Below are 72,089 nucleotides of genomic sequence, written 5' to 3'. Positions count from 1 at the left end.
TGAGGCTTTTGACACTTGGTATGAAATTAGGACACCCAAGATGTTTCTGAATTGTGAAAAAGGATGAATTGTGAAATAGGTGCCCAATTTTCAATTGAGAAGTAATTTAATTATAAAATTAGTGTCATTAGCTAAAGCTGAAAGAAAGCTCTTTGTAAACATCTAGATTGCCTCATTCAAACATCGAATGGTGCAATGGAGCGCGTTGGAAGATCGTCCCTATTGCTATCAAATGACAGCAACAATGCCATCAACAATGTGCAATGTGTTGTGACACATGATGCCTGAGCCACTATGCATGGCACAGAGACAAACGTACCACGGTGCATGTATAACAAGCTATAGCATACATATACTTTTTTATATGATTTTACTGTTTTCACTTATTATGCGAATGCTTTGATTCTTTTTAGATTCCCATGCTTTCACCTACTATATGTATCTGATTCAAACTAGTAATGATGTTGTGACATGTTGGAAAATCTCTAAAAACTTGGTAATCCTATTTGGGTTAATCTCTTGATTATCTCAATTTTAGGAGTTAATTGGATATTAGTAAAGGAGACCTTACAATGGGTATGCAGTATAAAAGAATACATGCTTGCCGTAATGACTATGTGTTGTGCAAAAAAGAGTATGAAGGGCTATATAAATGTACAAAATGTGGGATATCACGATATAAAGTAAAGGAGGACATCGGTGGTGATGGTAATGAGATCATTAAGAGCTCACCTTCAAAGGTGTTATAGTATCTTCCAATAATACCATGATTTGAGTGTTTGTTTTCTAATGCCATAGAAGCAAGGAATTTAAGATGACATTTTGATAAGAGAATACCTAAAGGCAAGCTTCGACACCTAGCTGATTCTCTTCAACAGAAGACGATAGATCAAAAGTTTCCTAATTTTGCTAGTATGTCAAGAAACCTTTAACTTGGACTTTGTATAGATAGAATTAACTTTTTTGGTAATCCCAATAGCACACATAGTGTATGGCTAATTCTCTTGGTGGTTTATAATCTACCTCCTTAGTTGTATATGAAATACAAGAATATCATATTGACCATAATGATCTTAAGACCAAAACAACCTGTAAATAATATCAATTTGTACTTAGCACCCTTGATTGAGGATTTGAAGATAATGTGAGAGGAGGGTGTTGATATGTTCGATGCTTATTGGAAATAATCCTTTAAGCAATATGCCATGATTTTTACACAATAAATAACTTTCCTGCATATGAGAATTTATTTGGATACAGTATTAAGGGCATAAAGCATGTCTGATTTATGAAAAAGGCATGCACTCTTAATATTTAAAGCAAGAAAAGAACATAGTCTACCTTGGTTATATGAGATTTCTTAGTCAATACCATCCTTATTGCAGATTGAAAAAATGTTTTAATAGTTCACAAGAGTATAAATTTTTTCCCAAGATATTAAATAAGGAGTAGATTTACCAATAGGTGGAGAGGATCAATGTAATCTATTGTAAGAATTAGAAGACTGCAAGTGAGAAGAATTTGTTAAAAAAGATGTCTATATTCTTTGATCTTCCATTTGGAAATGTCTTGATGTGATGCGTGTGGAGAAAAATATTTGTGATAATCTTATGGGCACACATCTGTATATTAATGGAAAGACTAAGGATATGATAAATATAAGATTTGATTTAGTTGAGATGAGAATAAGAGAATGATTATTTGCATGATGAGAAAAGAAAAAAAGGACTTATTTACCCCTCATATCCTACACACTTTTAAAGTGTAGAAATCTTGTGTCATTGATATTTTCATGGTATTAAAGTATCTCAAGGATATTTTTCTAATGTGAGAAATCTTGTGTCAATAAAAGATTTAAAGCTATCTTGAAATCTCATGATTGCTATATATTGATGCAACAATTGTTACAAGTTTCTATTTAAGGCATATTATATAATGATGTGAGACATACAATTACAAAAGCCATGCAGTTTCTTTAATTCTATTTACAGCATAGTTATTGACCCTAATAAGTTAGATTAATTGGAAAATGAATGTTATATCATTTTGTTCCAATTAGAGATGTACTTATGGTGCATTTAGTTGTTCATTTGGTGAAGGAAATATTGCTTTATAGTCCTACTATCTTAGGTAGATGTATCCATTTGAGTATTACATGAAAATATTAAAGGGATATTCAAAGAATCTATATCATCTTGAAGCCTCAATTGTTGAAAGATCTATTGTTGAAGAGGCTGTTAAGTTTTGTATCAAATACTTAAATAGGGTAAAGTTTGTTGGAGTTCCTAAATCTTGCTATAAGGGGACTAGTCTTACAGTTAAGGGAATGTAAGGGGTCAGAGTGATGAGTATGTGCCATGAAAAGATGTTACAAGCTCATTTTTACATCTTAAATAACATGGAAGAAGTTCAGTGTTATTTAGATTCTCATAAGAAGGTGTTGAAGGATAAAAATAAAAAAAAATGATATGTAGCTAGCGAATGAGCACAACAAGACATTTATCAAGTGGTTCAAGGAAAAGATTCACAACAAGCCTAATGTGTCTAATATGATAAAATGCTTAGCTAAGGGGCCTCATTTTAAGTATATGTTAGGGTGAGTTTGACATAAATGGATATTTATTGTATATGAAAGCTTAACATGAAAAAAGTATTATGTAAAATAATGGAGTAGTAGTGATGGTTGAAGTTCAGCATTTTTCTAGTTTGAAAGATAAAAACCCAAAATGGGCACTTATGCCTTATTATGGAATTATTGAGAAGATTTGGGAGATTACCACAACAAATTCAAAATTGCTATTTTCAAATGTAAGGGGTTCATAGGAGTAGCATCCAAATAGACAAGATTGCTGGATTTGTCTTAGTAGATCTTAATAGGGTGGGTTATATTGATGAGCCCTTCATTTTAGCAAATCAAGCAATAAAAGTGTTTTATGTGACTAATTTAGTAAATAAGCAGTTGGCTATTGTTCTTCAAGGTAAAAGACAAATTGTTAAAGCAAATAGTGATGATGACTCTTGTTTTAATCTTGACAGGACTCCACCTTTCATGGCAAATCCACTTTGATCAATTGAAGTGGATGAGATGGACAGTGAATATGTTATTAGAGATTATCATTGCAAAGGACTTTGGGAGAATGAATAAAATAATATTTTTTATTTTTAGTTTATTTTCTTTTTTATATATTTGCTCTTTCTCTTTTTACTTATAATTTTATATTTCTGATCAATCTATCTTACCTTATTATTTCTCTTAAGCATATGGAGGGTTTTAGAGGAAATGATGATACTACTAATTCACTTGGTAAGAAGAGGGGTAGAAGTCTTACAAAATTGAAAAAAAGTTGGCCATATATCATAGGGCTATAGAGAGGTTACATGTTAAACTTAGTCCATATTTAGTTCCACTTGGTACTAAGGGATATTAATTTATTAGCTTCATTGGCCTTCAGGCTCACAACAAATTAGTATTCTCTACAAGGATTGGATACAAGTACCATAAGCTATTAAGGATCAAGTTTGGGAAGAAATTTTGGTAAGTACCATAATTTTGTAATTGTTATTTTTATAGTAGTCTATTAAATTTTTAACTTACTTAAAACTTAATTACTTTATAGTTAATTTATGATATTCTTGCTACCCTTGAGATGAAGAATCATTAATTAAAGAATGTTGTTAACTGATGAAAGGATTTCAAGTCAACACTGAGTAGAGAGGACATCTATACAAATGGAAAGAAAGCAGGTTAGGATTCATGTCAGGAGTGCAATTCTCTTGACCAAGATACTTAGAGATAGTTTATGGCATCTTGGAGTGATCCTGAATTCCAAGTAATAAGTTGTCACTTAAATTCTATATATATAATGTTGTTTTACATCACTTCACTGATTTAATTTTTTTATTTTCACAAAAATTAAGCACCCCAAATAAAGTAATATAATAACAAAATTTAGATCTTCATTACATGTTTGTGGGGGATAAAGGAAAGTTGACTAGAAGTTGATTGAGGAAGATCAGAAGAAAATAAAGGAAGCAACAAAATTGAACCTCATTATTATTGTTTAGCCCTTATCACGCCCAACTCATCAAAGAAAATGGAAGGCTGAGAGGATTAAGAAAAGGGAGTATATTACTCCAAAGGTTGTTGTAGTTGCTGAGATCATATGTAGTTAAATGATTTTATTTTTATGATTAATTGTCTTTAAAGATTAGGTAGTCACTTGGCTTGTATGTTGTAGGATTCACTTAAGGAGTAAGCTTCCCAAGGTTCCTTCACTCTAAGTAGAAGGATGGACATTCTATCAACTGTAATTGAAAATCTAGAACATCCTAATCAAGTTATAGGGGTCAGTAGAGGAGTTTGTCTCAATCAATACTTGGACCAGCTCTACAGATCTCTCTAGGAGGTATGTCCAGAGATGAGATCCATCAGTTGGTGGCCAAGGCTAGGGATGATACTCGAGCCGAGATTTAATAAGAGGTTCAACAAGAGATTTGAGTTGAGCTTGACAAGAGGTCAAGCAAGAGTTTCATGAATCATTTCAGGAAGACATGGTGGCCCAACTTCATAAAGAGATGAAATCTATGGTCATTAGCATGATAGTTTTAGGAGTTAATCATACATCCCAAGATTGTATTTAATTTAATTTAACATAGATTTATGTTTAATTTAATTTAACATAGATTTGTATTTCATCTAGACTTTTCCTGTGATACCAAGCACAAAAGGTAGTAAATAATCTATCGGGGACAATGACACTAACGCTGCTTAATCCTAATCCCGTCATGCCAGATAACAATGAAGGAACTTCTTTTTATCTTTATCTAGAGATTCCAAAAATATGTGTTGTTGGCGAAGGTCAAGTATATAAGGTTGGGTTTACAATTCATCATCAAAAGATTAAAGCGGACCAAGTTAGGGTGGTAACTACATGTGTTTGAAAGGATGAGGATAATGCACATGTGCATTTCCCACTTTTAAGATTACAATAATAGGCCAAGTAAAATGTTTTTTTCATTCTATGACCTAAAACTCTTGTATTAAAAATGATGCAACACCACCAGAGATAAAGAACAAGTTAACATTATGTTATTTTTTTTGAGTTAATTAGTTACTTATATAATTATTTTGTTTTATGTTTTAATAGGAATGTAAAAATGCTATAAATTTCCCTACCTAGCACAACTGCATGAAATGTATAAAGATATGAAGAGGCATTATTGTTAAAATGCCATTAAGGGTCATGGCTATAGAAAAGGGGTATGATTTTGGATTCAACAAGAGAGATTTAAAGGCGTTCCTAAATTTAAAGGAGTTGGACATATCATGGGCTAAATTAGGAATCTTGTAATTTTTCCATCTACTTTCTTCATTTATTTCATTTTTATTTTCATACCACTAACATTTTGATCTCATTTCAATGATAAGTACTTCTGCAATATTTATTGCACAATGGGAAAATAAAATGCATTTTGATTTTTATGTGTGGGAATAGTGCTGAAAGCCACAATGTAGTACATAAGAGGATGACATATGTGATGAATCATATGTTAGATACAAATTGCTATGTTATCTAGAGCCAAGTATTAATGGGCAAGTATTTTTTATTCATAAATGTGTATGCGTTTATATATATTTGTGCTATTTAATACCTATTAAAATGTTTATATGTTGCAGCTACCATTTGTTACTGTGTTCTTTGCTCGAATCAAAGTATAGTATATTGATGTTGTTCTTTGGGAGGAACACCAAGTGAGGAGTTAACATGGATTTTTAATAAGTTTTTATCTATATAAAACTTTACTTCTAGAGATATTTATACTTTTGTAATGTTTTTTTTTCATTTGCAATTGATAATTGTGCACTTAAGACATATTTTATGTTTATGTTTAGGGAATGCAAGCAAAAATCATCTGTGGAATGGATTTACTCAAATGTAAGTATGAATCTTTAATTTTCATTTTTAATTATCCCTTACATGTTGTAACATTCTCAATTTTAAATCCAGATTAATTAAGCTTAAATAGATTAGTAAAGTGAATCTTTGAGGTGTGTGGCTAGAGAGACCTAATGGGCATATTTGATCTTAATTTTAGTACCAAACATAAGTCCAAAGGAGAATCGAGTCACTCGGGGATAGAAAAGAAAGAATTTCTGAAGGGAGTGGTTCTGTGCCACGCGCTAGTATGGGGTTGGTCCACCGTGGCGCATGCGTGCCAACATGCTTGGGAGAAGCTCTTTGTGCCATGTGCCGCGGTGCATTATGCATCTACCACAGCACATGGCCAGAATTTTATAGTATTAAGTCACGAATTTGAAGTGAAAATGAAGAGAAAACAAAAAGAGAACAAAGAAGTAGTGAAAAAGCTGAGCTAGGGTTTGAAGAAACTGATTGTTGGGAGTAATTTGGAGCTCATAAACACCTAAGGTAAGCTTCCTAGCTTAAATCTTCCTCTCTTCTTCCATTTTTTTGATGGTAGAGGTTAGGGTTTGATTTTTAATGGTGATTTTCGGTCCATAGAGGTTATGGGTCCAAACCCATTAACTTAAATAGAGTTAATGGGGTAGATTGAGCTAAGTGAACTTGATATTTATGATTTTATACTGATTAGTGGTTGGAGGACATTAAATGTCTAAAATTCCCATAAATTTGGTAGTTGAGTGTAGCTTCATTAATGCCTATTTAAGAGCTTAATGTTATAAATGAGAGTTAAAGAAAGCTAAGAAACCTTATGCGTACTTCTACATGAGTTTAGAGTAAAGCTTGAGTATTAAGAAATGATGAAAATGCTAGTAAAAAATAGCTCAAAATAGATATTGATATTTTGCATAGTAAATGCTTGTAGTGTAATTATCTTTGGCACCATTCAAGCTTCTTGGAAGCTTCGAGAGTGAATAGTTGAGGGGTGAAACCTTTGACCTCTCAAAGGTTTGAGGTAACTGGGGGAGTTCTATCTTATGCTTGTGTGTCTATTAGTTTATTGATTTATGAATTATTATTGAAATATATAAACTAGAGAAAATGTAAGTGTGGCTTAATTTATGAAGAAATCCACTAGATCAAATTTGTGAGTTTTATGCCTCATGATGCAAAATTTTCCTTAAGAACAATAGTAGTAGATTTTCATATTAATGTTTATTAGGAGTGCAATGATTTTTACAAATTAAGAAGTAAAATGAATCTTTATTTATGAGAAGTTCAATGATGTTTGAACTTAGGGAAGTTCACTGATTTTGAAAGTATGAGGTACAATGATTGTTATTTGGGGAGTTCAATAACTTGTTTGGCTTTGAAGCTCTATGAAATGTGTTTGAGAAGTTCAATGATTGTGTAATGATAAAGTTCAATGATTTTAAAACTGTGAGGTACAATGATTGTGATTTGGGAGTTTAATGACTGGTTGGGTTTAAAGTTTCATCCAATGTGTTTGAGAAGTCTAATGATTGTGTAATGGTGAAGTTTAATGAAAAATGATAAGGTGAAGTTCTATGAATTATATATGTGTGAGTTATGGCATGAATGTCCATTGCATGATCCTAAAAGGTGGGAGTTCGCCTAGAAATGGAGTAGATGAGAAATCCACGTGGTAAGGCCCCATCTATGTGATGGATTGCCTAGATTAATTCTATCCTTACTGTCCTGCTGGTTCAATGAGGGACTGTCCCACTGGTTCAACGAGAAACTCAAACCTAGCTAGCTATCCACCGGTTCAATAAGGAAGCTAGTCTAGGGTATATGACACCCCATTGTGTGAGAAATGGGGGAAACCGTGATCCATAAGTGAGTTGGGCATGCCTTGGCCAGGTAATCCCCTCACAAGTGTTTAGGCTAGGGAAATAAAAGAAAATAGACTATCCTATTAGGTTATAGCCCATGATTTCATGTCAGAGGAATAAGGAAGTGATAAGGGAGGTGTGATCATGTATATAGTGAGTAAAGGCACTTGTTATCTATATTGAGTCCACAATGATGGCATTTTAAGTTGAGTATTAATTTCTACTATTGTGCTTGTCAATAATTTGCTTGATCAACTCTATCTCTATGAAAAGTGCTAAAAGCAATATTTTCCAAGTAGTTGCTATTATTTAAGCTGAACTGTGAATATTACATTTTCAAATGTCTCACATGGGTTTGAGTATTAATATTAATTGCCACTTGGATTTAAACTAGATGTCATGCATTAGTATGGGCTAGTCAGACCTTTGTTATTAAGTAGTTGTACTCACCCCGTTATCTTCAATATTTCAAGGAATAGCTTAAGAAGTGTGGACAAAGGAAAACAACCCGAGGCTTAAGATCACAATCCATTTGTAATAGGCTTCTTTATTTTAGGTAATTTATATGTATGACAATTTCAATTGTCAATTAGGATTTCTCTTTTTGTTACTTACTTGCATTAAGAGAAAAGTAAATTGTAATGGTATTTTAGGTCTTAGGGAGAGAGTTGATTATTATGTGTTATGTTGATAGGGCCAAAATACTAATGCAAGTGAGGGTAGTGCATATTATGTGATGATTTGGAAAATCTTGATGAAATTGTGGTAAACTCCCCCTTCCTATGATTTTGAGTTAAGGGGTTGTGTAGTGAAAATTTGATCTGCAAATATTTCTTGTGTTTTGGTGCTTTACACGAGTTAATTTTGTTGAGTTGTTGTGGTCATTTGGCGTCGATGGCCGTTAGTCCTTAATTTTGGAATAGGACACTTGAAATTTGCAAAAAGTTAAGGTAAAGGAGTAAGTTTTAAAAAGGGTGTCCAATTCTTGTTTTAAAAACAATTTCCTGAGACCAATGCCATTAATTAGAGCCTAGAAAGAGCTATCCGTAGACTCCTAGTTCACATCATTTAAACATCAGATGGAGATTTAGGGTGTATCGGAAGTTAGCTCTAAAGCTGTCAAATTGACAACAGAACTTACTGTCAAAGTTCGTGCATTTCCACTGTGGTGCATGGCATCACGAGCTGCAGTTCGTGTCACAGAGGCGAACATGCCGCGGTGCATGTTCAACAAGTCGCGGCGCACACCTATTAATTTTTCAAAACTTTTCTTGTTTCAGATTTTTGCACTTATGTAACCACTTATGTGATAATCCCTTACTTTCGCGTATTTGCAAACTTTGTTTTACCTCTTTGCAAGACTTGATTTGACTTTAAATTTTATAATCTTAGGGTTCCCATTTTGTTAACCAATGAGAATTATGTATTTAATGATTACTATCGTCTCATTTTCCTAATTACTTGAGATTTGGGTCTAATTATGGGATAAAAGGAGGAGGATATTACACATGTTTTGGTTTATTTTTAAATTTCCATTTATTTCAATGCCGCAGGCAACCAAGAAGCATAAAATGTGAATATTATGTTATCCTTTACATGTATAAGATAGTTCAAGTTGGAAGCATTAAAAGATTAAAAGATGTATTTGGTTTTGTTTTTTAGTTTAAATTCTTGTATTTAATTCCTTAAAGTATTATTCTGATTAATTTTATTATTTAAATTTTTTGATATTATGGAGCCTTATAATGAAGAAGATATTGACAACATTTGAGATATATTGGCTCAATAACTTCTCTAAGAATTTTTTTCAAAGTGAAGAGGTTAAAAAAATTTTATTTTTTTAGTAGTGAGCAAGTATATACACACACACACATATATATAGATCAACATACTAGTTACATGGAGAACACATTATATTAGTTCATTTTATAAATATATATATTTAGTGTAGTTATAACTTATTGTATAGTCATTGGGATTTTGCTGGCTAACTATTTATACTTGCTGTATAATCTATACAATTTATAGGTTTTAAGTTTTGGACGTATAGAAAAAAAAATAAATTTTTTTAAAAAATGCATTTTTAATAATGGTTATTTAGAAAACCATTGTTAAAAGTTTGTTTCTTTAAAAAAAAATTGTTTGTTTATTAGAGACTTTCCATGTTGGTTATATCCATGTCAATTAAATAATCGATATGGAAGGGCAACATTTTACTTCCCCTTTTTTTTTTTAAAATTTTTCCCTAATAACTAACATAAAAAGTTTAAAATAACTATTGTTAAAAATTCTTCCTATAGTAGTGTGGGGCAATGTTGCATTCTTCTTGAAATTTCTAGGGTGACATTGGTTTAAAAAAAATTAGGACATCAAATGTCTCTTGCAAAAAAATTTTAGGACATTTTTGCTCTTTAACCCTATAAATTTTTGCTAGATTGAGATTTTAGATCATAGTTTGTCATAATTGATGCTTATGCGAATAATTTAAATATCATTGAAGCTCCTCAAGAGTGCCAAAGAGCAATTGATTAAAGGAAGAGAAAGAGTAAAAACTTCTTGGTCATACCATATCTTAGTGCTATAAGTGCTCTAATATATATTGCTAATTCAAAAAGATCTTATATAGCATTTGTTATAAATTTATTAGCAAGATTTAGTTCTTCTCCGACTAAAAAGCATTGGAATTGAATTAAGCACATATTTCAATATCTTTGAGTAATAATTGATGTGGGATTATTTTATTCCAATAAATTTGGATTCCAATTAATTCGTTATGCAAGTACATGATATTTATCAAATCCATACAAAGATAGACCATGAAATGGATATTTATTTACTTGTGAAGGAATAACATTATCTTAGCATTCAACAAAATAAACTTTAACTGCTACCTCATCAAATCATGCAATAATAATTGTAGTTCATGAGGTAAATTGATAATGTGTTTGGCTATAGTTAATAATTAAAGCACAGGAAGAATGACAAATAAGGACCTCTTAAGAATATTTATGTCAAGTTAGGATCTCTTTAAAATTAAAGTTCTTAAATTCAGTATTCCTTCTCTCGTATTTTGTGCTATTTTTTAAAAATCATTTGGCATTAATTTTCTTATAAGGTCCTTACTTGTCATTCCGCCTTATAAATATCCAAAATTATGTGTGGTTTATTTTTGGAGCAAAGATTCCAACAATATTATAAGAAGATAATGCAACATGCATAACTCAATTGAAAATGGGGCACGTCAAAGAAGATAGAACAAAACATGTTTCTCCAAAATTCTTTTTCACTCATGATCTTAAGGAATAGTGGTGATATAAATATTTGGCAAATTCACTTATTCCATATTTGTTTAGCAAGACACTTCTAACTTCAACATTTAAGAAGTTAGTGTATAATATTTGAATGCACACATTTAAAGATAAAGTGATTGTGTCATTGAAAAGAGTATAGTGACATTGTTATTGAGGAGAGTAAACAACTAGTGTTTCGAAAACTAGACTAAATATCAAACTAGAAAAGTTAGCTGGTCTCAATTTTCTTAGTTAAATCAAGGTCGAACAAGTAATATAATAATTACATAAAATTTAATAAAAATAATTAAATAGCTATATTTTTATTATAATTAAGATAAATAATATAAAATAAATATTTTAAATCAACTAACGACAACACAGTTAGAAAAATTAAATTTTATTATATTTAAAGTTAAAATTTAAATGAATTTTTAGAGAAATTCTTACATGAACCAGGTATACCTCATCATTCATACCTTGTCCAATAAAAACATTCCACATTATATGGCTGTAAGTATAAAATGATTCTATAACTGATGATGATAGAGATAGAAAAGATAAGAAATTCAAAAGGCACCTTATTCCAAAAATAAAGTCATTAAAAATGATAACAAAAAAGATTTTATTTGATTGAATTGTGTAATTTTATTAGATAGAATATAGATGAAATGATATACTAGAATTTCTTAATGCAAAAGGTGTAACATCTTGAATTTCTTAATCCTGTGATTAGTTGTTAATCAGGGATAAAGAGGTAATTAGTGTGGGATTAGAGATTTGAATGATTACTTGATAGTTTGACTTGTTGAGATGTTATATGAATAGATACGGGTGAGAGGATGGCGTCTTGGGTCGAACCAACTATGCATGGTGAGAATTAATCTCACTGTGCCACGTGCCATGGCTTATGTTACATGCATCGCAAGGCATGGATTGGAATGACAGCTTAAGTCATGGATTTTAAGTAATTTTTAGAAAGAAAAATTTGAAAACACATGAAAAGAAAGGAGAGAAAGATGAAGTCTGGTAGGCCAAGCTATTTCAAAGCAATAGAAGGTGTTTCTAATCAATTACTTAGCAGGTATACCTCTTACCTTTCATTCTACACAAATTTTTTTGAAAATGAGTTATAGAAAAATTGAATCAGTGAAATTTTAAGGGTTTGATTCTTGCCAATAGTAATAAAAAAGTTCTCGAAAGTTAAATTAGAGCTTTGTGATTGTTTTAGAGTTGAACGATAGAGCTTTGAACCCATAAGGTCAATTTGGCCTTAAGAGAGAGAGATTTAAGGCGAAAATTTGATTTGAGTGAAATGAGACCTGTTGAGGTAATTTAAAGTAGTAATCGAATAGCAATGGACATAAATGGATAAATAAAAAAGAATGTATGGCTAAATATAGCCATAAGAACTAAATATGTGTTTTTGGTCAAAATGGACTGAATAATTAAAATGTGTTAAATGTGTTCAAATTGGCATATTGATCATGTGAGTTGAGAAAGGAAGCTTGAGATAAGCTGTAGTAATGGTTGAAATCTACAAGTGACTTTTCTAGTGACAGAAGGGTTAAGGTAATTGAATAACTTTCTTTGTTTGACTATTTATTATAATTGTCTGAGTTTGCTATGTAGTGCATAAAAGTGTTTTGAGTTAAGCATGTTTTATAGCGTTGTGTGAAAGTTGTATGAAAATGGCTTTTGAGTAAAGAAATGAGTAAGGAAAATGTAATTTCATATGGCATGTGTGTGTATGTATATATTATGTGTGAGAAAGTATATAAAGTGGTAATTTAGAGCCTATATAGTTCAGAAAGCATGATCATAAGGGTGAGAGTTCACTTGAGTAGAGAGATGGTGATAAGATCATATGGCATATTCTCCTTAGTGCCTAATAGGGTGTAATGTTAGAGAATCATACCGCCTCAACACCTTTTAAGGTGTGGTATTGAAGATATCGGACTCCCTAGTGTTTGTGTGCTACGGTGTTGGAGTCAACGACACCCTATTATGTGTATTGGAAAAACTATAGTCTAAAGGTGAGATAGAACACCTTTGGCTGAGTGATTCTATCATTAAAGATGAGCTCAGAGCCAATGAGTATGTACATTAGTCTAAGGCGAGCCTATGGTTTCATATTGGGGTATTTGGAGGTTCGATTGGTAATGATCATGCTATGTGATAAAATGTGTTGTATATGTGAAAAAGTGGTGAAAATGGGTGATTAAAGTAGTAAAAGAAATGAATGATACTTATGGTTGTGTATTGAAATGGAATATGTGATTATGTTATAATTAAGGATATATTATGCTTTACTTTCATATTATTTCATGTGATAGTCAATAAGAGTAAGTTATTCTGTTACTGAAATTTTTTTTTCTCACCCCCATTGTTACATTTTTATAGGATAGAGTAGCGATCAAGGCAAGGGAAAAGAGTTTGGGCTGGCTTAAAGTTATTAGAGCTGTGTGAACTTAAAGTTTATGTAATGAACTAATCTAGTATAAATTTTATGTATATGAGTTACCATAGGGTTACATGCATACTTTGAGTAGTGATTTTATGAGATCTTAGCCCAATTGTGTATATATATATATGATAAAATAAATTAAGGGTTAAGACTTAGGTGTGTATGTATTAAAAATGTTATAAATGTTAATAAATCTTAAGCCCATGTGTGAAATTATGAAGAAATGAGTAATTTAGGTCTAAGATTGAGTTATGAACGTGAATATATGTGAATATGTTGAGAAAAAAAGGCTAAGTGGACTAAGTTTTGCTAAGTGTTAGCAAATTATATGAAGTTGTGAAATGTGAAAATTGACCATTGAGGAGTCAAATTTTAGTATATGCATATGTTTGTGATATAATATGGTTAATTAGGTATATTAGGTCCTTTTAAACTTAATTCAAGGTCTTGTATGGCTTAATAAGAGAAAGAGATCAATTTGAGTATTTGGGTGCGTAAAATTTTTAGAAAAATGACTTTTTACACTTAGGTGTCCAAATTTTAATCGAATCGTTAGATTATGTCCAAACCTATCTCATTAGCTAGCTTATAAGATAAGTTTCATGTGGGTACTTGAATCACTCTAACCAAATGTCATATGTGAAAGCGGTGCATGTCGAAAGTTCATCATTTTTGCTATCAAAATGACAACAAAAATTTCAAAATGGCGTCCCATGGCACATATTGTCACATGCTGCAGTATATAGCACAGAAAGTTGGGCATGCAGCTCTGTGTCACATGCCATAGCACACGTACTGCACTTCATGACACATGTCTCATTTTGGAACTTGATATTGTGATTTTAAATGCATGCAATGGTGATGCGAATGCATATGAATTGCTTCCACTGTGTGTTACTCAAAGGCATTATAGTTTGATAATTTTTGCAAAACAAGTCTTTAGCCAAAGCTTTTCAAATAAATTCTTTGATTACTGATTGGTGTGTTTTGATATGGTAATTTTGTTAATCTTCTCCTATATTGAGTATATATCTAGGAGGAGGTTACAAAAGGTATAAGCAATAGGTTGAACTTTAGATTAAATGATCTAGTGTGTAACATCCTAAAATTTAAAATGAGATTAATTAAATTAATTAAGGGGTTTAATTAATTAATTGAGGTCTTTATTCTGTTATTTAGAATAGATGGATGACCATTGGGTCAATTGGACCCTATATAAGGCTTATAATAGAACCTAGGATGCTATTAGACTACATGGAGCCTAAATTAATAGGCTTAAATTAGGGTTTCCCATTCCTTGTCATTTGTTGAGGCAAATGGCATAATGTGTCGTAATGGATGCATCATAAATTTGAATTCTAAAATATAGTTGGGCTTCTAAAAACAGAGAAGAAAAGGGAGAGGCCAAGAGAGAGTTTGAAAGGTATTGCTTAATTCTCTTCTAGAGTTTCTTATTGGTGGTGTTTAGAGGCTATTTTTGGTTGTTAATTTCTTAAGCAAGCTTCCCCTTCTTATCTTCTCTCTCAAACGTGTGTTTTTCTTCAAGTTTCTAGAGTGTGAGGTTAATGTTTGAATCTTGAGCCAAGTTTAATCATTCCTGTGACTTCAATAAAGTTTTGGGAGTTGTATCATGTTTTTAAACATTGGGTTACACTAATAAGGGTGATTTATGGTGTTAATAGTGAGTTTAAGATTAACCCTAATACTAATGCAATGCTTGGTAGGAGAGAAAAGTAAGGGAAGGGAGAAGTGAGAGAGAAAAGTAGGGAGAAAATAAAAAAAATTCTACTTGGCTAAGGAGAGAAAAATGAGAGGGAAAGTAAATCAAGAGAAAAATAGCATGTGGGATTTGTAACATCCTAAATTTTAAATAAAGGTTAAATTAATAAATGGAGTGATTTAATTAATTAATTAAGGTGATTGGAAGTTAATATTAGGGTTTGGATGGCCATTTAAACCTATTAAACCCTCTAATGGACTTAGAATAAGGCTTTTTGAGTTTTGGGCTGAGATGGGCCCAGAATTTAGGTTTAAGTGAATTTACCCATTTTGGGCAATTTGTAATATCCTATTTTAATTCGGGCTTAATTATTAATTAAGGGTAAAACTAGTAAGTGAGTGGATTTATTTAACTAGTCATGTTTCTAGATTGCTAATGGATGTTTTGAACTATTAAGCATATTTACAGATGGAATAGGATGGAGATTGGATTGGATTGGATTAAGATAGGATAGCATAAGATAAGTGAGAGTTTTCTCACTATGCCACGTCGCAGCTTTTGTATGTTGCACCACGGCATATGGCACTAAAATCAAAATATTAAGTCATGAATTAGCTTTGAAAATAAAAGGAAAAATTGGGAAATTGAAGGACACGAGGGAGGATAAGAGGAACTATGTTAGGGTAAGACTTAAGATGATCTTGGGAGGTGGATTTTGACTATCACACAGTTTGGTAAGCTTTGCATCTCTCTATTCTACTTCTACACCTTGATTTCTTATGAGTCTAGAGTGAGAAAGTTTGAGATGAGTTGGAAAAGCTAGGATTCTATGTATTAAGTGTTGCATGTGTGGTTCTAATAGCTTGATTTAGATTCCTTGGACTTAGGGTAAGTAGTTTCATGAAGTGTGATGGTTAGAAGTGGGAGTTTATGAGTGCTCTAGTTTGAATTTGGTGTTTTGGAATTGATAGAGGTGAGCTATGTTGTGATTTTCTTTAAAAGGGATTTAAAGTAAAGGTGTGAGCTGGTTATGGCTTTGACTAGCTCCATTAGTGAAATTATAGGTGTAAGTAGTGAAATTGGATTTTATTTAATTAAATAGTGTATATATTAAGTTGGTAAGTTAACATATAGTACTTATTATTATAGATTGAGCTAAAAGAAACTTCACAGAGGTTGAAAAAAAGATTATAGTGTGTATGAGCCACAAGTAATCCTTTTAGTAATAAAAGGGTTAAAGTAATTAGATAATCTGTGTTATTTATTAGCTAGCAAAATTTGTTTACAAGGTTGCTTGTAAAAGTTTAGGGTAAATAAAATGTATTTATATATGTCTTACAAAAGTAGAGTATTTTGGGAGAAATAGAGTATTTGAAATTGTTTTAAAATAAAAGGGTAAAAATAGTAGTCATATACATATTGAAATGAATTTTAATGCATGCTGATTAGGATATTAATTTAGTGATGAACGTGATTACATGAGAAATAATTGTGCATGGTCTAGTGGTGATTTGTGGGGCATGTTAGTAAGGGTGGGAGCTCATCCTAGTAGAGATAGTAGAGAATAAGTGCATATGGCATCACTAACACTTTAGGACACCAAGTGTAGCCTATCTTCTCCTTAGTACCTGAAAGGATGCAGTGTTGGAGAATTACTCTCCTTAGTACCCTAATAGATGCAATGTTGGAGATTATGCTCCTTAGCATTCATAGAATGTGGTGTTAGAGTAACAACACTTCAATTACTTGTAATAAGGAGAACATGTAGTTTGAGAGTGAATTAGGATATCTTTGGCCAGGTAGTCCTATCATAAAAGGTAAACTCAAACTAGACATGTGCTTTATGTAAGGTCTTCCTTACTTAACCACACAATGCTCCATAATCAAGGTAATTAAGGGATTATCCCTTAAAGATTACCAAAGTTGTCAAATTTTGTAAAAGAAAATTTCTCTAACCACTTACAATAGAATCCCAAAATTCAACATTTCAAATCTCAAACATTAGTTAATAAGTTCAAATCAGATTTTGAAAATCGTGCAAAAGTTTAGAAATCAAATAGGACCCAAAATCATAAGTTTTAGGACTCAAAAGTAGATTTTATACAAAAAATGACATGCTTGCCATGGTTCATGACATGTGTGCCACGACTTGTTTTCTCTATGCCATACGCTATGGCGTAAGGTGCCATACGCCGCAGCACATTGCATGAATTTGACAGCATCAATGTTGTCATTTGATAACATAGGGAGAAAACTTTCAATGCATTTCAAATCTCTGTCCGACATCCAATTGAGATGGTTTCGGTGTCTACACAAAGTTTCTCCTAGCTCTAGCTAATAGCATCGATTTCATACTCAAACTCTTACTCTGTGAAAAGTTGAACACCAAAAACCCATTTTAACCTTTTTATTTTACAAAATGTCTCAAATGGGTGTCCTAACTCAACCATGCATGCCAATAGCTCACACTAGCCATCCGACCATACTCAATGGACTCTTATGAACCAGTGCAATGCACCACACATAATCAAAAACACTTATATCACAGAATCACCACTCAACCTCAATTTTCATAAAACATAGAAGGGAAGAAAATGTTACACAAATTTATCAATTTCATTCCAATTCTTTCAAAATACATATGTTTCTACTTGCACAAGTATTTTGGCCATATCCACAGGTTTACAACTAAAACTTACTAACCTAAGGCACAAAATACACAAGTTGTACACAAAATAATGCAAGTAGTGCAAAAATAACATCAAATATTCCTAGTTGGCAAATACAGTAACATATACACATGAAATAAAAAAAGGAGGCATATAGAGGATTACTCCACAATCCTAGGCCTCAGTGTACTTTTCCTCGACTCAAATCGAATAAGCTAGGTCTTGAAAATATTAAGAATTGAGGGGTAAGTACAACCATTCAGTAACTAAGTTTCACCTAACCTATACAATTGCATATCAATTATAAATAGATAGATGCAAATAGGCAAATACACATACAACACATATGAACATTTGGCCAAGGTTCACAAAACTAACAGCCATATAAATGGCCCCACAACTCACAATATCATGTTATTTCGCAAAACACAGCACAAGGTCGCAATAATAAACAACCATGCTCCCTCAACATATGTTGGACCATAAAACTAACAACCATATAGCCAGATTTATATGCATGATCATATGCCAACCTTATACCCTCTTGTTATCTCCGACACAAAACCGGTGGCTATCATATGGCTACGTCCTTCACGGATTAACTTGGGCTTTCACTTGTGAGGAGCTACCAGGCTAGGGTAAACTCGCTCATTTATGTAATCTAGTTTTCCCTAATATTAACAATCATGGGGTGTCATACCCCTAATCTAGCCTCCTCATGAATCAGTGGAGACTAGTTAGGTTCGACTTCCTCATAGAACAAGTGGGACAGTCTTGAATCAACCATGAGACAAGGACTACCTCTTGATTTCAACGGTTAGTGCTAAGGCCAGTTATTGATTCCAACGGTCACTGCCAGTACCACATGAATTTAAACCAATCTACTCCTCTCCTTAGACAAACTCCAGCAAATGATCATACTATGCACATTTATCACATATTATGCATTTCAAGAATTAATTCTTGATAATTAATCTCACATATTCATAGATAATCACTCCACACATTTAACATATCACATATCACAATTTTTCACTTTTACAACAACATACCACAAGTAAATTTATAAATCACAAGTGGGTGACATAATAAATTTTTTTTTCCAAAATCATTTCACAATTAAACACATTGCCAATATGCATCATTTATTTAAATATCAATCACATTTTATAAATACAATTAACATTCAACTATAAAAGTTAGGTTTTCTCTTATTACCTTAAACCTTTGAGAGGTCAAAGATTTACCCCTCACAACACCAACTTTCAAAGCTTCTAAAAGCTTGAATGGTGCCAAATGAACCCACACTACAATCATAGAACAAGATTACCATGATTATCCTATTTAGAGAATTTTACCACATAATCGCCATACGTACTATTCTATCAAGTCATGAATCACTACCCATTTATACCTAATGGGCTCTTTAAGTTTTGTTAATGCACATTATCCTTAATAACACCTCAAACCACCATTAATGAACATAAATTTCTCCAGGTGGATTTTTAGATATTCAATACTCTATCCAACAAACTCTTGATAAAAACATCAATGTAGGGTTCATCTATCATAAACCCCTCTTATTATACTCATTTTAACTAATGGGATCAGACCCATATTCCTATGGACTGAAAATAAACACTCCAACTCAAACCCTACCATAAATCATCATAAATGAGAGAGAGAAAGGAAGAAGAAGGCTCAGATTACTTACCTTGGGTGTTTGGGAGCTTTAAAACATCACTAATAGGAGCTAATGCATGTACCCTAACAAAGCTCCAACATTCTCTTTGTTTTTTTCCTTTCCTTCTCTTCTGTTTTCTCGCAAATGCGAACTGATTTATCAAAAAATTTTCCCATATGCCACGATGCACACTACCCTCTACCATGGCTCATGGCACAGAAGAGCCCATTGCATTCAACTCTGCCTTTGTGCACCACGGTGGACTAACCACGCACCGCAGCAAGTGGTACAGAGAGAAAATATTTACTTTTTCTTCCTTTTTCTTTCCATCAATCTAAACCCACTTCTAATGTTGAAATAACCACAATTGCACCAATTAGACCCCTCTAGCCATACATCTTATTAACTCACTAATTACCCTCATTAGATTAATAAACCAAGCTTAAATTTTTTTGGATGTTACACTTTAGTCCTATAAGTAGCTTATGGGTTCAGTCAGGAGTATTAGAGATTTAGGTGGTTATGTTTATTTATTTTATTGTGGTGATATAATTTGTTATATTATTTGTTGAATTCATATGTTGGTAGACTTCTCATAATTATTTATTTATAACTTTGCATATGTTAATTGATAATATAGATTATCTTGGTTACTAAAATTTTTTATCTTACTCACGTGGTTATTGTTTTACAAGTTTTGAGTTTGACAAAATACAAGGGAAAGAGCTAAGGAGAGACTAGTTTTCTAGTATACTTTGCAATGCCACAAGTGCTTTCAAGTTTGTGTACATGTAAAAATATGCATGATATTATGAGTGGCCAACTAATAATGCATGTTATTTTGGTGGTTGCACTTGTATGATAGTATGTGTGATGTATTTTATCCTTAAACTAATACATGTAGTGATTTTGTGGGAATTTTTATGAGGATGGGTTAAAATACTAGTACAAGTATAAGGGATATTGAATATATGTGGTGATAATTGTTATGAAATTATGTGGTGATGATTTGGCCAAATAGTATTACTTGTGGTTTCTATGGTAATTGGCCTTATTATGCGAAATCGGGCTACAAATGGCCAAATACTTTGGTTGTAGTGATATTATGCATTTGAATGGTTAATCAAGTATAAAATGGTCTATTAGACTTAGTTTAAGCCCCAGGTTGAACTAACGGTATAAGTTTTATGGTTTAAACACTTGAATGCACTAAAAGAGTTTTAAAATTTAACTTTTGTATCTTGGTCTCCAAAATTCATGTACAATCTTAGAGTGTAATGAAATTTATACCATTAGTTAGTTTTTTAAACAAGTTTCGTATGGACACCTGAATCACTCCAATTAGATTTCAAATATGAAAATGGTGCATGTCTGAATTTGCGTTAGAAAAGCTATTATGACAATTTTTTATTGTTATGATAAGGTATATGCAATACAGCATATGTATAGTATGCTGCGGTGGCTATGTTAGAATATGAAAATTGATATTTTGGCCTTATTTTTCCTATGGTTGTATCTCTTATTTGTTTCCATGCTTTCTATTATATTTTAAAAACTTGAAGTTTGAGCTCAAACAATGCTTTTAAAGGGTTTTTTTAGATCCTAAATAATTTCAAAAAATATTTTCCATTTTATATGCTATTAATCCTTATATGGTTGAATGTGCTTAAGAGGGCTAAATTAACTCCTAACAGCATTGTGTGGTGATTGTTGTGTGATGATTTATGGTAATATCAAGGTAGACATTACACAATCCACCGCAATAGATGGTGCTATGGGCCATGGCGGATGCATCATAATTTCAAAACTTAAATTTGCAACTTGAAATGATAGATTCTTGGTGAGAGACTGAGAGGAAGGTACAGTGGTCTTTTAGGGTTTTCTTTTAGGGTAGTTTTGGAGGCAATATAGGGCATTCTATGCATTGGGTAAGCTTCCTACTCTCTCATTCTTGCTTCTTCTTGGTTCTTTTAGGAGTTTTTTGTCGATATTAGGGGCTATTTGAAAATGACAACTTGGGTGGGGCATTCTTATAACTTAAATAGAGTCTATGGATTCTACTTAATGTTCCTATAATTAGGTATTGGTTTTTGGTAGCTTTAAATGTTATTAATGAGGGGTTCATAGCTAATCCTAATCTTAAATAATTAATTTTAAATTAATGAAGGTAGCTAGTAGTGATTATTAAGCTTATTGGGAGCTAAATAAACTAATGGGTTAGGTTTAGTATTATTTAAGTAATCATGCTTAATGACGGGTTTAGGCCTTAGTCATAATTAAGGGTTGATTAATGACACTAGTCATTAATATTGTTTCATGGCAATATTTGCAGAGCATAGTATGCCAAAGCTCACACCAATAGGAAGCTCCCTTATAAATCTAAAGTTGTACTCTTGTGGTGGTAAACCCAAGAGTCGAGGTAGCCAGAAATTTAATTATTGTATATCATTGTGCTTACAACTATGATTATCTGCTATGTAATCAATGACCTATAATGACTAGTATGGATTTGCTGTGGGTTCTGTGAGTTTGAAATTATTGTTATATGACAAGCATACTTAATTGTGATAAAATGCTTGATTGCTATGTTTAAGTGAATACTATGTCAAAATGAGATGTGAAATTTGGGCTTAGATTGGCTATGAGATATGATGTTAATGTGATAGGTTATTGTAACAAACATCATTGTATGAGTCGTGATGGGCATGCAAGTTCTATTGATCATAGATATGTTGAATTACTATGATATACATGAGTTAAATTTGTATATGTTGAATTGAATTTACATGATCATGATGGGTGGGAGTTTACCCTAATATAGTATAGGGACTTTGATAGAAAAGTCCATACAGTATGGCCTCTATTGATTTTGCATAATGGTTAGCATACTTTATTACTAAATGTGCTTAGTATTTCTAACAACTTACAGGTGTGGCATGGGTTGGGCACAGTACTCAGTATCATCAATCCTGAATTGGATAGTGTAGGTTAGGCATTGAAGACACCCTAAAATTCGAGTAAGGAGAATCCATAGTTTGAAAGTGAGTATGGAAACTTTTGGCCAGGGGAAACCCCTCACAGTTGGTGAGCTAGGATAATTTTATCATACAGACCAGACCTATACAAGTTAATAACCTATAGATTCAATTAAAAGATATAAGAAAGGATATAAGGTAGATGTATTGACCATGCAGCGAACTATATTGTGATATTTGTATTCAATTTATGGTTGCTCTTTAAGTAATATAGTTTGCCTATTTGTTTGTAATAACCGCCATACTTTAATATGCTTTAATTAGATTTCTTAGTTACTAAGATTATTTAATTTCACTCATGTTTGTTAATATCTTTCTAGGGAATGTTAAGACTAAGAAAAAAGGGGAGGCATTGATTCTAAAGAATGAGAGCTTATCTTGTAAAGTCTTTAATTAAGTTATGTGTAATAGTCTTTATTTTGCCAACACTATGGATTTACATATAAATGTATATGTTGAATTAGAGATCATTTGTATGTAAGCGTTATTTGTTGACTCTGCCATTTTTTGTTGTTGGCCTCATGTTTTTGGTGGGAAGCTCAATTGTGCAAATGTGTGGATTTAAGATTAATATGTTAAACTAGCTTGGAATGCTAAATATTAATGGAGTTAAGTAGTTATGCATGAGTGATTGTATAGGTGACATGCTTTATAAGTTGGTGTGAGAGAGGAGAAACTTGCATATGCATAAAGCAGTTTTAGTACTTAATGTTCTAGGATCTTTGTGTAGCATCGACTTAGGCTGTAAATGGTACCACTTGTTAGATTTCTTGATTGTTTGCCTATGGGCTCTTGGATCCCTTTAGGCTAATAAAGGGTTTTCGTTGCGATAGATGTATGCTTAGCTACCACTTATAGTTCATTTTTTGTTGGCCGTGGCAAACTTGGCGAGTCAAATTAGGGTTGGCTATGACAGGTGGTTACTTAGCCACAGCAGATGTTCATGTATGTGTTACCTCTAATGGAGATGTCTGTTAGCCATGGTAGATGGTCTTTATGTCACAAGTTGTGGCAAACGACTTTTAGCCATGGTGTATGTGCACAGTCCTATTAAATTGACTGTTTTGTCCCTGTGGCTCTTCCTTTTCAATGCTCTTTCTAATTTCCCATGTTGCAATAAATGTGTACAGTCTTATTAAATTGATTGTTTGTCCCTATGCCTCTTCCTTTTCAATGCTCTTTCTAATTTCCCATGTTTTAGCCTATTTTTACACTCCGATTCTTTAAAATGTTTTTATTGTAATACTTCTTCTTTATTTTCAAATGACTACTAGGATCCCTGTCACACCTGAAAAAAATGCGACTCGGACGGCGCGCAAGCGGAAGTCCCGACCTTCGCGGCTAGAACCGAACGGAACGAGGACTTACCACCAAGATTTTGAGGGAAATCTTGGGAAACCATTTCAAAAGGAGGATAAGGATGGTCTGCGAAATCAGAGAATAGGTTCAGGAGTCGGTTGAGTGTGGGGAAGGTGTTAGGCATCCCACAACACCCGTTCGTCAGAATGGTTACCTGAAGTTTGTTGTGCTATATTAATATGGTTTTAAAATTATTTTAATTATCCCTTTTATATTCATGTGTTTTAAAAAATGATAAGAATTAAGTGTGAAATATTTATTTATTTACAAGAAAGGACGAACTTGACTCAGAATCTGACTCTGAGGCCTACGTACCCTATGATGGGGATCAAAGTCCATGTAGTTCGGGCTTAAAAGTTTGTTAGCGAAAATATTTTTTTGAAGAGAAATTAATTAAAAATAATTTACCATTTTGCAAATAAAACAATTTTTGAAATTTTGATATGTGTGTTTTAAATTACAAAAGGTAATTTAATTTTAATTATTTTCTCCATTTTGAATTTTTAGAATAAAGAAAGGAAAGGGTTTAAAATTATTTTTCTTTATGTTTTATGATTGAGAATTTTAATTGCAGTACCTGCAGAACCTTATTGGTTCATACGGTAATATAATTGCTCTAAATATCTGTGGAGATTTTGAAATCTCACACGATAAAAGAGTTTGACAATTTAATTTATTTATTTATATTCTCATGTACATTTTTAAGTGTTGATAATAATTTTTTTTAGCATGTAGATACATGTTTTTTTTAAGAATTTTAGTCATCATACCTACATAACCTTATTGACTTATACGGTAATATGATTATCCTAAATATCTGCAGAGATTCTAAAATCTCACATGATAAAAGAATTAAATTTAAATACATCTTTAATTTAATTAATTTAATATATAATTATATATATATATATTAAAAATTTAATCATTATATCTGCAAAGTCTCATTGACTCATACGATAATACGATTATATTAGAAGTTTACGGAAATTTAAAAATCTCACATGACTAAAAGATATAATTGGTGAATATGATTACAATTTAAATACGTTAATTTGATTAATTAATTTTCTAAATTGTGTTATATGATTATTTGCAAAAATTATTTATTTATTATAAAAATTGAGAATCACATATCTGCGAGGACTTATTATCCCACACGATAATGTAATTAATTTAAGTCCCTACGAAGATTGTTGAAATCTGACATGGAACTTAAATGGATTATTTAGATTATAAAAAGATAGTTAGTTTTAACGGTTGGTCATTGAAACCATTAATTATACATATAAATTGGATCTCTATACCTGTAAAATCTTATTGATTTACATGGTATGAGATCGCTTTAAATGTCTGCGAAAATTCTTAAAATTTCACACGACAAGTAAATGATTAGAGATAAATTTCTCTTATTCGTTTCATTCATTTTTCTTTCAATTGGGTAAGAATCAAATTCTCTCCCCTCTGGCTGCTTGTCATAACAAATGAAATTGTACATGTAATCATGATGGAGAGTGCCATACGATATGAGTGTAGCAATATTATTGACAAGTAAAGGACCTTAGGACTAATGGAGATGAAAAAAAATCATGCTCATACATATTAATATACCCTTTCATGCTAAAAACATATTTAAAGACTTTGCTTAATAATTACACTAATTCTTTATTTGAAATGAGGTTATGCCTAAAATTAAATTAAGCTGAGCAAGTAAAAATTATTATTTGCAATTTCTTTATCCTTCTTTTTCACACTCTCTTTTTTTATTAAAAAATGACAATTACATTAATTTTCATTTGGGAACTAGAAAATATGGGATAGATATTTAAACATGAAATTTATTTTTAGAATAATAAACAAAAATTAAACACGTGCATTTCAGATTCAGAAGCAAGAACATGTGTGTAGCACGTCCCAGATCTGTCTCACTACTTCTGTCCAGCAAACTCCTCCCTCTCTGATCTCGATCTCTTCAGGCTTATGGCTCTCTCTTTTTTCGTCTGCGTCTAGTTTTTTTTGCTCGTTCTTCATGCTCTATTTTTTCATTTTATCATCCCCACTCTCTTCTCTTCTTCATTTCTGTTCAAGCTTCTGTTCCTCCTGTCTTCTCTTTTTTTAGTTTCTCTTTCCTCTCTTTTTCGTGCTCTTGTTCTCCTCTCTTCCCATGCTCTATTTCCGTTCTCGGTCTCCTTCTTTCTCTTCCTCATCTGTCTCTGTTTTCTGCTCCATTTTCCTATGTCTCTCTCCTTCAGTTTTTGTTCTCTACTGTCTATTTTTTTCTGCGTGCATGCGGTCTGTGTTCTCTCCTTTCTTCCAGTTTTTTCTTCTTCCTCTAGTTTTCTGTGTCTGCCATAACATCTTTGTGCTCTTTTCTTTTCCTAGAAAAAACCAGCTCCTCCAGTTTTCGTTCTCTACTGTCTATTTTTTTCTGCGTGCATGCGGTCTGTGTTCTCTCCTTTCTTCCAGTTTTTTTCTTCTTCCTCTAGTTTTCTCCGTCGGCCATAATGTCTTGGTGCTCTCTCCTTTTCTCCAGTAAAAACCAACTCTCCCTTCTCTGTTTCACGTTCACCCTTATATAGAGGATGGAAGAGGTAAATCATTGCTCTCCTACTCCACTTCTTCTTTTTTCCTTCTTTTCAGCTGCATTTTTTTCATGTGCCATGCTTTCTGTTTCCTTTTCCATTTGCTATCTGCTTTTTACTATTCCCGCGTGTTTGTTTCTGCTTCTTTTGTGTGTATGTCCAATTTTTTTCGCCTGCTCTCTATTCTCTTTTCTATTGTGTGTTTCATGCGTTCTCCTCTGTGCTGTGGCTCTGGTTTCGTGTGTTCACTGTGCACGCAAGTTTGATCTTGTTTTTTTTTCTTTTGGCATTTTATGACCGTGTGCTTACTCTGTGAAGCTTTTATGCCTGGCTGAAAGTTGTTTTCAAGCTACTCTCTTTATACGTGCATGACCAGTGTTTTTTGCCATTCTTTTTAATGCTTTTTTTTTTAGATTAAAGGAGAGAAAGGAAAATTTAATTTTAAAATATATATACATATATATATATATATATATTTAAATGGAGAACAAAAGGATTTAAGGAGAGAAATTTAAAAATATTTAAGTCTAAAAAAATTAATTTTCAATATCTTTGAATGGTTGGGATAATTTAAGAGAGATTTTAAAAGACTTAAACAAGATTTTTTTTATTTTTTTAAAATTATTTTTTTAAAATATAATCCTAAAAAAGGATTAAATTTCATTTTGTATTTTTATATATTTTTTGGTTATTTATTATTAAATTTAAAAAATATTCGGACAAAATATGGTGTTCACAGTTGCCCCTCTTTACTTATTTCTTATGTAAGTATATGAAAAAGTGTGATTTTGAATTCTTACATAAGTGACAAGTAAAGATAGAATATGTATTTTGGTCAGCCATGCAATACCTATGAAAAGACCTAATTGTCCCTGATATAACAAGATATGATTAAATGCTAGACTATTGCTTAACAAACACAATGACATGATTTTTTTTATGATTTTTTTAGCAATGTGATGCAAATGAAAATAACCAAATAACATAAAAGAATGAAAAACTATTGGATAAAAACACTTGTAAAATGATTTTTGATTTTTTTATGATTTTTAATAATGTGATGCAAATGAAAATAACTAAATAACATAAAAGGATGCAAGACTATAAAATGATTTTTTTAAAGCAATGCGATACGAATGAAAATGACTAAATGACAATGATCTAAACAAAATATATGTTGACTGGATGCCCCCTTTTCATTTGATTTCTAAGTGAGAATTTCATGAGATGATATTCTTTTCTTAGAAATGAATGAAGAGAGAAACATGTATTTTGTTTGGAGGGGCAAGACTCTTAGGTACCTACAACTAAACAAACAAAACAAAACAAAATAAGATAAAACAAAGGGGTTAAAATGAAATGTGATTTAGGAAATAAACAAAACAAAACCTTAATGAAGATGAATTGCCTATGTTTCAAAGGACCTGGTGGATGCGTGCCTTTACAAGGCTTAGAGGGTGCCTGCCGTGACAGGGATTTAAAGAATCGTGCCAGCCGGTACTGGGCTTTAGGGTGCCTGACGTAACAGGGCTTTTAAAGAATCATGCCAGTTGGTACTGGGCTTTGGGGTGCCTACTGTAACAGGGCTTTTACAAAATCATGCTAGCCGATACTGAGCTTTAGGGTGCCTGCCGTTATAGGGCTTTGGGGTGCCTGCCGTTATAGGGCTTTAAAGAATCGTGCCAGCCAGTACTGGGCTCTTGGGGTGCCTGCCGTGACAAGGCTTTGTGGTACCTGCCGTTACAGGGCTTTAAAGAATTGTGCCAGCCGGTACTAGGCTTTAGGGTGCTTGCCATTATAGGGCTTTAGGGTACTTGCCGTTATAAGGGTTTAAAGAATCGTGCCAGCTGGTACTGGGCTTTTGGGGGCCTGCCGTGATAGGGCTTTAGGGTGCTTGCCGTTACAGGGCTTTAAAGAATCATGCCAACGGGTACTGGGCTTTGGAGTGCCTGCCGTTACAGGGCTTTAAGGGTGCCTGCTGTTACAAGGCTTTTAAAGAATCGTGCCATCCAATACTAGGCTTTGGGGTGCCTGCTGTTACAGGTATTTAAGGGTGCCCACCGTTGCAGGGCTTTAAAGAATTATGCCAGTTGGTACTGGGCTTTGGGGTGCCTGCTGTTACAGGGCTTTTAAAGAATTGTGCCAGTCGATACTGGGCATTGGGGTGCCTACCATTACAAGGCTTTGGGGTGCCTGCCGTTACAGGGCTTTAAAGAATCGTGCCAGCCGGTACTGGGTTTTTGGGTTGCCTACCGTGACAGGGCTTTGGGGTGCCTGCCGTTACAAGGCTTTAAGGGTGCCTACTGTTGCAAGGCTTTAAAGAATTATGCCAACCAGTATTAGGCTTTGGGGTACCTGCCGTTATAGGGCTTTTCAAGAATCGCATCAGCCGGTACTGGGCTTTAGGGTGCCTGCTGTTACAAGGCTTTAAAGAATTATGCCAGCCGGTACTGGGCTTTGGGGTGCCTGCCGTTACAGGGCTTTGGGGTGCCTACCTTTACAGAGCTTTTAAAGAATCACGCCAGCCGGTACTGGGCTTTGGGGTGCCTGCCGTTACAGGGCTTTAAAGAATCATGCCAGCTGGTATTAGGCTTTGGGGTGCCTTCCGTTACAAGGCTTTAAGGATGCCTGCTGTAAGAATCATGCCAGCCGGTACTGGGCTTTAGGGTGCCTGCCATAACAGGGCTTTTAAAGAATCGTGCTAGTTGGTAATGGGCTTTGGGGTGCCTGCCGTGACAGGGCTTTTAAAGAATTGTGCCAGCCGATATTAGGCTTTGAGGGTGTAAGAATAGGTTCTATCTCACGTGAAAAATATGAGAAACTCATAGGTGAGGTTTGTTATTTCTTCTCTTACTTCCTTGGGTTCTGTAAATTTTTGTTTTGCCCCAATCCAAACAAGGTATACTTTCTGTGGCAATGCATGCAATGGGGTGGTGTGCAATGCATGATGATTTTTTTTTTATTTGCTCCAATCTAAGTAAAGGCAAATTTTTATGTTAAGTATGTAATAGATGGATAATGTGTAATGCATGATTTTTTTTATTTGCCCTAATCTAAATGGAGGTAAATTTTCAAGTTAAGCATGTAATGAATGGATAATGCATATTGCATGATTTTTTATTTGTTCCAATCTAAATGGAGGCAAATTTTCATGTTAAGCATGTAATGAATGGATAATGCATGATTTTTTATTTATGAAAAGTTCAATTTTTTTTCATGCCTCCAATTTAACTTGTGGCAATTTTGATGTAATGCATGCCATGAGTGATATGGAAGAGCGAATGATTTGCTTTTGATTTGCCCCAATCTAAATTGTGGTAATTTTTATGTGAAACATGCAATGGGTGGATAATGCATAATGCATAATTGACTATTTTAAAAAAAAATTCAACTCGTCATTTACCCCAATCTAAATTAAGGCTTACTTTGATGTGAAAAATGAAATTTTTCAATTCATGTGAAGATATGGAATGCTCAATGCATTTAAAATTGTAAAATGTATTTCTTTTTGTTTGCAAGATTTTGATGCAAGAGGAAAACAACACTTGAAATTAGCAAAATGCTAGGGTTCTCTTGGTCATTTGCAATAGGAAAGTTGTTGGTCTCCCTAATGAAATTGCAAGTCAATGACATAACAACTTTCGCCACAAGAATTGGACACTAAGGGGTCACACTTTTAGATATTTAAAAATGTTTATTCCTCCCATATTGAGAATTTTCAAGGCAATTTGTTTGCCCCTATGAAAGGCTTGTTGGATATGGATGCTCTATCTTGTCTATCTTTATCATCACTGCTTGTATAGTCAATAAGTGAAATTGGCACTGATTTTTATTTAACAATGTCAATGTAAACAACCATTGTAAACAAAAGGCCGTGTTTGAAAATGAAACGGAATGGCCAATCAATGGAATGTTGGGAATATTTAGAGGCATCTCCATTTAGGTACAAGAAATGTATGAAGGATAGGCATCACATGGATAAGCCAAACTGTGAAGTGAAAAGTGATAGAATGGTAAAATTGAGAACTACCTAAATTTTATATGATGTGTCTTTGAATAGTATAGAGATGAAAGGGAATGAATATAGAAATTAAAAAGAAGGCCCCCTTTTTGTTTTATATGTCCCTTTGAAAATGCTATAATTTTTGAGTAAAAGATCTTATGTTGAGATATAAGCTTGGCCCAATTTTAACAATCTACATCTTGGAATGATCTCCAATAAGAAAACTGCCCTAATTATATTCAAACAAGTCAAATCTCAATGAGGACTTATGGGGTTTATAATGTGGCCTGGCTAAATGGGCTAATAAAATAAAAGGATATTTGGCTCAAGCTTCTGTGCCCCTATATAAATTCTTCCTTCAACCTTTTTCTTCTTCTACTCTAACATAAAATTATGCTAAAATTCACCTAACAACAGAGGATATTCAGGGATTGTGATATAGCAGAATAGGATAAAATTATAGGTTGAGAACGGAAAGGATTTGATGGTCTGAATATAAGTGCAAAATTACAATGGAATTCTTTTTTTTTTAGATATGTGGTCTTGCAAGACTTAGCATTTCTATGGAGTTATCATTGGGAAAGAAAGAAAAATTCTCCTCTATTTCTCCTTCTTCCTGTTTTTTTTTTTTAATTCCTCTTCATGTCCCATTCAATGAGTGAATGCTAGTAAAGGGATAATCTTTTTTTTTATTTTTCATCAGCAAGAGTATTTTTTTCTTTTTCTTTTTCTCTTTTTTTGTATTTATTCTTAGCTCTTGAGCTTTGCTTTCATGAGCTTGGAAATGGAAAGAAATTATTTGAATGGATAAATTTAGAGGGTTACAAAAAGGCTTTAATTGGGTGAAAGAAAGTCTTAATCCTCTCTTGGAATTTGAAAATTCAGTGTAAACATATGTCCAAGTACCCTACCCCAATAATATTTGTGAACAAGTGAATGAAAGAAACACTACTCCTGGCTCAATATGGGTGACTAGGGGGAACTCCTTCAAAATTTAGGAAAGAAGAAAAAAAATACCTCATATCTTTGACTTAACTTGCTAATGGAATATGCTATCTTATTTCTTTGATCAGCCTCTTTTTATCCTTATTTCTTTTTCTCTTTTTTGTTATTTTTATATTTTCATGCAATGAAGGGCATTTTCCTTCAAGTAGACCTTTTCCATATTCATTGTGATTTTTTTCATTGGGAATACCAAACATTAAGGGAGTAATGCACATGATAAGAGAAGTTTTATATCAAAGGATAAAACAAGCAAACAGGGGTGTTAAATGGAAAAGTATGATTACAACATTGACAAAGTTAAACAAGATCATTTCCAGTGATAGAGTTTGACCATAGAAACATTATATAATGTAGATAAGATATGTTAGAAACAATATCTTTGAATTCTCTCTTTGATGGTGAATGACCTTGTTGATAAATGTGATATTTGGGCTTGATTTCTTTATCTCCCCTCTTTATTTTTAACCTCACAACTAGATCAGGAAAACTTTGCACCCCAAGTAAATGCTAGCATCTACACCTACCATATCATTTTTGACGGTCAAAGGTATGAAAATATATTGTGAAATGTTGATGTGCTTTGCATGGATGAGTGATAGGAAATTAGTCGCTTATCCTTAAAATTACACTAAAGCTAACCCTAATACAATATAGGACCAACCTTAGGTCATCTCCCAAGGAATGGTTTTAAGTCTAATTGAAAGTTATCTAGTGAAATAATCAACCAAAGTTTGTAGGAATTTAGTTACCTTTTATCTAACCTAATTACCTAATGTGCAAGTAATTAAAATGCTAGTGAAAGTGAGTGAAATGAACTTCCCTTTTCACAATAATGGAACCCTAGAGATTAGTTGATTTTAGACTCATTATCTTCTCATGATTAGGCTAAGTTTAGCTTCCCTTTCCTCTTGACTAAAGCTGTCATGACTTAAGAAAATTATCCTAAGCCAATTAACCTAATTAGCTAACCTCCTTAGGTCTTAGATTAAAGTCCCTAGTTCAATTAACCAATTGGTGAAGACATTAGCCAAGTGATTCACTCAAAATCCTCTCTCAACAGCCATAGTGAAACACATAAATTGAGCAACCACAAGATTATGTCAAGCTACTCAACAACACAAGCATTAACACCACAAGATTATGCAATATTAACACAAGATATTCACTAATTGAAAAACACAAGATTATGTGCCAAACAAAGAGTGGCAAAATTCAGTCATGGCTGTCCAAGGAAGAAATTAAATGAAACAATCCTCTCTCTTTACATCAACATCAAATTCAAATTAGAATTTATAAGCTAAGATGATTAAACCCTAGAGTAAGGAATCTAACCATCTAGTAAAAAGAGAAGAGGATATGAAACAAAAGAACTTAGCCAATTTGAAGCTCAAGACTCATCCTCCATCTTTATCTCTCTAGGATTCCACAAAGAAACTTAGCCAATCTTCATCTTTAAGAACCCTAGTGATTGCTTGTGAAGGCCAAACTCCATAGCTCTTGAATGATGGAAATGAGCTTCAATCATTGTGAAAATGGAAGGGATGGAACGAAAATGAAGAGAGGAGAAGAATGGTATGAGTTTTGTAGAGGTTTGGTGGCTGAAAATGGAGGTTAGGGTGCTGGAAAATGAAGAACAAAAGAAAGAAAATGAAGAACACTATGAACAAGAGAGAGAGAATGTGGAAGATGAATGAGATATGTGTTGGATCCCATTTGGGGCTTAAAATAGCGTGCTCCTTGGTGTCTCCCATCAGCTGAAGCTTAATTAAAATAAGGAAAAAGAAATTAAAATGTAAATGGGAGCCTTGTCACACTTGCAAGGTGGCAACTTCCTATTGGTTTGTAGATGATTCCAATGTGTGCCTAATTTCCCATGTGTCATCCACATCATTTTAGCTGATTTAACCCCTCAAAATAATCATAATTCACGTGCAAACCATCAGCCATTGACCTCAAGGAGTGTTGACCTCAATTGCCCAATTGATGCACAAGTCACATGCCACCTATGTCACATAAATCATATAATTCAATTAAATAGCATATGATATAACAAAATCTAATTCATGTCCAGAATTAAATTCATAATTAGAAGGAAGAATTTATTAAATTAACCAATTTTCAGGCTGCACAAAATTATATAAAAATTTCCACACAAAGGCAAACCAAAAACTATGACAAACTAAGACACTTAAGAAAGTGTTGACTTTTTTATTTAATTACTCTCAAACTAAAATGAATTTTAAAAATATAATTTTACCATTCATCAACTGGACATAAAATGCACTTTGTCAATTTTTCTTGTACATTTTCTCAAAAGTTCATTTTTGGACCAAAATGCCCCTAGTGCACTAAACCTAAAAACTTAGGCAAAGTTCCAAATCTAATGCAATGTGTGCACTTGAAGGTGATAAATCATTAATAAAATGGTCCTAATTAATAAATAAAAGTGGGTAACAAATGTGTTCTATCAATGAGATAATGGCAATAGGCAAGGAGTGAGGAAATGACTGGAATTGTGGCAAGTAAGGTGGGGGACCATGACCTTCCCATGTAAAGGACCTAAAAATCTAATATTTCAAAATTTTCAAGGTTTTTTTATCATGACATGTGATAGGAAAATGCATGGATGCAAATGCATCTATTTGCTATGTATGGCCTTGTTCTAATGGATGATTATTGTGAAATCAAGTAGGGGGTCAGAATGAAAAGATGTATCAATTTATTTATTTACAACTTTATGTTGGTGTAGGGGACCAATTTTAAAGAATTTTGAATCTCACTCAGAGATATAGAGTTTGTGATTAAATTGAAAGAATTTCAAATATGATTTCCACTATTGTCTTATTAGTAACAAGGGTTAAATAAGCAAGTGTGCTTACTTGTGCCTTGAAACTTTATGCTAAGGAAAACATAAAATGATTCAGCAATCCCTATAAAAAGGGCTTGGATATTAAAAATATTGTAACTTTGTGCATTCTCTTAAGTGATTACAAGGCTACCTCATTTATGCCAAACAAAATTTCCTTTCCTCCATATGCTTATTGCATTATAGGGAAATGAAAATGACTATTAACCTACGAGGGACCAAAATCCCTACATGATTAAAGTCATGAGAGTAATAGCCTTATAACTTATTGCTATTTTTTTTAAGGAAAGAAAAAAAAATAATCAAGGGTAGTTGGTGTTCAGATATATATGCACAAGAATTAACTAATTTTTGTTAAACAAAGCTTAATTTGTCATTTGGGTAAATGAGAAATTCCCAATCTCCTCCAAGTTCTTATTAGGAAGAAAGGATTAACAATTAGCCTATGAACAGTCAAAACTAATACACAACTAATGTTTCACTTTTAAAATAAAATGTGTTATTTTACCCTACAACAAGAAAAGTTGTTTAATGGGAATTAGCTGACAAAATGCATCAACTCTTCAATGTTATGAATTTATAGTCACTGAGGTCAAAGACCCATGGGCAAAGCTTAGTTATTTAATGCTAGTGCCATCCTTGTGACACATTAACATTGATTAGTGTAATGACATTCAATATCTACTCTAGCATAAGGTACCCAACAGTTTTTTTCCTTAAGGTAGTATGCACAAATGATATGTCATGATGATGATAATGATGCAATAAAACATGCTCTCATTTTGTGTCCTATTTAGGAAAGCTTAAGTCTGTTTGTCTTTGTAATCATTAGGTATGAGCTAAAATGTTTGGCTACTAGCTTTTATCTAACACGTGTTGCTCTAGGGTAGATTCATAGTCATGATAGATAAAAGGTTCCCAAAATGCCCTCACTATATGGTGAAGACCTTACTTAGTAATTTTGACCCTCCGAGAACATAAGCTCTGCAGGAACCGAATTTACTGAGTAAGTAACAGCTTGGGCGAGGTATTCATGGTAACCTTCAAGAGTTCAAAAACTCCACAGGGAAACCACTACTAACCTATGGTACTCACAGACTTGGGTATAGGGCCTAAAATATGTGTGTGTCAAATTGTGTAAGTGCACAGTGTGTGATAAGAGCATGCAAGCACGCTATCTTATTCCCATATGCTACCCAACCTTTAACTGTTAAAGGTTAAATGCAAAAAAAAATATATGTACAAATAAAAGTCTTCTATCCTAGGATTTGTTTCACATGTTATCTATCCTAAGACATGTTATAAAAAATGAAAAGAGAGAGAAAAGAAAAAAAGAAGGGGTGAAAAGCACATACAAATTAAAAGGGATAATAATAATAAAAAGAAAGACTATATTATATTTTGAGCACAACAAACTTATATAGGCTTGACTCTCTAACCTATCCCCAGTGGAGTCGCCAACTGTCACACCTGAAAAAAATGTGACTCGGACGGTGCGCGAGCGGAGGTCCCGGCCTTCGCGGTGAGAACCAAACGGAACGAGGAGTCGCCACTAAGATTTTGAGAGAAATCTCGGGAAACCATTTAAAAGGAGGATAAGGGTGGTCTGCGAAATCAGAGAATAGGTTCGGGAGTCGGTTGAGTGTGGGGAAGGTGTTAAGCACCCTACAACACCCGTTCGTCAGAACAGTTACCTGAAGTTTGTTGTGCTATATTAATATGGCTTTAAAATTATTTTAATTATCCCTTTTATATTCATGTGTTTTAAAAAATGATAAGAATCAAGTGAGAAATATTTATTTATTTACAAGAGAGGACGGACTTGACTCAGAATCTAACTCTGAGGCCTACGTACCCTGTGATGGGGATCAAAGTCCACGTAGTTCGGGCTTAAAAGTTTATTAGCGAAAATTTTTTTTGAAGAGAAATTAATTAAAAATAATTCACCATTTTGCAAATAAAATAATTTTTGAAATTTTGATATGTGTATTTTAAATTACAAAAGGTAATTTAATTTTAATTATTTTCTCTATTTTTGAATTTTTAGAATAAAGAAAGGAAAGGGTTTAAAATTATTTTTCTTTATGTTTTATGATTCAGAATTTTAATCGCAGTACCTACAAAACTTTATTGGTTTATACGGTAATGTAATTGCTCTAAATATCTGCGGAGATTCTGAAATCTCACACGATAAAAGAGTTTGGCAATTTAATTTATTTATTTATATTCTCATGTACATTTTTAAGTGTTGATAATAATTTTTTTTAGCATGTAGATACAAGTTTTTTTTTAAGAATTTTAATCATCATATCTGCATAGCCTTATTGATTTATAATGTAATATAATTATCCTAAATATATGTAGAGATTCTAAAATCTCACACAATAAAAGAATTAAATTTAAATACATCTTTAATTTAATTAATTTAATATATAATTTATATATATTTTAAAAACTTAATCGTTATATCTGCAGAGTCTCATTGACTCATACGATAATACGATTATCTTAGAAGCCTATGGAGATTTAAAAATCTCACATGACTAAAAGATATAATTGGTGAATATGATTACAATTTAAATACGTTAATTTGATTAATTAATTTTCTAAATTGTGTTATATGATTATTTGCAAAAATTATTTATTTATTATAAAAATTGAGAATCACTATATCTGCGAGGACTTATTATCCCACACAATAATGTAATTAATTTAAGTCCCTACGAAGATTCTTGAAATCTGACATGGAACTTAAATGGATTATTTAGATTATAAAAAGATAGTTAGTTTTAACGGTTGGTCATTGAAACCATTAATTATACATATAAATTGGATCTCTATACCTGTAAAATCTTATTGATTTACATGGTATGAGATCGCTTTAAATGTCTGCGAAAATTCTTAAAATCTCACACGACAAGTAAATGATTAGAGATAAATTTCTCTTATTTGTTTCATTCATTTTTCTTTCAATTGGGTAAGAATCGAATTCTCTCCCCTCTGGCTTTTATAAAATAGGCTTGTCATAACAAATGAAATTGTACATGTAATCATGATGGAGAGTGCCATACGATATGAATGTAGCAATATTATTGACAAGTAAAAGACCTTAGGACTAATGGAGATGAAAAAAAAATCATGCTCATACATATTAATATACCCTTTCATGCTAAAAACACATTTAAAGACTTTGCTTAATAATTACACTAATTCTTTATTTGAAATGAGGTTATGCCTAAAATCAAATTAAGCTTAGCAAGCAAAAATTATTATTTGCAATTTCTTTATCCTTCTTTTTCACACTCTATTTTTTATTAAAAAAATGACAATTACATTGATTTTCATTTGGAAACTAAAAAATATGGGACAGATATTTAAACATGAAATTTATTTTGGAATAATAAATAGAAATTAAACACGTGCATTTAGATTCAGAAGCAAGAACATGTGTGTAGCACGTCCCAGATCTGTCTCACTACTTTTGTCCAGCAAACTCCTCCTTCTCTGATCCCGGTCTCTTCAAGCTTATGGCTCTCTCTTTTTTCGTCTGCGTCTAGTTTTTTTTTTTTTTGCTCCTTCTTCATGCTCTGTTTTTTCATTTTATCGCCCTCACTCTCTTCTCTTCTTCATTTCTGTTCAAGCTTCTGTTCCTCCTGTCTTCTCTTTTTTTAGTTTCTCTTTCCTCTCTTTTCTGTGCTCTTGTTCTCCTCTCTTCCCATGCTCTGTTTCCATTCTCAGTCTCCTTCTTTCTCTTCCTCATCTGTCTCTGTTTTTTGCTCTGGTTTCCTGTGTCTCTCTCCTCCAGTTTTCGTTCTCTACTGTCTATTTTTTTCTACGTGCATGAGGTTTGTGTTCTCTCCTTTCTTCTAGTTTTTTTCTTCTTCCTCTGGTTTTCTGCGTCTGCCATAACATCTTGGTGCTCTTTTCTTTTCCTAGAAAAAACAGCTCCTCCAGTTTTCATTTTCTACAATCTATTTTTTTTCTGCGTGCATGTGATCTGTGTTCTCTCCTTTCTTCCAGTTTCTTTTCTTCTTCCTCTAGTTTTCTACGTCTGCCATAACGTCTTGGTGCTCTCTCCTTTTCTCCAGCAAAAACCAGCTCTCCCCTCTCTGTTTCACGTTCATCCTTATATAGAGGATGGAAGAGGTGAATCATTGCTCTCTTGCTCCGTTTCTTCTTTTTTCCTTCTTTCCAGCTGCATTTTTTGCGTGTGCCATGCTTTCTGTTTCTTTTTCCATTTGCTGTCTACTTTTTGCTGTTCCCGCGTGTTTCTGTTTCTGCATCTTTTTTGTGTATGTCCGGTTTTTTTTGCCTGCTCTCTGTTCTCTTTTCTATTGCGTGTTTCATGTGTTCTCCTCTGTGCTGTGGCTCTGGTTTCGTGTGTTCACTGTGTGCGCAAGTTTGATCTTTTTTTTTCTTTCTGGCATTTTGTGACTGGGTGCTTGCTCTGTGAAGCTTTTGCGCCTGGCTGAAAGTTGTTTTCAAGCTACTCTCTTTATACGTGCATGACCAGCATTTTTTGCCATTCTTTTAATGCTTTTTTTTTGGATTAAAGGAGAGAAAGGAAAAGTTAATTTTAAAATATATATATATATACATATATATAAATGGAGAACAAAAGGATTTATGGAGAAAAATTTAAAAATATTTAAGTTTAAAAACAAAATTGATTTTCAATATCTTTGAATGGTTGGAGATAATTTGGGAGAGATTTTAAAAGACTTAAACAAGATTTTTTTTTTTGTTAAAATTAGTTTTTTAAATATAATCCTAAAAAAAGATTAAATTTCATTTTGTATTTTTATATATTTTTTATCATTTATATTAAACTTAAAAAATATCCGGATAAAATACGGTGTTTACAATCTCCTACTCGATTTATTGTTTGTCAACTAAATATTCTTAAATAACATGGTTGATCCTTAGTAATTAAAAGTTATTATGATTAATTGGAATTAATGATAGAGGTTATTATAGGACCCACATGTTTTTACTTATATTTTTTTCTCCAAATATGGGGAGATTTTGGAGAAAAAAAAACTCAATTTTATCATTCTCCTAAGCTCAATTGTCAATGAACCTAGGAGTATTTAATTGTCTTAAGTGGGACTTTAAAGTAGTTCTCCTAAGTTTTTATACTTAATCTTTGGTGTTATAAATTGACAAAGTTGATCCTATCTTCCTTTAGTATCTTTCTTAATTAATTGATATTGGCTTTAAGTGGTTGTGATTAGTTTTATAATCATATCATTATAATATTAGTTGGTTGTGATCAGTTGTAGTTAATGTCCAGGACATTACATAGCGTGTTAGACTTCATATTAAAAAACATGATGGCAGATGTGTGGTGAAGGTTTTCAGACTAGCTTTTGCACTCTCTGAATCTCTCTTCTAAATCAAATCATATTGACTCCAATACATGCCTAACAACAAATGAGTGCAAATATTACACATTATTCTTTTTTTCTCTTTCCAAGATTTTATTTCAGCGGGTAAAATGATTTAGTTAGGCAATTTTATTGAGTGTTTAAATATTGTATACCCTTCTCATGACTATGTTTTTATCCCATTAAGTTTTTCCTAATAAAATTTTTTGATAGTACAATGAGTTGGCTTTGTTGACACGAAAAGATTATCTCTTCCAAGATACTGAGACTAAAGAATAGGTCTTTTTTAACTAAATTACTATATATATAAGGGTTGGGATTCAAACTCCCAACTGCTTGCTTAAATAACGAAAGTTTCTATTACTCACACCAACTTTAATTAGTTTCTTAATAAGGTTTTAATAAAACACAATATTTGTTATGGACATTTAGGAAAATATTATAAATATTATATCGTCGATGTCCATAATTTTAGGTCTCATTTGGTTGTTAGAAATGATTAGAATTGAATAGATTTTAAAAAATTAAGATAAAAATCAGATGAGCAAAATGTGAAGGGGCACAGGTGAACCATATTTATAAGAGAAAAGAGTAATTTAATTCATAAGGTTTATAAATATAATTTATGAGATTTTGAATGGTATGATGATTTTTACATTTGTAATATATGGTATTGAGTTTATCATGAACGGTGATTTAATTAATTTTTGTTTTGATTCTTTCAATTCATCCAATTACTATCCCTTATAATAACCAAACAAAACTTTAATTCATCTTTATCTTTAATGTCTTGAACATAACGTTTTGAAGAATTATGTCCTATAACCTTTATAATAATTTTTTTGTTCCCGTTGGAAATGGATCAAATATAAACACACCCCATGCGCAGCCCCTTACACGCCTACCTTTTCTTCCATAGAAAAACGTGACCCTTATCTCAAAGGAAAGAATAACGCACACTCACCCCTTAAACATATGAGGGATAAAGCTTATAACCTTCCTGTTTTAAGAGAGTGTGGGGGGGTGTCATTGAACTAAGAGGTTCTTAGTATCCTTTATAATGAATGGCTTGGGAAGAGTTTCTTATAATTAATATATTATAGTATTCAAAAATTACATAATATATCATTATTTATTTTTTTATTTCTTTGTAATCTTAGGATTAGATTTTAATTATATACTAAAAAATAAATCAATCATTAAACTGATCAAAACATTGATTTAAGGGTTAACAATCAAAATTGTAGTCAAGTCAATCATAAACAAATTATTTTATTAAACTAGTCAAGATACTATTTTAATAGTTCAACGATTTAATTGAGTGGAGTTAATTCAGATTTCCACCCTATTAACTTTAATAATTGAAGGTTATGAATGAAGGTCGTATTCATAGCAAATGTCATATGTACCTCAGGTGAATAAGAGATAGTCTTTCATTATTTTTTTCTTCTACTTCTTATATGTCTTTTTTTTTTCTTTCCATTTCTGATATCAACGTAACAATTAGAATCCAAGATTGTTTATGTTTTTACATTATATTAGATGGATTTGAGAAAATTAAAACTAGAATTAATTATATATAGAAATTCATATTCAAAAGAAAAAATGATAGTTAGATCCAAAATATTAATTAATGATAGCTACATTCTTGATAAAAAAATTAAAATATCAATTTAAATAATTACAAAATTCAATAATTTCAGTTTGCAAATAATGTATTAATGGGCAAAAAAAATAACAAATATATATTTAAGTATAAATATTACTTTTAAATTATAATAAAAAATTTTATTTATTAATATTTGAATTGATATTTATAATTTATTTTTTAAAGATTTTTTAGGTTGTCATTAATCAGACCTAACTTTGATAATCCACAATCCATAATCCATTGAATATTGATATATAAATCTGAGTTTTTGGAAATTAAATAAAATTCGGGAATTTTTGTGATCCACACGTATATCTGGGGGCAGCACGGATGAGCCAAGGGAAATAAAATGTTTTCTTGCTCTGTTCTCTTCTGATCTTCCTACCGTTACTAGTATGTAATCATGGCCTGCACATTACCGTTTGCCCATATTCAGTATTCTTGTCCGTCTCAAAATTTTGCTAAACCCCTTCAACGAATTCCCGTGCTTTCTTTTCCGTCTCTATCAATTTCTCATTCTAAGCATGTTTCTGCAAAAGCAGTTTCATCCTACAGAGAGGAGTCAAGGACAGAATCAAGCAACAAATTGTTGAAACCCCAAGTTCCGATTTAACCCCAAGCCCCATTTCATCTTCAAAATTGGTTCTCGTTGTTGGTGGGCTCTGGAGGTGTTGGTTAAATATCCATTTATCTTTTTCTCTACTGTTTCACCGGTCACTTGAAATTAAACTTCTACTATTTTGGTACATATGTTGATACCTCTTAAATTGATAAATATGAGTTAATTGTAAGAATAAGAAATCATGATGGATTATGCCATTCTTGATCTAGGCACAATTTAGAGAATCAAATTGTTTTGTTACTTGGAAGTTTATCATATCCTTCTATGCGCATGTGTATGTGTTTGTTTTATCAACTTATCCTAGTTTTGGGATTTGTGTGTGAAATTCTAAAGATATATTGATGCAAGGCTCTAGACAACAGAATTTCCTCTAGAATTCATTGACACCTTCTCAAGATTCTTCTAGTTTATGGTAATACCTAAGAAAGCAAGTAGGGTGTTCTATTACATTCAGTTATGTTTCATAATTGATCTATTAACTGCCACTAACGGACAACTAATTCACAACTTCTGATTACATGTGACTGCTATTAACACACTACTACTGCTGCTAACTACACTTCTTACATGTAACACTATTAAACTGTGTTCTCAGATTAGTGCTAAAAATGTGAAAGTGCCTGGTTCAATGCGTATTTGATATTAACTTGGGGGTTTGTAATGGGTTGACTTACATTGCAGGGCAGCTGGTGGTAGCATCGCTGCTTAAGCGGAATATTAAATCTCGCTTGTTATTAAGGGATCCTGAGAAAGCCAAAGCATTATTTGGTGAACAAGATGAGGAGACATTGCAGGTATTTGATCTCATCTTAATTGAGAAATCAAAATACAAATGTCATTGCTCAGACCTCCTTCAAGTAAAAACAAGCTTTGTCTCTCAAACTTGATTGCATTCTTTCTCAAGATTGTTAAGTTATAGAGAGCTTTTGAACAAGATAGGTATTCAAAGGAGACACTAGGAAGCAAGAGGATTTGGATCCATCCATATTTGAGGTATGCTGTCTATTGTGAATTGCAAACACTTCATTTCCTTTGAATTCGTTTGATTCTCATCTGTAAAATCATTCACCAAAGGCAATGTAAGAGAGTTATTACATTGATTTTTTTTTTTTTTTGGGTCCTTGCATGAATTTTAGGAAGTCACGCATGTGATTTGCTGCACAGGAACGACAGCTTTTCCTTCAAAGCGGTGGGATGGAGATAATACTCCAGAAAGAGTTGGTCAGAATTTTGTTATTATTAAATTACCACGCTTGGTGTCATAATAAATGAAAAAGGAAAATTAATTAGACAAAGAGTCAAGCTCAGGAAATTTAAGAATATTGATGTTTCCTCTCTCTGAAAGATTTGTGCATACAGGACAGAGTTTATTAAATATTTTTAAGGTGTTTTCTATTCTTTTTAATCTGAGTGTTGTTATTATTATTATTATTATTTGAAAGATTGGGATGGAGCAAGGAATCTGATATCTGCACTGCCCTCCTCCGTGAAGAGAGTTGTTCTTGTGTCATCAATAGGCGTGACTAAGTTCAATGAATTACCATGGAGGTAAGGATACTTCATAATTAGTTGTAGATTTAATAAACTTATCAGTCAATTCTCTGTTATCATCAGTTTGCTTCCTAGAAAATCATAAATATGTTTTCTAGCATTTCAAATCAGGGCCCTTTTAATGATTCCAGTAAATCACATAATCTTTTTGTTTCCCAATCATTGATGATACTGCTATTTTCCCCGAGTGAAATTATTCTTGCTGGATTATCGCTGTAAGAAAATGTGTATTCATGAAGCAACAGAAATTTGTCTTTTCAATGGAGGGAAAAAGTGAAATGGTGAGCATTTGATGATTTGACTTTTAATAGTCAACTTCCTTGATTAAACTTGAACTATAGCAACCCTGTTGAGTACAGTGATGCTTCTTGCAAGAAATCTTGGCTTTACTTTAAATTTATCATTATCATATTTACCTTTAGGGACCCAAAATCTACTTTTAACTCGGAATATTGGTTTGAATCTCTTTATGACACAGTAAACTGGCCTTTATTAGTGATTAGAAAGTGTCATGAAAATATGACTGTTCTGTCTGAAAATTAAAGTTTCTGTGAACCAACTGCATTTTTCATCTATCTTGTCTCAAATTTCTTATTACTATCCTGATGCAGACTGTCCTTATTAAAGATGTAATAAGAGAAAGGAAAGATGAAGGTGGTTGTTGTGGTCTACCATTTACCTACAACAACAATAACAACAACAACAAGCCTTTATCCCATTAGGTGGAGTCGGCTACATGGATTGCAAGACGCCATTGTGCTCTATCATTTATCAAGCTGTTAGGAATATTATTAATTAAGAGATCGCGTTCAACAACTTCCAAGAGTATTCTCTTAGGCCTTCCTCTACCCCTCTTAATCGGACTTAAAGTTATATGTTCTACTTTTCTCACTGGTGCCTCTCTTGGTCTTCTTTGCGCATGTCCAAACCATCTCAACCGATTTTCTAACATTTTTCCTCAATAGGTGCTACCATCACTTTTTCGCATACGTGCTCATTTCGAATTTTATCTTTACGTATATGTCCGCCATCCATCGTAACATTCTCATCTCTGCACTCCAACTTTATGTTCTTGCTGTCCTATTAGAGCCCAGCATTCACTACTATATAACATTGCCGGTCTGATAGCAGTGCGATAAAATTTTCCTTTAAGTTTATTAGGCACAACTCCGCCTATGTTTATAGCCGGTCCCAAACCCGGGTAAAGGAGGAGGTTTGTGTTAGGCCATCAACAGTCAATGTAAAACTTTGTTAAATCTATCATGAACATGGACAATAGACGTTATAATGTTAATGCTAGGTCGTTGCCCATAAGTAACGCGCTGCATGGCTCGAGTACAGTGATAAGTGAGTTAGAGCCGCTGCATCAGCGCCCGGATGTAGTGTTAAATGAGCAAGGGCTACCGCGTCATTCTGGACGTGCGCGGCTAAAGAGGTTAGTCCATGAGAGCAAAATTAGATTTGGTACTTGGAATGTTGGGTCATTAAATTGTAAATTTGTAGAGGTTGTAGGGGTTATGATTCAAAGGAAAATCAATATCCTTTGCCTGCAAAAAACAAAATGGTGTGGAGAAGAAGCTAAGGATATTCAAGGTTTCAAACTTTGGTATACAGGAAAAGTAAGCACACGCAATGGAGTAGACATCATTATGGATAAGGAGTGGAAGAAAAACGTTGTAGAAGTTAGCAGAATTGGAGACAGAATTATTTTCTTAAAAATGATTATTGGACATGAGACTGTTAATATTGTTAGAGCTTATGTGCCGCAAGTCGGGACAGAAGCCAGTTTTAAGGAATTATTTTGGGAGGATCTGGAGGGATTGATTCGACACATACTACAGAGTGAAAAGATTTTTATTGGAGGAGACTTTAATGGGCATGTCGGGAGGGAGGCTGGTCAGTATGCAGGGGTGCATGGTGGTTTTGGTTTTGGAGAGCGAAACAATGAAGGACAAACTCTTCTTGATTTCTCATTGGCGTATGATTTTAAGATTGCCAACACTTGTTTTTAAGAAGAGAGATGAGCATCTCATCACTTACAAAAGTGGAGCCTCAAAGTCACAAATTGATTTTCTTTTGGTTAGGAACACAGATAGAAGACTTTGTAAAAGTTGTAAGGTGATCCCCGGAGATGCTGTAACGACACAACATAAGGTCCTAGTCCTTGATATGTGTATTATGAGTAAAATTCAAAAACGTCGACAAGTAGTAGCACCAAGGATTAGGTGGTGGCAATTAAAAGGTGAGAAGCAAGATATTTTCAAGCGAAATCTTTTGGACAAAGGAATTTGGGAATCTCAGGGAAGTGCTAACATCATGTGGGAGGATATGGCTAAAAAGATACGGGAGGTTGCAAAAATAGTTTTGGGAGAATCAAAAGGTTTTGGTCCGAGAGATAAGGAGACTTGGTGGTGGAATAATAGTGTACAGGACAAAATCAAGTATAAGAAGAACTGTTTTAAAGCCATAAATTTGTGTAACAATGAGGAAAATTGGGAGAGGTACTGTATGGCTAAGAAGGAAATAAGAGAGCTGTGGGTGAAGCTCGTTCTAAAGCTTTTGAAGAATTTTATAAGAGCCTTGAGACGAAGGAAGGAGAACGAAACATTTATAAGATTGCCAAGAGTAGGGAAAGAAAATCAAGAGATCTAGAACAGGTAATGTGTATTAAGGATGAAGAGGGAAGAATTTTAGTTATAGAGGATGAAATTAAAAATAGATAGGAGACTTACTTTTTCAAACTTTTCAATGATGGAGAGAGTTCATCTAATAACTTGAAGGATTTAGTAACTGGTGAAGGAGAACAAAATTTGTCATTCTATCGAATAATACGTGATAAGAAAGTAAGGGAAGCTCTTAAGAAAATGGCAAATGGTAGAACCAACGGACCTGATTGTATATCTATCGAAGCATGGAAATGTTTAGGTGAAGATGGAAATGTTTAGGTGAAGAAGGGGTGAGATGGTTAACTAAGTTATTTAATGTGATTTTACGGTCCAAGAAAATGCCTGATGAGTGGAGGAGAAGTACATTAATTCTTATTTATAAAAATAAAGGAGATATTCAGAATTGTACTAATTATAGAGGGATTAAACTCATGAGCCACACCATGAAATTGTGGGAGAAAGTAATTGAGCACAGGTTGAGATTGGAGACAAGTATTTCTGAGAATCAGTTTGGTTTTATGCCAGGTAGATCAACTATAGAAGCGATTTATCTATTAAGGGGATTAATGGAAAAGTATCGTTGTAAAAATAAAGATTTACACATGGTTTTTATTGATTTGGAAAAAGTTTATGACCGTATACCAAGAGAAGTGCTTTGGAAAGCGTTGAAAAAAAAAGGAGTACCGATTGCTTATATTAAAGCCATACAAGATATGTATGAGGGGGTAAAAACTAGTATAAGAACGCCTAGTGGTCAAACAAAGGATTTTCCTATAAAGATTAGACTTCATCAGGGATCATCTCTGAGTCCTTATATGTTCAACTTGATCCTAAATGTTTTGACGGAACATATTCAAGGAGAAATTCCCATATGTATACTCTTTGCGGATGATATAGTTCTTATAGCAGAGACAAGAGAAGAGATTAATTGCAAACTTGAGTTATGGAGGAGGACATTGGAGTCGAAAGGTTTCCATCTGAGTAGGAGTAAGACGGAATATTTATATTGTAAATTTGGTAAGAGATTATTTGACAATAATTTGGAAGTGAAATTGGGAGAGCAAATTATACCTCAAGTGGAAAAGTTTAGATATTTGGGAGCCATTATTCAAAATGATGGCGAAATCAGTGGAGATGTTTCACATAGGATTCAAGCTGGATGGTTTAATTGGAGAAAAGCTAAAGGAGTTATTTGCGACCGTAAGGTACCTAATAAACTTAAAGGAAAGTTTTATCGCACTGCTATCAGACCGGCAATGTTATATAGTAGTGAATGCTGGGCTCTAATGGGACAACAAGAGCATAAAGTTGGAGTAGCAGAGATGAGAATGTTATGATGGATGTGCGGACATACACGTAAAGATAAAATTCGAAATGAGCACATACGCGAAAAAGTGAGGGTAGCACCTATTGAGGAAAAAATGGTAGAAAATAGGTTGAGATGGTTTGGGCATGTACAAAGAAGACCAAGGGAGGCACCAGTGAGAAGAGTGGAACATATAACTTTGAGTCCGATTAAGAGGGGTAGAGGAAGGCCTAAGAGAACACTTTTAGAAGTTGTTGAACGCGATCTCTTAATTAATAATATTCCTAAAAGCTTGATAAATGATAGAGCACAATGGCGTCTTGCAATCCATGTAGCCGACCCCACCTAGTGGGATAGAGGCTTGTTGTTGTTGTTGTTGTTGTTGTAAGTTTATTAGGCACCTTATAGTCGCAAATAACTCCTTTAGCTTTTCTCCAATTAAACCACCCAGCTTGAATCCTATGTGAAATATCTCCACTGATTTCGCCATCATTTTGAATAATAGCTCCCAAATATTTAAACTTTTCCACTTGAGGTATAATTTGATCTCTCAATTTCACTTCCAAATTATTGTCGAATAGTTTTTTACCAAATTTACAATATAAATATTCCGTCTTACTCTTACTCAGACGGAAACCTTTCGACTCCAATGTCCTCCTCCATAACTCAAGTTTGCAATTAACCTTTTCTCTTGTCTCTGCTATAAGATTGAGTGAAAATTAGGTACAGATCAACTAGCTGATGCTTTGACGTGAAAATTAGGTACAGATCAACTAGCTGATGCTTTGAAGAGAAAAATCAAACTACTATTTGAGCTGAGTTGCTAGTTCAAGGCACTAGTCAGCTTCTTTGCCAGAGTGCTTTGTGATAAAGAAAGCGCTGTGGCAAAGATTTCACGCTAGAATAAGAGATATCCCACTCGTATCTTCTTGCTCCCAGTTTTTACCAAGCATAGATCGAAGCAGGTCAAATTCCTTATGGACTGACAGGTCACCTAAAGAACTGGTGCTCTTTTTAAATGGCAGTATATTGGTGCTTGTTGAAGAAAGCCTATGGTTTTCACCCAAAAAGAAAAGGAAGTCTTCAGTATCTCCTTTACTCGATCATTCTTTTTAAAAGGCTTTGCCAGAAGTTGGAGCAGAATAATACAGAACCAATTTACATAGTGTAGGCATGGAAAGAATATGAAGCTTCAACTGGAAATTGAGTTCAAGCTTTGACCAAATGAGTTTCATAAATGCTTGGGAATTATCTTGGTGAATGAGGGACGCATGGAGATCTCTATACACAAGGTTCTATAAGAAGTTGGCTAGGTAGTCTGAGGTAAATTGGGGTGAGGACAGAGGGAGAATTAGGCAGGATTTATTTATGTGGTAAGTCTTAATCTGTTTTTAACTGATTTTGTGTCTATTTTTTTTACTGTCTATTTTTTTTACTGTAACTCAAGGGAAATACTTGGTTCCTAACATGTTATCAAAATAATACATTTCTAGGTGAAAGGTGAACCTAGGGTTGACATGTTAGAAAATGAGATGGAAAGCATGGAGAAACTTGGAAACAGAGTCAAACTTGGGTGAGCTAATGGAACTCATGGCTGAAATCAATGATTCCCCAGCTCGTTGGGAAGAGACGAGCAAATCTGGAATGGTGTTGTCTTTGGCATGAAGGAAAACCCAAAACTCTAGGCATAACAATGGCACAGAAAGTAAAAGTTGGCTAATTTAATGCAGAAGGGGAAGGGCTGAAGAGGAAAAAGAAAATGACAAAAATCTCAATTATAATTTGTGATAAATTTCAGGATAACTATTTTATTTGACTAAAAACAACCTAAATAAGAAATCCTTATGTTACTCAGATTCGAGTCCTCCACATTTTAATCCCTCTGGAATGCTAGGAGATTGTCTCTTTACTTGAATCTCTTCTTTGGTAATTCCTAATTTATCCTAAATTACCCCAATTATCCTATTACAAATCTCTAATCCCAAATTATTCTTGGAACATCACATGAAATAAAATTAATTTCATGTTGTCATCTTCCATCATAGTTGCAAAGACTTGTCGATTGTTTCACATGTTTACTAATATGCTACTTGGTGTTGTAGCGTTATGAACCTATTTGGTGTCCTCAAATATAAGAAGATGGCAGAGGATTTTCTTCAGAGTTCTGGCCTTCCATTTACTATTATCAGGTAAGATGAAAGTTGCGCATACTTCTCATTTTTGCTGATAGATAAATAAATAGGTGGAGCACATTAATTTGGATTATGTGCTGTTAACCCTCTTCATTCCACATTTTAATGTATGTCAGACCTGGGAGGTTGACTGATGGACCATACACATCATATGATCTAAATACTCTTCTCAAAGCCACAGCAGGGCAACGGCGTGCCGTGCTTATAGGTCAAGGTATGCTAAAATGCTCTTTGTTGTAGCCTTGGCACTAGTTTTTGTTTTCTTCTTCATTTCTAAGCATTTTTAGCTGAGGAGTTTATATAGAATGCTGGAAAACAACAATTTGATTCCTAGGATTGTAGTGTGTTTTAAGAGCAAGCGGAATTTGAATTAGGGGGTAACTGTTTCTTTGTGATAATGATCATAGCCAGGAAATTATGAATATTAGGCTCACTTTTGATTTGCAATAAAATCGCTCGAACGTTGAAATAGATACCATTTGAACTGATGGTGCTATATAACTCTCTGTGGCTATTGTAAATCAGGTTGATTACAAAATATAGGATCTGAATAAAAACAAGTTATAGAAATGGTATTGCTATTGACTTCAAAAGTTACCCTTTTGGCAACCGAATCCTCAAATTGTAGCAACATTGCAACAAATAAATTGATATGAACCAAAGCAAAATTACCCTGAATTATGTGTCTTACGATAAATGGACTGCATTGGTCAAATATCAGGAGAATTGCTATAACTTGTGTGAACCTCTTCTCTTGGTTCTTGTTTGAACATGCAAAATAATGAGTGAAGGCCTTCTAACTGTGATCAAATTTATCAACATTCCCTTTTTCATGAAAAGGTATTGAAAACCGGACCAATTAAGACATTGGGTTAAAGGGTTAATAATCAAAATCATGGTGAAAGCGGTCATAAATAAAGTATTTTATTGAATTGATCAATGATTTACTAGTTCAACCAGCTGGATTGACTCGGATTTCAATGCTATGCTTGAAAATCAGCTGCACACTTGCAAAAGAAATAGTAGCAGTGAAATGCTGACCTATGTAAGAATCTGAACTTTGCATAATACTCAGAAGGCTCAACTTTTGATGGATCTAATAGTAAAGCACTTAAATGAATTCTCTTAAATGATGGTTCAAGTTGAATCTCGTAGTACTATTTATCGCACAGAAGACTTCAGCATAGTTAATTGCTCTATAATTTATAATTTGGATGGTCTTTTCTTCATTTTGTTTTCCTAATCATCTGCAATGGACTTTCAGGAGATAAACTGGTTGGAGAGGCCAGCAGAATTGTTGTTGCTGAAGCTTGCATACAAGCACTAGATATAGAATGCACTGAAGGCAAAGTATATGAAATTAATTCTGTTGAGGTAAGCTTTAAACAGATTTTAATCTATGGCATATGATTGTGTAATGTCTAAATTTGTTTTTAAATTGTGTCCCTTTACTTGCTCTGTGCATATAATGGATGCTAAAAATGCATATATTATATTGTAATGACAATAGGGTGAAGGTCCTGGAAGTGATGCTGCAAGGTGGCAAGAACTATTCAGAGCTGCACAGTCCCAGTAACTACAAATATACAGCTTATACATATGATAAGGAAATTGACTGAGGCATCTTAAAATTACTGTTGTAAAGTATTCTAATTATGTTTGCAGTAAGTAGCTTGTGAAGTGAGATGTGATTTCTCTCTCTCTCTCTCTATATATATATGTATGTATATATGTTCATTTTTACTGCTAACCTAACATTTCCTGGTAGGAAAGGGGACCCACACCCACACTAGCATCTGGAGCTCAAAATCGTAACCTTTTCATTCCTGTTTTTTTTGGGGTGTATAATCGTAACCTTACCTTTTAAAGAAGTGTTCTGGTGTTAGTGGGCTAATAGGCTCTTGGCAGATTTCTTTATTCTAATAATGTGTGTTTCTTTTGGATTTTTTTTTTTTTCAAAATCTTCAGAACTATTTAGAAAACAGAAGCAATTAGCATTATTATAACGAAATGCTAAAAATAATTTTTTTTAATCCAGTTTGCGTCAACTTTCTGTAAAGTAAAATCACATTTTACAATGTTTTATGCTCATATGCCTTTCTATTTGTAAATTTTATTATTATTTATATTGTAGAATTTTTGCGAGTGCAATATGGCAATTATATGATATTTTTCAATCAAAACTGGCAAACATGATTTTTGTAGATGAGGACATGGTTATTTGATAAACTTGTAAATTTTGTTATATTTTTATTGAATAATGATATATTTATCATATTTTAATTTAAAGAAAAAACAAAACACATAGCACTGTAGTTTTTTATATATAATAAAGTTTATATCAGTTAAGTCTTGGGAGTTTGCTAGAATTAGGGCATACCTCTGGGCTTAAAAAGTGTTTAAAAACTGCCCTACTAACATGATCCTTATATTAGTAGTAAGATTTGATGTTATGACCTTTATAGTACTTTATAATACTTTATGTGAGTTGAATCTTCAGTAACTAGATTAACTCTTACTAGTACATAGTACTGTAGTCAAGTCTACACTGGAAAAATAAAATTTGAAAGTGATTTTAGAACATGTTTTAACTTCTAGGATAGAAAAAATTCATCAATCACTTTGGACATTTATAGTGTTGTATGAAGAGTTGGTCCTAGTTAACATTCTCTCTTCATCATAGACTTGATCTTACAAATCAAATCTCTTTCTTCATGAAGATGGCAATCCGCCTCCTCTCTATCCAACACAAACTCATTGAGAAAATTTTGTGTGAACTACTAAACTTTACCACTAGGGTGCGGGGTGTTTCCACTTTTTTAATCTTATTTTCTCCTCCACTTCTTCAAAATGATATCGTTTTGATCAGTATTGAAATCTCCATCTCCATTTCGAGTTACGATCATGACCATGAATGCCCTTATCTCACCTCACACCATCTTGACCGTCTCCCTCTTGGTAGTCGGCATCGCTCTCCTTCTTCCCTGCCAATTCAATGTTGGCATGCTCAATGCTCGGAGCAAGGAGGAAAGTCCGGTCACCACCTGGAATTGGCCACCATCGCCCAATAAGTTTGGGTTCTTCATGCCTTTTTTAACTCGTTTAGTTTCAATATGCATGGGCATAATATGACATATTCGGCGGCTATTGGGATTGATCACTGATCACCGCGGGAGTTGGCATCCTTACTTGATGTTATGGCAATCTATAATGGGAAGGACGGGGAGGAGAAGTGCAATACTCTGATTCTGGTTAATGGTATCCTAGATGGGCTACCCAGTTTGCATTTGCTTCACGAATGTATGGCATTGTTGTAGTTGTCAAAGTGATGATAGCTATGTAACCGATGATTTATCTATGTTTCATGTAATAAATGCAGTATAGTTGACGTAGTTTTGTCCGAGAGAAGCAACTTTAGGACCCTGACCCACTACTTTTAGCTGTTACTACAAGTTATCAGAGCTAAAACTGGATTAGAATGACTCAAGGTCTCAAGTTTTAATTCTGGATATAAAGGATTCATATGGTTGATGGAGTCAATTCGAGATAAACCATTTATTCAGTTTGGCCATTAATTATCTACCATGCCACAGCGTGAGAATGACATTGGCACTTAATATCATCCTTGATCTTAGATAACTCTTTACCTCCTCTTTGGTATACCCCAAATCAACCCTCATTCCTGCTTATTTACTCATTAAATTAAAGAGGCATTTTGCTTAATCCCAGTTGTGTCAGCAGCTTCCAAAGCATAGCCTTATGCTTTGGGTAATCTTATTTATGATACTAACAAATGCTCTAAAAAATGATTATCGTCTAAAAGTAGTTTATTAACTCTATCTTCCATTCATTTTTTCTTTTTAACTATCATTTTCACTTTACGCCTTGTTCCTTTCCTTCCGAGGTTTCTTAATTTTAAAATCCGATCTATCTAGTTTTTTTATTCCTTCCTTGCAATGAATATATTTGTAATATATGATAGAATCATCTTTCTTGCTTGTATTAGAGTTTTGTTTTCAACACCAAATCCTATTCTTCCACCACAGCCAATCCAAATATTCCAACAATATTGTCATGCCTGTTTTGCATGATCAAATTCAAGACCAATTGTTGGAGTAATATTTGTACCAAATTACAATCAGAATCCTTTCTTGCTGTGTGAGAATAACGTCGATTGCAATGAAAACTCTTGAAACATCACTAAAGTAGAGGACAAAATGAGACCTTTATTTTCTTTTAAATTTTTTCACTACTAATCAAGACTTTGTTATTTTGAGGAAATGGAGGGGAAAGCACGAAAAGGGAAGTAGAGACAACCTTGACACATAAGCCTACCCCAAGTTTTTAAGGGTTGGTTTGCTTAATTATGGTGATTTTATAAAAAAATTATTTTACACTTTTGTTATAATTATAAAAAATGATTATTTTTATGACTTTCAAATTATTTTCATGCATTTCCATTCGTAAATGACATTTATTATTTAATTATTTTCAAATTTTATAGTCATATTTTATAATATTTTTATATTTTCTCATTCATTGCATTTAATTATTTTCAAAACTTATTGAAAGTAATTTCTTTCAACAATTATAGATTTATTTTTAATTCTGATTTTTAAACGTTTAGACGAATACAATAAAATGTCATAAAATTGCTTTTTAAAAATAAGTGATTTTCTTAAAAAAAAAAAAACTAACGACCCTTAAATTATCTCCATAGCTTCTTCGCACTCTCGCAAGAAGTGTAGGGTAATATATAGGTCAAGTGAATTATTTCTGTGCAATTTTTTTTATGTTAACTTTGCATATATATGTATTTTTTTATAAAAAAAATAGAAACAATTCAGTTGTTTCTCTATTTTGACTAATCGATAAGCAACCTGTGGTGCAGATCCAGAATGCATGAAACTTTTCCTACAACATTTCTAGCGATATCCTCACACACTAATACTTTACAAAAAAAAAATTTAAAATAAAAATTAAAAGAAGACTCCTTGATTTTTAATGATGTTAATTTGTTAGAAGATGTACTTGTAGAAAAGTGTCATTAGAGAATTAAGATCCTCGAAACAACATATGTATTTCAGCTTAGTAATACTAATAGCAACTTCTCATTCAAATAATAATAAGTTTTTTTTAAAAAAAAAAAACTCCATAATTAGTAACTCGTGAGTCAACATCTACCATGAGACCTCCTCTAAGGCAATGCTGGCAAGACACTCAAAATATATTAATCAATATAAGCATCAATAGTACGTCGCAATATCATATTACTTATTCTTTTTGATTCACTTTATTAGTCACCTCTTTTAAAAAGGTGAAGTAGTTTATTTTATAAATTATTGAATTGATAGTGATATTTTATTTTAAATAAAATATTTAAACTATTTTTAGAAAGTAAAAGAGAGAGAAATAAAAAAATAATATTATATAGTTTATTTATTTTTTGAAGGTTATGCTTATAATTTTATTAAATTTTATTTTTTGTACTTTTATTTTATTAGTATTGATAAAGTTAGTAAAAATGATTTATAAAGAAGACTGATGAGAGTATAAGTTAAATAATAATATGATTCATTCTTAATAAATATAGTTATCATATGCACAACAATACAAAGTTTTGGGATATATAAATTTGATGAGAAGCCCAACAGCCTCCATCTTGACTAGGTCGAGCAGTATCGCGTTACATGCATAGCCCTACATATAATAGCCATAATGATGATAAATTAGGATAATTACAATCCATATTTTCTTTATTTATTCATGAAAAGGAATGAATTTCAAGAATGTTCAGACCACAACAAACAAATTCTCAGTTGAGTTCAGATGCTCCCTATCTACTAAATTGTAACACATTAATAATGTTTCAATCTTCAACCACCTCTTCACACCCATCTAATTAACACACACACACACACACACACAAATCAACATAAAACCAAATTGAATAATACACAATGACCCAGCCAGATTTTCCAGGAAAAAATTATGAGAAATTAGAGACAAATAACGAAGACTAAATCAATCACTTCGATGGCAGAATATACACCCGAGAATCTTATGCCAGAAGCTGTTCTTAGGAACTGTTGTCGGTGAAGTAGTGGAAGCAGAAGCAGAATAAGACTGGGAAGAATTTGCACATTCAACAATTTCACATCCATCAACACCACTTTGTTTTGCTTTCTCGCACTCACCCATGAAAAACTTGAATGCTTCTTCAACATATTTCACTGCGTCTGCAACGTTCAGCCCCTCTATTAACTTGTGAGGGTATATATCTTTCTTGTGATCCCCATTCAGCGTTGCTGCTAGCTGCACCAGTTCTACTTGAAAGTCACTTAGTTTTGCATTTTCTTTTGCTTCAGCTTCTCTCAGTTTCACTGGTTCTGGCAAGGTCACTGCACATTCGCAACAAAGATTTATATGAACAATGTTTAACCAGATTCCCTGATATATTGAATCTCCAGTATTTGTTAGGATAATTTGGATCCCTAAAGTGATCTGATTTCATCAAATACATGATGGAGTACTTAATTTTTTTAGGACCCACATAGTAGTAACATTACTAGGAAATAAGAGATTCGCAACGCACATTTTGTGTTGGATTAAACCCCATCGCAAAGGCATCCCAAATTTGCCTCAAAATGTGTCCCAAATATTTGTGACGGCATTTGGGTAGAATATAACATCTCAAATATTTGTGATGGAATTTAGGATAAAAAATTGTGTCTTAAAATTTGTGACGGCATTTGTGACAGAATATTATATCTCAAAATATTTGTGACAAATCTTCTTGTCACAGAATGAGTCATCCCAATTGTGTGACAAATGCATTGCAAATAGTCTAATAAAATTTAATTATCAAGTTTTCTATAATTGTAATAGATATGAAATTAAAATTGAATGAAATTATCTATTTTAAATTTTATTAATTTCAGTTTATAGGCTAATTTTAATTACAATGGGAATCAAGTGTATATATACAGTAATACTTGTTCCGAATTATACAATTTAATTATTACAATTAACGAAATTTTATGTGTTTATAATATTATATATAATAATCATAATTAAAAATAAATATTGCAAATCTCCAACATAACTTCCTTTTTAAATTATTAATCTAGATACGATAAGAAATTCGTTCACATAATTTTAAATTTTTTAACTAAGAAAAGCAAAAAAATTATTAAATTCAGTAATATTTTTTAATTAAGAAAAACTATATATATATATATATATATATAACTCATTACTAAGCCAGCAGAAATCTAATGTGCACCCTAGTGGACTTAAATGTTAAGAAACCAACAAGCTCCCAACTCACCTTGCAATACTTTAAAATAATTTAGTTGTGCATAATATCATTGCGCTATCCAAACACTAATAATCTGTTTGGTTGGAGAAAAAATATGGAATGAAAGAAAATATGAAAAGAAAATAAGAGAAAAAATACACTTTCTTATGTTTGGATAAAGAAGAAAAAGTGAGCTAGAGAAAAGAAAAGTGGGAAAGAAAATAAAGTGTGAGACTCATCATATTTCACCTCCAACTTTTTTTTCCAAAAGTGAAATGATTTTAAGAGTAAAGTTGTATTTTCCTTGCCTACTTTGCCCTATCTCTCATCGCTTCAATAACATTAATTCCTCTCAAACAAATGAGAATTGGATCTGGATGAAAATTGCTTATCCTCGCAAGAAAATAAGATTTTGATATTGGACAAAGAAAGAGAGAGTGGGGAGAAGAGAGAGGAGAGAGGTGGACAAAGACAGGAGCTAAGGTGTATAATGTGGGTCCACCATTATATTTTGTCATAAGAAAAAATTAAGAAAAGCCAACTCAGTAAAACGTGAGCTCATTAATGAAAAATTAATGTCAAGTATACCGAGGCAATGAAATTCTAACATTAAGAGATACAATTAATTTATAATTAAATTTAGAGTGTTCATATATCATTCGAGTAAAATTGACTAAAATGAACCCCCCCCCCCATTTTTTTATTGTCAAAGTACAAACTCTATTTTTTTTATGCTTAATACTCATTGTTTGGATTCCATCCCCAAAGTGGGACGATGTCTTCAACTCAAAGTGGCGTCGCGCAATGTTACAATGGAAATTGAAAGTACCATCGCAAATAATTTGCTATGAGCAAATTTTGGATCCCACATTTTAGGGGATTCAGATTTGTTAAGTGTGACAAATCTTCTCACCAAGTGAATGTCTCACATGACATTATAAGAATTGTCAATTTAGTTGAACAGCCGCCGAAGATATAGGCACAACATACAGAAAGAATACCAAATTATAAGTCCACCTTTTATTGTGCCTCATCTCTTAATCCAATGGCTCATATGACTAAGAGAAATTTTTGAAATTTATGATCATATAACAGATGGGACTGGTTTCCGTGCTCATCAGGTGATGAGCACCAACTGCTCATCACCCAAACATACCGTTTTCATTAAAGAAGGAAGAATCTTAGCCGTTGTTCATTGAGGACATATCATAGCTATTTGTTGCTGGTTTATTTTTGGGGCCCTTTAGCATCGCTGAACCAAAGTGAAAGGGTTAAGGCTGGGGTATTGGAACAGGAGGGGATTCGACGACGGATGTGTCTTGGCAACGGGATGCGGTGGATGTGGAAGAGTTTCAGAAGCCTCTCTGCATTGTGAAACTGATTGGTTGTCTAAAAGATTGCTAGGTGTGTTGACACAAGGGAGGGAAAGAGAAGATCGGAAGCATGAAAAGGAAGAAACCTCCTCCACATAATCAAATTAATCTAGCCTTCATCTAGTACTTCCACGCATGGCCACATCCGCACACCACCATCATCAACCTCATCAGTTCACATAATAGACTTGAGTGCCTCTCTGTTCTAGATGTATGCCCTCAATGTCTTGACATTAAACGTAGATAATATATATGGCAATGGTTTTGTTAATTAGCCTTGAAAATCTAAACGGGCCACCTGAGAACATACAAGGATTCATTTTGGAGCAGAGGAAGTTGGGTCGCATATGGAGAAGAAAAGGCATAACTTAATGGAGAGTCAATCATGGAGAACAGAGGAGGCCATGAAGACTGATCAAGAAGAAGGGGCAAGAGAGTTGGTGAAAGCATATGAGGATGAGGACGGAAAAACGAAGGACCAATTTTAAAACGACCATGCGTTTCATTAAAATGAAAGTTTCTGTTTTAAATTAGTGATACTCCTGTCGTTTAAGTGATGATAAGCATTAATGCTCATCACATGTGCCGTGCATGGAAAACCATTCCCATCATATAATTGTCTTTTTAGTTCATTGTTTCAGTCATTTCTGGAAAACCATGAATTTTCAAGTGTTATTAGATGAAATCTTACAACTATAATGTGAACACTCACTAAATAAAATGATTTGCGATACTCATAGAATCCATATCCCATTTCAGGGGATCCATATATTTTTGACTGATATTAACTGTATAACTCGAGAAAATCTCCAAGACAACATCTCAATGATGTTCATAGTTATCTTAGTTGAATTCAAATTCTAATTAACTTCATAAAGTGCAGTAAGAGAGAGATTAAGAGAGGATGAATCCAAATGACCAAATGAGCTAAGTGTGTGAAGAACAAAAAACATGTTTGAACGCACTGCAGTCTGATTCTTTTTCTCATTCTTTCTGAATATATTAATATATGATTTTGTAGAGAAATTTAATTTAGTTTGGTTGTCCGTGTGTGTGTGTGTGTGTGTGTGGGAACATAAAGGTTTAGAATTACCAGGGCAATCAGTTCGTGGAGTTGATCTAGTTAAAAGAACCTCGAATGTTCCAGCCCATGCATCACGCTTCGTCAAGAACTCAGACAGGTTGAATATCTTCTTCACAGTACCAGGTATAGACGAATGCTCGTACTGTGATGTTGCTTCTGGTCCAGATGGTTCATGCAACACTGCAACAACATTGAATTGAAGACTACATTATCACACAAATCTCTCACGAACATGACAATGCATCGATCCTACTTATATATATATATACAGACACCTGTGCCAGGTTCAATCCAAGGAGAAATGAAGATCGCTGGAACCCTAACACCAAGACGATCGAACTGAAACTTAAAAGGGTCGGGGCCAACGATCCCATCGGGGCTGGGGACACCCGTGACCGGCGTCGGAACGTGGTCGAAGAACCCGCCGTGTTCGTCGTAAATGATGACGAAGAGCATTTCATTCCATTGAGGGCTTGATCGGAGGGCTTCGTAGACTTCCTTGATGAAATTTTGTCCCTTGGAGACGTCATGGGAAGGATGATCGTCGTTGCCGGGAAAGGAGAGCAAGTCCCAGAACCTTTGCTCCAATACGACGTAGTTCGGAAGCTTCCCTTCTGCGCAATGCTTCTTGAAGGATAGATCAAACCAGTGCAAGTTATCTACGTTCTTCAGCTTCCTCAGGTTCCTGCAACATTGCATGGTTCACTTTAAACGCTGCCGTTTAGTACGAATAAGGGACACACAAAGATCGATATATGCAATATTTGGTATATTTATATTATCATTTATCATCTACAATTGTTTCTATTATTTTAGGTGGAAAAAAAGAGATAATTTTATTGAATTTTTTTGGCTAAAATAATTTTATTGAAATTAATACCACTGGAGAAAATTGCATAAATCTCTTATGAGTTTAATTTAATTAGTAAGAATTAATAAATTTTTTTAAGGAGAAATTTCATTTTTAATCGTATAACATACTACTTAATTTTTTTTAATTCTTATAATTCAATAATTCATCTAATTTGAGAATTCAAATCTTATGAACTGAGTGAAAGAAGTTAAGACATAGAATTATTTTATATTTGTACTTGACAATACTTAGATTTGGAGTCTATAGTATGCTAAAAATGACAAATAGTTACATTAAAGAAATTTATTTAGTACATATCATTAAAAATGTAATTATATTCTGTAAAATAAAATTAATATAACTAATTATATATATATATATATATTAGAGTTCTAAATTTTTGTTAAAGCCTGCTTCATAGGATTCCTAAGTTTGTTAAAAATTAGTGTCATGATATTTCTTCTTGTCTTTTCTGTCAATTTCTATTGCCTTCAAGTCTTTTCTGCCAATTCGAATTTGCTATTTGTAAGTTTTAACGTGTAACACAAGAACCACCAAGTTGCAAGCCTTCATGACATTTTATATTTTTTTAAATATGCATCATGTTTTTTAAAAATAATTCAATTCAATTTAACATCTCTGTCTATTTTTTTATAAATTATTATGTATTCCGATTAATAGAGGATCTAAATTTTATAGTTAATACAATTTGTAAAAATAGTATATATCAAGGGAAAAAGATCTATCAAGATGAGATATATTTATACGAAGAAAAAGATCTATCAAAATTTATAAAAGAATAAAATAAAGATATATGGAGATTTGTCAAAGAATAAAATAATAATAAAAAATAAAATAGTTATAACCACCATAACTATATAAAATAATATTGTGTGTTATTATTTTATTCTTTAATAAATCTCCATATATACAATTAAAAATATAATATTGTCCTATATTTATAATTTAAATAAAATTTTAAATTTTTTTCAGTATTTATAAAATTTGAATAAAAGTTTTGAAAAATATGTCTAACCTTTTTAAGAAATTTACAATCTAACTTTTCAAATAAAGGAGAGGAGTGAAAGATCGATTAGTTTTTGTTGGATTACTTTTCATTTGAACTAATATATTGATCTTAAAAAAAGACTGAAATAATAATGTGTTTTTAAGAAATTTAAGAGTATTTAATATATATATATATATATATATCACTAGAGACAAAAAAATTTGTAGAACAGAGAATATCCACAGCTCTGTCTCTAGAATATGCTTGAGAACTTTTTTTTTTTTTTTTGTTGGTCATTCATGTAGGAAATAATAATTAACTCAAATCCAGAAATCAGACGATTATAACATTCTTAAGTTTGGAAGGGATAGTTAAAAAAATACTATATATGTGGAAAAAAATACTATATATGTGGTATTTATTTCACATATATATTATACAATTAATCAATATAAAATATGAAACTCATTATGATATGCTCTATGTCACAAGAAATCTACTAATTTCAAATCTTCTTTATATCTATGTATTCAAGTCGCATTCTTAAAAAAAAAAAATTAAGTTGGTAAGCGACTTTGCAAAATTTAGGCAATATTAAATATTTTTTCACATTTTCCTCTAATTAAATAATAAAAAGTAATGGTGGCGGGAGGACTAATTAAAAAATATAATTAATTGTATAAAAAATAGAGAACTATAATTAAGAGATTATATTATAATTTAATGAAGGTAAATTTGAAGAGTTAATAATTATAACAACCTCTGAAAAGTTCAAAAACTCCAATTTAACAAACTTGTTTACATGTTCAAAATAATTAAAATTAACTTAGGCAAGGTTGTTTGTCAACTACAAGTGACACAGGAATATTCTTTTTATACTTTCAACAAATTAATTATATTGCATAACTTGGATTTTACGAAAATCAACCCATGGTCAATAAATCAAAACCCACTATATATTACTAAACAACTAGAATAAATACTTTGTTATAAATTTATAATTAGGATATAATTGATTAGTTAGTTAATATAGCCGTTGGGAAGAGCGTAGGTAAGGGACGTCTATATATAAGCTGATAATTGTATTTTGAGGTTTTATGAAAGGAAGATGTATTATTCAGTGCAATCTCTATTTCTCAATCTCTCAACTTCTCCTCTTTAATCTCTCTTCTTCCTTGCTCTCTCTATCTTCCTGTTCTTCTCTCATTCATTCCTGCTCCCTCCCTCAATTTTCTATCTTTCCAAATTATTCTTACCTATCAGTGGTATCAGAGCTGACGTTCCTCGGCCCCCTCTTCTATATCTCCAATCACGGTTCATGGTCAAGACGCGCAGCAGACACCAACAAAGCCGACCAGAGATGGAAGATTTCATGGTCAAGATCAAAGAAAACAATGGAAAGATTGATGCTTTGACAGAATTGGTTGATGGGCTTTCCCAACAATTTCAATCTTTGGTAAGGGACCGAGAGGTTGAAAGAGAAGGCCACCACCGAAACGGACAAATTGCTGAACGCCATCATGAGCATGAGGATTATAGACGCAGAGATGGGTATGAATGAAGAGAATACAGGAGGCCCACACAGTTCACGAAGATGGAGTTCCTAAAGTTTACTCGAGAAGACGTTCTTGGGTGGATTTTGAAATGCGAGCGATATTTCAACCTTGATGAGACACCAGAAGAAACCAAGATCAAGATAGCAAGCATGCATCTTGACCCAAGAGCCTTCCAATGGCATCAAGCTTATGAGAAATCATGGGAAGGAGTTCGGCCGACTTGGGAAGAATATATAGAAGAAGTGAAAGATCATTTTGGACCTGTTCATGAGACTCCAATGAGCGATTTAGCTCGTCTGAAGCAACGAGGAGTTCTGGCCGAGTATCACGATGAGTTTGATATGCTTGCATGTAAGCTGCGACTGCCAGAAGAGTATTTGGTGGACATGTACCTCTCGGGTCTTCGAGAGGAATATAAGGGTCCAGTCCGCCTTTTCAAACCTCAGACCCTGAGGGAGGCTCGAAAACTCGCGAGAATGCAAGAAATCATATTCCAGAGATAGACCAAGAAGAAAAGCCAAAATAAAGGGGGAGGATATGTGGCCACCTCAGTTTCGACCACCTAACCCTCAGCACCAGCCACACAACCCTTCCAGTCAAACACGTGGGGTTCCTATGAAAAAGCACTAATGGGTGATGGGGCCCATACCAAAGCCAAGACACCCTTTTTACCTTAGAAAAGTGTCTTGATCAATCAAAAATTGGTCAATACTGTCCCTAAAATTCTTTCTGTGGAAGAAGAAGCTGAACACAGAAGAAAAAATTTGTGCTTTTATTGTCATGAAAATTTTTCACGGGATCATAGATGCCCACAAAGGCAGAGATTACAGCTTCATTTTATTGAGGTTAATGATGTCCCAAAAGAAGTTACTCATCCGGAAGAAGACAGTGAGGTTGAAGGGGAAGACACCCAACCTTTTATCTCATTACACGCTATGGAAGGAGTTGATGATGGTTCTTCAATGAGACTCATAGGGTATTTTAGCAAGAAACAGCTTCATATTCTAATTGACAGTGGCAGCACCCATGACTTTTTAGACTTTAATGTGGCAAAAAGACTTGGGTGGCAAGCTGATGGAACGAAGGAGGAATAGGTAGAGGTGGCTGGAGGAAGAAGACTAAAAGTGTATGGAATTTGGGAGGGGTTCAAATGGAGAATACAAGGCTTAGAATTTTCTTTTGATTTTAGAATTCTTGAATTACATACCTATGATTTAATATTGGGGCTGAAATAGCTCAAAAGTATTAAAAATCTTTTCTGGGATTATGAATCTCTAACCATGTTTTTTTTGGCTTGAAGGTAAAATGTGTAAGCTTCAAGCTATGCCTTCCAATACCCTACGAGTAGTGCAACCAAAGAGAGTGGAAATTAAGGATTTTTCTATTAACCAAGTATTTTTGCTACAATTAATTCCCAAGGGGCGTGAGAAGGTGGAAATATTCTCAGTACAGACCTGTACAGAAATCCAAAGGTGATTAATTCTATATTGCAAGGGTTCCCTGACCTCTTTGAAGCACCCAAGGGGTTGCCACCGTTTCATGAGGGGGCATGATCACTCTATTGTTCTTCAAGAAGGCACCAATCCCGTAAACTTAAAGCCCTACAAATATCCCTCTGCCCAAAAAGATATTATTGAAGGGTTAGTCAAGGAATTACTACACACTGGGGTAATACAAGGGAGTTCCAGCCCATTTTCTGCTCTAATTGTCTTAGTCAAAAAGAAGGATGGTACTTGGAGGATGTGTATAGATTATAGGGAATTGAATAAAAAGACAGTGAAAAACCAATACCCTATTCCCTTAGTGAAAGACCTCTTTGATGAGTTAAGTGTTGCAAAATGGTTTACAAAATTAGACTTGAAGGCTGGTTATCATCAAATCTAAATGGTGCCTCAAGATGTTTCAAAGACTGCTTTTAACACACACAGTGGGCATTATGAATGGTTAGTTATGCCATTCGGTCTAACAAATGCACCAGCAACTTTCTAAGGGGCTATGAATAGTATATTCTGTCCTTATTTGAGGAAGTTTGTGTTAGTTTTTTTTTTCGATGATATATTGATCTATAGCTCTAATCTTAATGATCATGTGCAGCACCTCAAGGAAGTGTTTTTTATTTTGAGACAGCATCAATTCTTTATTAAAAAGAGCAAATGTTCTTTTGCAGCAAGTGAAGTTGAGTAGTTGGGACATTTAATTAGTGGTGGGCAAGTCCGGACAGATCCTAAGAAAGTGCAAGCAGTGGCTGAATGGCCTGAACCCACAAATATTAAGCAATTAAGGGCTTTCTTGGGGCTGGCTGGATACTATAGAAGGTTTGTTAAGAGCTATGGGATTTTAGCTAAGCCACTAACTCTTCTTCTTAAGAAGAATGGATTTGAGTGGTCAAGGGTAGCTGCTGCAGCTTTTACTAAACTCAAAGAAGTCCTTATTTCTGTGCCTGTACTCACTCTTCCAGATTTCTCGAAACAATTTGTAGTTGAAACTGATGCTTGTGGAGTAAGGGTAAGGGCTGTTCTAATGCAATCCGGTCAACCAATTGCTTATTTTAGCAAGGGTTTGGCTGAAAAGGAATTGATGGATGTGGTCTTGGCTGTGCTTCATTGGCATCAATATTTGGAAAGGAAAAGATTTACAATAAGGTCAGATTAGCAAAGCCTAAAATATCTGCTAGGGCAGAAGTTAAAAACCAATTTTCAGACATTTTGGGTTGCTAAATTAGCTGGTTTTGACTATGAGATTCAGTACAAAAAGGGGAATGAAAATTCTATTGTAGATGCTCTCTCAAGAGTACCGAAACAGCAAATTATGCAGATGATTTTAGACACATCATCACCAGAGTTGCTTGAGAAGATAAAGGAGAGTTGGGACGTAGATGCTATTATTTCAGAAATCCAGAAGAAAATGCAAGAAAATGAGGCAATCTAGGGTCATTTTTCTTGGGATGGGAGCTTATTAAGAAGAAAAGGGAAGCTAGTGATAGGTTCTCATCCTCCTTTGAGGCAACAAATATTGGAATGGCTCCATGCAAGCCCATAAGGTGGTCATTCAGGAATTCAGGCTACATATCAGAGGGTTAAGTCCTTATTTTGGTAGAAAAATATGATAATTGATATTTCTGATTTTATTAAACAGTGTAATACATGTGCTAGGTGTAAATATGAGACTGTTGCTGCCCCTGGTCTATTATAGCCTTTACCTATTCCTAGTAAGGTATGGGAGAGTATCACCATAGATTTTATTGAAGGGCTCCCTAAATCCTTTGGCAAGGACACTATTTAGGTAATAATAGACCGCATGAGTAAGTATGCATACTTTGTACCACTCACTCATCCCTTTTCAGCTTCCATTTTAGCTCAAATTTTTATGGACCAAGTTTATAAATTACATGGGGTACCATCTGAAATTATTAGTGACTGTGACCCTTTATTTGTTAGTGGCTTTTGGAAAGAGTTTTTGCAGGTTTTGGGAGTAAAGCAACTTCTTTCCACTGCGTATCACCCTCAAACGGATGGGCAGTCTGAAGTGCTTAATCGTTGTTTGGAAACCTACATTCGGTGTATGTGTTGGGAACAGCCCAAGCAGTGGAGTAAGTGGCTGTCTCAGGCAGAATGGTGGTATAATACCACTTTTCACACAGCAACTAAGGCTACTCCCTATGAACTTCTATATGGTTAGAAACCTCCTCTCCATTCTCCTTATTTACCTCATAATAGTGTGCTAGATGCTGTGGATAGGTCATTTACAGCAAGAGAAGAGATGATAGCTATTCTCAAACATCATCTCCATCATGCTGCGAATATGATGAAGCAAAGAGCAGACTCACACAGATCTAATCGGGAATTTGCAGTGGGACAATGGGTTTTCTTAAAGTTGTAACCCTACAGACAGCTTTCTGCAGTTTCTAAGAGTAACCAAAAATTGGCTCCTAGATATTTTGGTCCTTACAAAGTGATTCAAAGAGTTGGAGCAGTGGCGTACAAGTTAGAACTACCACCTGATTCTAGAATACATGTAACCTTTCATGTATCCCTATTGAAGCTATGTCCTGATCCTAAAGTCAAGCAGAGGCATCCACCTCTTGACTAGCCTGAAATACCTCCTGTTTTAGAACCTGAATGCATTTTGCAGAAAAGAGTTGGCCGAAAAAAGAGGAGGATAATTACTGAAATTTTAGTCAAGTGGAAGCAATTACCTGAGGAAGAAGCATCCTGGACAGCTTTGCATTAGTTTCAGCAGCAATTTCCTCAATTTGTTGTTACTGATCCTTGAGGGCAAGGATCTCTTTGAAGAGGGTATTGTTATAAATTTGTAATTAGGATTTAATTGATTAGTTAGTTAATATAGCCGTTGGGAAGAGCATGGGTAAGGGACGTCTATATATAGGCTGATAATTGTATTTTGAGATTTTATGAAAGGAAGACGTATTATTCAGTGCAATCTTTATTTCTCAATCTCTCTCAACTTCTCCTCTTTAATCTCTCTTCTTCCCTGCTCTCTCTATCTTCCTGTTCTTCTCTCATTCATTCCCGCTCCCTCCCTCAATTTTCTATCTTTCCAAATTATTCTTACCTATCATACTTAAATTAACAAAACTTCTTTCAGACTTTATGCCTTTCTTCTCTCAAAAAAATAATAGCATAACACTAAAAATTTCGGCTTCTTATATGGGAATTTCTTAAGTCTACGATTACAACTACACACACACATGTCCATAATTTCCATATATATATATATATATATATCATATCTATTTATAGCATGTCCCAAACCTTAAAAACTTACGGCTTATTTTGTGTTTTATGCATATAACAAAAACTTCCACTAGTTACATTTGTGAGTTTTATTTCGTAATGCATGTATGTACATTATTCTCCATTCCAAGTCCATCATGTAAGTCAAGAAAAAAAAAATCAATATTATTAATACTTTTTAAGTTTTAACTGAATTATATTCTCAATAAATTAGTTAACTGTTTCTAAATTTATACAATTTTTTTATATTTTTTCTTATTTAATAGAATATATTTATTAAAAAATTTATTAATTATACTCTAATTAAAAGTATTTTTAGAAAAATACTATTAAGTACACATTGATTATTGAAAAGCCTAAAATTTTAAATTTTTAAACATTTTATTTAAAAAATGCATTCTATTTGGGGACGTGAGAGTATATCATAGTTATGTACTTTTTTTTTTAAATTTTAGTTATATATGTAACATATGAATATATGTTTTCCATTTGCCCATTATAGTTTGGAGTGTTCATACTTCATAGTCACGAAGGTTTTTCTTTGTTTTTTTTTTTTTTCCCTCAAGTTGGCAAAAAAAAAAAAAAAAAAAAAGCTTGTGTAAACAAAACGTAGAAGAAAGAGAAAGGTGCACGTACCTGTAGAAAAGAGTGGAGGGAACCGACTGAAAATAAATCCCAAAAGTAAATCCATTTTCTTCCAACGAATCAAATATCGTCTTCTGCGGCAGACCTCCGATCAGCTTCTTCGTGTCGTTGCTCGTCAACCCGTGCGATGTCGCCGAGTGCACGAACAGCCGGTTCGGCTGCGTCGATGCCGGCACCGACGCAAACCACCGGTCACACACCGCAAACTCCTTCACCAACTCGTCATACACCGGAACCCGACTCGGTTTGAACCCGTTCATCACCGTCTCCACCATCTCCCTCCCTTCCTTCTGCCTCCCCGCATTCTGCACAAATCCTTCCATCTTCGCCGGAAGGTTCTTCGCCGCCGACGCCTCACTCCACGGCTCCCCGAACACCTGCTCGTATATGTCCTGGATCGAGTGCCCCGGATCCGGATCCACGTACACTGAATGGTCCTGAAAGAAGATCCGGTTCGACCCTGGGTCGGAAGTCGACACCGGGTTTGACTCCGATCCAGTAACGCCGTCGATTTCCGGGTTCAGAGACTTCATCCAACCAAGGATGTGGTCGAAGGAACGGTTCTCTTGAACCAAAACGACGATCGTTTTGATTGGGTATGGCGTGGTGGAGACAGACGAAGCCATTTTTGGAGCTGAAATGAAATGTCCTGATTCTGAACTGAAGCTATATATGTATAATATATAACGTTTGTGTGAGAGGATCCAAATCCTATATACAAGTGACGTGGGAAGTAAAAAAGTTGAGATGACTTCAACTATTTAGTTGTGAAGATTTGATTCCGTTTAGGTTACTTTAGGTGAGACATATAATATATGACGTTAAGAACTTTGCTTCACGATAGTTGCTTCGTGTATTCTTTCTTAGATTTTTAAATTATCATAATTTAATAGCCTTTTCTTTTATAAGACTTATATGGTAAGCCTCATATATTTAACATATTTTTATCCCATCAAATTAACATATGTAAATTTTATTATATCTATAATATTAAATAACAATAATTTGTTATAAAACAAATAATCTATAAAAAAATCTTATATCTTGATTTAATTGAAAATAAATATTTTAAATATATAAGATTAAGTATAAAAAGAAATTATAAGTCCCCCTTTTTATAGGAGTATCCTCTACCTATAATGGAAATAAATCTTTCTTAAGTTATGAAGATCAATAAATGATATAACCCTTTCATGTATTGTGTTTAATCTGCACTAGACACGAAAACTATAAATAAATAGTAACACGTATTTTTTTTTTTATTTATAAGTCACTTTTAATATTTTTTTTAAAATTTAAAAAATTTTAAATCTCATTAACTTTATTTAAAAGTTTAACAAGTTTTATCTTAAACCCTATTGAAATATACTTTAAAAACAAAATATGCTAACATTTAATAAGGATAAATTAGTAAAAATGCACACAATAATTATTGAAATGGCCTATAAATAGAACTAAAATAAATACTATATATATATATATATATATAGATGGACTAGAGGAGTACTAACCTTGTTTTAAGGGTGAATTTCTATCATTCATATCATCATAAGATAATTTAGTAGAGGGCAACTTTTTTATTCTATGAGAATTATAAAGAAAAGATTGGGATTAATAAAACCATGAACACGTCAGAAAATGCAAATATCCCTTGCATGTAATTAAGAACATGCCAAAAAATGAGCTAGTTACCCTACCACTGACCATAGTTCCTAAGTTAAGGGGTCCTTTTTTTAAAAAAAAAAAAAAAACCCTTCAAATTTTGAATTAAATTTAATCTATTCAATGTGAGTCGCATAGTGTATGTGATTAAAAATAGGAAGAAATTTAAGATCTCACTCAATACAAATTAATTACTCTCAAATTCATCAACAACTGAGCTTAAGAAAGTGACAATACAACGGACCTAGGAGCAATTAATTGTGTTGAGTTAGATTTGGATGTAATTCTCCTAAAAATCCATGCCGAAAGGGTTTGTCCTTTTCCTTGCAACCTTGTTTTGTTGGCCAAAAATATTGGAAGTAACCTTCAGGTTAACCTATGTTTTATACTTCAAATAATTAAGGAAAAATTAATTATTTAGTCCTTATAGTTTTTAATTTAGTTGTAATTCAATCCCTTAACTTTGACTCGTTATAATTCAGTTTCTGAACTTTACCTCTTGCAATTTAATCTATGAAGTTTCAACCTCTTAAATATTGATCTTATATTTTAAAAAATAAAATTATAAAAATTAAAAATATTTGAAAATTTTAATATTTATAAATATTAAATGGCTTAGTAATTTAAGATAGTAGTAATAAATTTTAAAAACTTTTTAATTTTTTAAATTTATTTTTTTAAAATATAAGAACTAATATTTAAGAGGTAAAACTTCAGAGACTAAAATTGCAAGAAACAAAAATTAAAGATTAATTTACAATTGAGTCAAAACTTCAGGGATTGAATAAGACTGAGTTATAATTGGATCAAAACTATAAGAATTAAAAAATTAAATTTTTCTAATAATTAAGAGATTATGTTGATAAATTGTATTAAATTTGTTAACAATTTATATTATTTTTTCATAATGCCCTTAAAATATTAGGACCCATTATCACAGAAAATAATTTATTATAATTTCACTTTTTATTGACCACAAAAATTGCGGTGCAACAAGGACATTTTTTTAATAATTATTAAATGCAGCAACAATTAGAGAGGGATCGCGTAGCAGGACTAAGGAAAATTTTCTAGAAGATACTTAAGAAGAATCATAGGGAACGGGGAAGTTCTCCCTCCAGTCCAATCCTTATTATATGAGGTATTTTTAATATTTTTATGCCTTGAAAATGTTACAATATTATTAAATTTTGTCAAAAAAAATTAAATATTTCTATATTAGTGTTCAACCCATGTCTCGAATAGGATTACTTTTAATAGAAGAAAACATGTAAGATGACCCAAAAAATCCTCCATTTCTTATTTTCAAGATTACTCATTAAAACTTGAAATAGTAAAAATAAAAAATTATTAGATACTTGTTGTTTTGAACTGAGTTGCGTTATGGGCCAAGAGCTAAGAACGTTAGAGCCCAACTCGAAGATCTATGCAACAAGCCCCACAGCTAATACTTTGAAGCCCGACCTTTAGGGAAATTAGTGAAGCGTGGAGCACTTATTCTGGCATATTCACTCGACGAGGCACAACTATGGCCCTAGAATGAGCGCAAATCCCTTAAGCATAATTTCAGAATTCAATTCTCAAAGGTGTTTATGAAAAAATATTATTTTGGAAAAAAGATAATTCCTTAAATGGGCTGAAATTCTTCAAGAGATTAGTCATAGCCGTGTCCCCAGCTACTTGTAATGTAGAGTATCGACGCTCTACTATGAATTTAAGTTTGCTCATCTAATGAAATGATAACGTTCGTACTAATTGAGGCTCCTGACTTTGTTTTTTCCCTCTTATCGTTAGAGTGCTCTTTGTGTACTTAGGTTTCAAAGAATGACCATCATTCCTACATGTGCAATTGCAGTCTCTGAAACTCTAATTTGTTTAGACACTCTAAAGAAAGTTATGGTAATTGATCTTGAGAACTCACAATTGCTAATCACTAACTCATTCGAGGATATAACTTTTAGAAAGGATAACTCTTTAAATAGCATTCAGATTTTCTAAAAGATTAGTCTTACAGCTACTGATTG

The 72,089-nt window shown here is 33.1% G+C and overlaps 2 protein-coding genes across 2 annotated transcripts; one reads left to right on the top strand and one right to left on the bottom strand.

The window, feature by feature from the left end:
• The first annotated feature begins 41,895 nt into the window (after positions 1-41,895).
• Positions 41,896-51,513, top strand: LOC129289957 (sanguinarine reductase-like). Its single transcript, XM_054926696.1, is given in 11 exon segments — positions 41,896-41,927; positions 42,035-42,149; positions 42,151-42,166; positions 42,796-42,908; positions 43,054-43,107; positions 43,251-43,335; positions 43,557-43,662; positions 49,740-49,826; positions 49,946-50,043; positions 51,094-51,203; positions 51,340-51,513. Coding segments are annotated over 11 exon segments (882 nt in total). The 3' UTR covers positions 51,406-51,513.
• A 4,090-nt stretch (positions 51,514-55,603) lies between these two features.
• On the bottom strand, positions 55,604-69,038 carry LOC129291816 (non-specific phospholipase C3-like). The gene is made up of 4 exons (XM_054929342.1): positions 68,395-69,038; positions 59,862-60,271; positions 59,596-59,766; positions 55,604-56,230 (listed from the first exon to the last, which is right to left on the bottom strand). The coding sequence occupies exons 1-4, from the start codon at positions 69,027-69,029 to the stop codon at positions 55,854-55,856; spliced, it is 1,593 nt and encodes a 530-aa protein (XP_054785317.1). The 5' UTR covers positions 69,030-69,038; the 3' UTR covers positions 55,604-55,853.
• Between the last annotated feature and the right edge of the window lie 3,051 nt (positions 69,039-72,089).

This window comes from Prosopis cineraria, unplaced genomic scaffold, assembly GCF_029017545.1.
Source record: "Prosopis cineraria cultivar Desert tree isolate PC_DT_omini unplaced genomic scaffold, ASM2901754v1 PC13, whole genome shotgun sequence".
In the NCBI taxonomy this organism is placed as follows: domain Eukaryota; kingdom Viridiplantae; phylum Streptophyta; class Magnoliopsida; order Fabales; family Fabaceae; genus Prosopis; species Prosopis cineraria.
The sequence above is the reverse complement of the archived record's forward strand: the minus strand, read 5'-3'. Positions and strand labels throughout refer to the sequence as shown.

What these genes read in the sequence shown, in the direction of transcription:
- LOC129291816 (XM_054929342.1), bottom strand. Translation starts at nt 69,029, where the DNA reads ATGGCTTCGTCTGTCTCCACCACGCCATACCCAATCAAAACGATCGTC. An exon ending in CCCTCCACTCTTTTCTACAG is followed by an intron (nt 60,272 to 68,394) that starts GTACGTGCACCT and finishes GCAATGTTGCAG; the next exon opens with GAACCTGAGGAAGCTGAAGA. An exon ending in TCCACGAACTGATTGCCCTG is followed by an intron (nt 56,231 to 59,595) that starts GTAATTCTAAAC and finishes GCGAATGTGCAG; the next exon opens with TGACCTTGCCAGAACCAGTG.